Source organism: Coffea arabica, chromosome 5e (genome assembly GCF_036785885.1).
Source record: "Coffea arabica cultivar ET-39 chromosome 5e, Coffea Arabica ET-39 HiFi, whole genome shotgun sequence".
Lineage (NCBI taxonomy): Eukaryota > Viridiplantae > Streptophyta > Magnoliopsida > Gentianales > Rubiaceae > Coffea > Coffea arabica.
In genome coordinates, this window is record NC_092318.1 from 3,823,216 (window position 1) to 3,894,709 (window position 71,494).

General features: G+C 35.5%; 6 protein-coding genes across 10 annotated transcripts; 4 read left to right on the top strand and 2 right to left on the bottom strand.

Annotated features, from left to right (window-relative positions):
• The first annotated feature begins 661 nt into the window (after nt 1-661).
• Nucleotides 662-1,393, top strand: LOC140006834 (GRAS family protein RAM1-like). Its single transcript, XM_072049493.1, has one exon. The coding sequence runs from the start codon at nt 662-664 to the stop codon at nt 1,391-1,393; it is 732 nt and encodes a 243-aa protein (XP_071905594.1).
• Nucleotides 1,394-20,512: 19,119 nt separating this feature from the next.
• LOC113722600 (uncharacterized) lies at nt 20,513-21,901 on the top strand. The gene is made up of 4 exons (XM_027245879.2): nt 20,513-20,754; nt 20,890-21,241; nt 21,346-21,402; nt 21,590-21,901. The coding sequence occupies exons 1-4, from the start codon at nt 20,513-20,515 to the stop codon at nt 21,899-21,901; spliced, it is 963 nt and encodes a 320-aa protein (XP_027101680.2).
• A 2,435-nt stretch (nt 21,902-24,336) lies between these two features.
• Nucleotides 24,337-29,785, top strand: LOC113722641 (transcription initiation factor TFIID subunit 7-like). 2 transcript variants are annotated; one of them, XR_011814060.1, is made up of 6 exons: nt 24,337-24,580; nt 25,159-25,278; nt 28,202-28,335; nt 28,429-28,580; nt 28,882-29,268; nt 29,361-29,419. XR_011814060.1 is itself a non-coding variant. In XM_072048306.1 (6 exons), exons 2-6 carry the CDS (start codon nt 25,161-25,163, stop codon nt 29,513-29,515), a joined length of 606 nt encoding a protein of 201 aa, XP_071904407.1. In that variant the 5' UTR covers nt 24,337-24,580; nt 25,159-25,160; the 3' UTR covers nt 29,516-29,785. The 2 variants fall into 2 exon arrangements, 1 of the variants encoding a protein (XP_071904407.1); XM_072048306.1 differs by having other exon boundaries at nt 28,429-28,548; nt 28,882-28,951; nt 29,352-29,785.
• An 828-nt stretch (nt 29,786-30,613) lies between these two features.
• Nucleotides 30,614-33,581, top strand: LOC113722661 (F-box/FBD/LRR-repeat protein At1g13570-like). Of its 4 annotated transcripts, XM_072048310.1 has the most exons (5): nt 30,614-30,872; nt 31,934-32,780; nt 32,881-33,042; nt 33,120-33,228; nt 33,332-33,581. In XM_072048310.1, exons 1-5 carry the CDS (start codon nt 30,856-30,858, stop codon nt 33,334-33,336), a joined length of 1,140 nt encoding a protein of 379 aa, XP_071904411.1. In that variant the 5' UTR covers nt 30,614-30,855; the 3' UTR covers nt 33,337-33,581. The 4 variants fall into 4 exon arrangements, with proteins under 4 accessions (XP_071904411.1, XP_071904408.1, XP_071904410.1 ...); XM_072048307.1 differs by having other exon boundaries at nt 33,120-33,581; XM_072048309.1 differs by having other exon boundaries at nt 31,964-32,780; nt 33,120-33,581.
• Nucleotides 33,582-41,321: 7,740 nt separating this feature from the next.
• On the bottom strand, nt 41,322-48,575 carry LOC113722599 (uncharacterized). The gene is made up of 12 exons (XM_072049494.1): nt 48,233-48,575; nt 47,069-48,076; nt 44,343-46,968; nt 43,465-44,163; nt 43,166-43,310; nt 42,809-43,082; nt 42,619-42,715; nt 42,284-42,408; nt 42,027-42,105; nt 41,797-41,926; nt 41,555-41,706; nt 41,322-41,466 (listed from the first exon to the last, which is right to left on the bottom strand). The coding sequence occupies exons 1-12, from the start codon at nt 48,573-48,575 to the stop codon at nt 41,322-41,324; spliced, it is 5,823 nt and encodes a 1,940-aa protein (XP_071905595.1).
• An 11,357-nt stretch (nt 48,576-59,932) lies between these two features.
• Nucleotides 59,933-62,601, bottom strand: LOC113722597 (uncharacterized). Its single transcript, XM_072048311.1, has one exon. It carries the CDS (start codon nt 62,286-62,288, stop codon nt 60,063-60,065), a length of 2,226 nt encoding a protein of 741 aa, XP_071904412.1. The 5' UTR covers nt 62,289-62,601; the 3' UTR covers nt 59,933-60,062.
• Nucleotides 62,602-71,494: the final 8,893 nt, after the last annotated feature.

Sequence of the window (71,494 nt, forward strand, 5' to 3'; positions counted from 1 at the left end):
CTCTAACATCAGTGGAACTTCTGAAGCCACGCGGTACAAAGTTGAAACGTTTGAGGGATTCGCAAAAGCTCCTTGAAGTGAGCCCTGATATCCCAAATAATTCTTGTAGCTTTCAATCCTCGCCGACTGATAAGATTATGAAATTTGAAAAAGTACGGCGGGTTCAATTAAAGTCCAAGAAGGCAGATGTTCTCTCCAGTGTAAAAGGTTGCTTTAGAGGTCAATGCGGTGTATCTTCCAAAGTTGCTCAAGACTGGGAATTTGCAATGTTAGTTCAAGCTGCAGCTGAGAAAGTTGAAGATGAAAAGTTTGTTTATGCCAGAAAATTGCTGAATATGTGCGATGTCTTAGCTTCTAAAACTGGTAATTCTGTTCAAAGGGTTGTATACTACTTTGCTAAAGCTCTTAACGAGAGAATTGATCAAGAGTGGGGGAATAATTTCATCAGACAAACTTAAAAGGTCAAGAATGGTTGCCAATGGTTGAGGAGCTGGATAATATTTTTCTAGAACCTTTGATCATGGCATGTCAACAGGAAGTCCCATTCTGTCTGGAAACACAATTCATATCAAGTCAATCCATACTGGAAGCTGTGACATCAACTAAGAAGGTTCATTGAATAGATTTTGAAATTGATAATGGTTCGTAGTGGACACTGATTATGGAAGCTTTTGCTGTCCGTCATGAATGTCCTCTTGAACTTCTCAAGATTACTGCCGGTGGAACCTGTGAAGAAACCATGGAAAAGACTGGCAAACAGTTGTCATCTTTTGCTCAGACCATTAACTTACCTTTCTCATTTAAGGTAGTTGCGTCAGACCTCAAGGACCTCAAGGAAGAATTCTTTGATTTAGAGGCTAACGAAGCTGTGGCAATTGACTTGGCATACCAGCTTTGGTCACTGTTAGCATGGCCTAATCATTTAGAAGCCTTGATGGCAGTGATCCAGAATCTCAAGCCATGTTTTCTCGTGCTCAAGGAAGTGGAGGTCTGTACAAATGCACCAAATTTCCTGGAACCTTTCAAAGAAACACTCCTCTTTATCAGCGGGCTAATTGATTCCATGAATTCTTGTATGGAAAAGCACATCCTGTATAGAAAACCGGTAGAAGAAGTTCACTGGTGGGGGATGATTCATAATGTTCTCACAGCTGAAGGTACAGAGAGGACTCTGAGACATGAAAGAATTGGTTTCTGGAGATTCCTTTTCAAAAAGTTCGGTTTTGTGGAATCAGATCTCAGCCAAACATCAATATTGCAAGCAAATTTGACACTTAAAAGGTCTGATCAGTTAAGGCCTGGTACTTCTGTTATGGATGGGAAATCTCTGATCTTCAGATGGAACGAAACCTCATTTCAATCTATCTCTGCATGGGAGTTCCCCTCTGATTAAGAGTTATTGGAGCTGTGCAGTATTACTAATCTTTGCTAGCTGATTATGTCTTCTCAGGAACTTACGTCTGTAATTTTCTTGACGTGTTTTCTCTTTTTCGCAGTCAGAAAACTAGGCTTTTTAGCCTGAAGCTCGGATCAAACCAATTGGAACTCTACTCAAGCTTGGTTGATTAACAGCTGATACATATATGTAGTGATCTGGTAAACCAATCAAACAAACTAATCTAGAGTTTCTAAATAGATGACAAGATCAATTCAGCAACCTTAAATTCTAGCTTGGGAGGCATTCTAATTTATAATTAGACAATGCCAAGTTGAACTGAAAGTATTTTATAGAAAGCATATTATTTCTGATTCAAGTTTGGAAAATGCTCTATTGATATGTGAATAAAGTCTGATGAAGTTTGACTTGGATGCTTAGTTAGACATGATTTGCTAACTTTAATGGCGAAACCTAAATATCAAGCAAATATGATTGTTGTTCTAATCACAAATATTGTGAGTGATGGACCCAGATGCACCAGGTTGAGTTTAACGGCAACATGTTAATAATAGAAAGCAATGTTTTGGATCCTTGAGAGGCTGCAAAAAATGGAGTCTTTGTGGATTTGGAGTTGCATTTCTGTCTGGCTATGAATTATTCAATGTCTATATCCTTAGATCAACTATCGTTAGGAGTTTAGAAACTCATCTATTGTCAAGTTAGGCAACACTGACATGAGGAAAATCAACTTCAATTTCAGAAAGAATTTGGGGAGGTGATTTGTAATTGTTTAAGACTATTCAAAAAGAGTAACGATTTAAAAATGTAATGCGTATGTTGCTTAGGAACCCTAAACTAGGCCTGTCAATTGGGCCATATGAGTCGAATTTTTATAAGTTCAGACTCAACTCATTTAATTTGTAATGCTTTTAGATTTGAGCCATAAGTTTCGAATTAATAAATGTGAAATTCATACTCAAGTCACAAAATATTTGGGTTTTGAGCCTTGTTCGGGTTTTAGCTCAAACTCACTTATTACTTCACAATTTTCTCAATATAATTACTATAACTATTAAGTTGTAAAATTAATTTAATATTCACAGGATTTTACAACATTAAAATTAAACATGAGCAAGTAATAGTTCTTAAAAAGTACATAAATCAAACTTTTCAACAATATTTATATCTAATTCGTTTAAAATACATGAAAGATAGTAATAAAACATGCGGTCATAAGTTAATGCATCTTCAAAAGTTGGAACTTCTTCGTAGCCTTGTAACTTAAATCCAAACATCTTGATGATTTGTGTTTCTAGACCAAAAAGAAATCAACCAATATTATGCCAATATAAAAATTTACTCAACCAATAAGAAAAGTTAAAGTTTTAGTTATGCATTATCAATATTGGCTCTCAAAAAAACTAGTAGAGGAGTCTTCAGATGTATTTTTGTGTTTTGTAATTTGTATATATTTAGTATTTAGTAATAATATATTGGGAAAATGATCGATTTCATCCTTCATATTTCACAAAAATATTCTTTTCGTCCCTCACTTTTGAAATGAAGCAATTTCATCCTTGACATTTAAAAACTGAAATTATTACATCCCTAAACCTAAATTTCAGTCTGAATCAAACCACCAATCAACCTGATTACAAATTTTGGGGGTGTAATTGGAAGATCACTTGGTTAACTCAACTTGATATTCATGTGAAATTTAATGAACTTAAAAAGAAAAAAGAAAAAATTATAACATAAAAAAGAAAGATTAATCTTTTCTACATTATCATTGTATACACTGACAGTTTTATGTACCGCCATATCATTTTAATTTAAATTTAAACACCAAATTTTATATTTATGATACACATTTAGATTCGCAAGGGGATATACTAATGGTGCATGAAAAGATTTATCAAAAAAAAAAAATTCTACTATTCCAAGACAAAGAATGGCCTTTTATGTTATCATATTTATTTTTTTGGTTTAATAAATGTCATGTGAATATGATGAAGTTGACCGAATGATCTATCAATTCTATTTTCAAAATTTATTGCTGGGTTATTATATGGTTTGATTGAAAATTAGGTTCAGGGATGTAATAGTTTTAATTTTTAAATGTCAAGGACGAATTTGCTTCATTTTAAAAGTGAGGGATGAAAAGAATATTTTTGCGAAATGTAAGGGATGAAATATGTCATTTTCCCTAATATATTTGAATATATAATTATATATAATATCAAAATATAAATAATATATATATAGATAATTAAAAGGCCGGACCTATATCTGGTTTGAGCCTAATGAGGCCCAAACTCGACTCATATTTAATTCGGAATTATTTTTAGGCCCAAACTCATACCAGGTCACTAAAAGGTCGGGTTCACCAGACTTTTTCTTGGCTGAATGAGCCGAACTCGGGTTGATCCAACTCTATTGACAGTCCTACCCTGAACTATTTCTTTCGTCAGTTTTTAGCCCTTTATATCTATTGCAAGTTTCAAAATTGACCCTTGGGTTAAATACAAAAAATACCCCCTTTAATTTAGTGAATGTTCAACTTACTTCCTTATCATTTAGAAACCTACAATTTAGCACATCATGGTTTGTAAGTTTTTAAAATAGTGATGGAAATTGTCATATCTAACGTTGACAAGCAAAATGTCACAGTTGTCCCCATACAAATAAATGAGTTAAATACCAAAACTTCCCATGTGGCCTAGTCAATATTCAGTTTACCTTCCCATGGTTTAAAAACCTACACAATTTTAGTCTCTCATGGTTCATAAGTTTTTGAAATTAACACTAATAGCTTTTTCGTGAAGTTTATATTGATATCCCAAATCCTTAGTTCTGCCGCCGCCAAGATAACTTGAAGAAAATATTCCTGAAGACATAAGAAATGTTTTGTATTTTTTTCTTTACTATAACAAAAAAATAGATAACTCACTGTAAGCCAACTAACAATATTCAATTATAAAATATAAAGTTTTTATCTCTTTTTTTAATTCACACACACCCAAAGTGAACAAGCAAAAATAGTGTGCTTGGTTAAAAAGTTATTTGAATTTTTTTTTGGTAATAACTGTGTAGCAGTTTTTCTCATGTGATTTATATAAGATAAAGAAATGGTTGGAAAACATGCTTATAATATAAATGAAAAATGTTAGCCAATATATGAGTTATCTGGACAAAATTTTCTCTCTCCAAATTTATTGCTTTCTCTTCTTCAAGTTTTGACCAATGATAGACTACAATTGAGTATTTTTATTTTGACAATAGGTGTAATGGACACATCAAGTCATATTTTTGTGTTAAAAATATGTTTTACCCAACCAAGTCTCACCAAACACATATTTTTCACAAGTCGAGATAGTTCTGATGATTTATCTTGTAAATTAACAAATTTACTAACAATGAGGGATTATATTGTAGGTTTTGAAACGATAATATTCGCTAAACCATAGGGGATCTTTTGGCATAAGAGGTGAAATGGGCGTACCAAGTCATAATTTAGTGTTAAATATTAGTTATTATCAGCACCAGGTGGAAGAGACACACATTATTCGTAAACATGGTTAGTTCTAATTATTGAAATGGACTAAAGGATCAAATTTTGATACTTTTATTACTAAGGGGTCAATTTGAGACTTTAAATAGACGAGAGGTCAAAAGTTGACGATCAAAAGTTTTGAAACACTCTAAGTAGTTTATCCAAATGTAAACAAGCTAAATTAAAATCTCGCAGTCTAACAATTAAATAATACGAGAAAAGACTAGTAATGACAAAATTAATGTACAACAGCAAGTTAAATTGGCTCAAGGGACATATTGTTTAGCCAATACAGTGTAAATGCTAACCGAGTGTGTAAACTGCATGTCATGCTCAACAAACACTGGTTAAGTATATATACTTAAGGGTAAATTACACTTTACCTCCTGTAATTTAGCATTTTTTACATATCTCTCATATAATTTCAAAAGTTATACATAATACTCTTGTAGTTTTGATTCAAGTGTCAAAGTGACGAAATTGGTCCTTTGTAATAGAATCAACTGAAATGTCAAGATTACCTTTGTCTGGAATATAAAATGATTGAATTAACCAAAATATAAATGTAATATGCACGACATTTTAATCCTTTATAGTTTAGTGTTTTTTCACATAATTCTCTCATGATTCTCAAAATCTATCCATAAACCTGTTATGGTTGACAATAATTTCCATCTTCATATAGAGGTAATTTTGACATTTTAGTTGATTCATTATGGATTTTGTAATCTCATACTGAGCCCAAGCAAGTCCCTTCCATTTTGCTATTTCTGACTAACTCCAATAGCAAATGGGAAATTTGCCAAATTGGTCCCTAACATTTACCAAAAACACTTTTTTAGTCCTCAACATATAAAATCAGCCAAAATGATCCTTCACATTTAAATTATGAGCCAATTTGGTCATATTACTCGTTTTTGCTCATTTCTCCGGCTAAAAATAGCACGCCCCCCTCACGTGGTCATATTTTTAGGGGCAAAACCGAAAAACACATTTCATTACCGGTCGAAAGAAGCCATCTTTCCTTCATCTAATCACCTCACTAACCCATGAAATTGAAGAGGGAAAATACAGTAGCAAGAAATTGGGAAGAAGAAGCTGACCTTTGAAGAGTAAAATGGATCCAAACGAGCGATGTCTTTGTGGAAAGGAACCCATCATTGTGACTTCTTGGAAACCTGCAATCAGATACTTACAAAATAGTTGTAATACTTGGGGGGGGGGGAGGGTCAGGCATCTGATTTTTTGTTGGTTGGGGGAAGGGGAAGAAGAGATAGAGAGAGGTAGTTACTCTTGGCGCTGGAGGGATTTGAGGATGGAAGCTTTGGAAGACTCGATCTCCCATCCATGTATCCAAAGTCCAACCCGCCCGTCCGGCAGCAACTCCGCTTCGGCTTCTTTCAATTTTTTCTGGTCTGCCTCCCACTCCATGCCCCCTACCTCACAAAACAAGCACCGTCACGATTTATGTCCAGTCCTGTTCCAGATTCTGCAACCCCCCTTCTGCTGAGCTAGCGACTGGAGCTGGTTTTCTACTTCCACAGGGATGGTTTCCGAACGGCGATGGATTCCAGCTACCGCTTTTTGTGAAAGGTCAAAATCGTCATTGCATCTTGTTTGTGTCTGTGTGTGTGTGTGTGTACATGCCCTCTTAATTTTCTTCACGATTTTCTGGCCAAACCTTCAATCTTTTCTCAATCACACCCTACAGGTTTGTCGTCGTCATCATCGGCAGTACATTTCCAAGTTATGCTTGTTCATTTGGGGATGCAATTAGGGTTTCTTCAAACTGTAATTCGAGGGCCAAAGGTGAAATGTGTATTTTGGTGGTGGTCCCCTATCCTTTTACCTTCAACCGGTAATGAAATGTGTTTTCCGGTTTTGCCCTAAAAATATGACCATGTGAGGGGGGCGTGCTATTTTTAGCCGGACAAATGAGCAAAAACGAGCAATAGGACCAAATTGGCTCATAATTTAAATGTGAAGGATCCTTTTGGCTGATTTTATATGTTAAGGACTAAAAAAGTGTTTTTGGTAAATGTTAGGGACCAATTTGGCAAATTTCCCATAGTAAATTGTAGCTTTCACTTCAAAATGACCATGTGTTGAAACCAATGTTTTGAAAACCGGACCGGACCGGACCGGCCGGTTCGACCGCGAACCGGCCATGGCACCGGTCCGGTTCAATGACATTGTTGACTTTGCTAGAAAACCGGTCAAAGACCGGTTGAACTGTGAAAACCGCCGAACCGGATTGAACCGGCGGTTTTCCGGTTTTCAGCTTTCCCTCTTTTTTTTTTTTAAAGTTTTGCAAAATGCAGCAATCAAGATTCGAACCCAAGACCTTTGTAATAAAAGACCAATGTATTAACCATTGCACCATCACATCTTATTAGTTTTTTTTGATAACTTATTTATATAAAGCAAACACTCATATTTCTTTTTTCCATTTTTCTTACAAAATCTCATCCCCTCATGGCTCTTTCTTTTTAATTTTCAACTCTCTCTCTCTCTCTCTCTCTCTCTATCATCTTTTCTTTTGTCACTCCCTTTTTAATCAAACCTCTTTATTTTTAATTTATTGATGTTTTCTTCCATCTTTTAATTTTGTTTTTGTCCATTAAATTGAAAAAAGTTAAAAAAGAATTTTTTTTAACTCAAATTATTTAATGCCACAACCACTCACTTTTATCTTATTTTTTGTTTCTTATCAAGTTTACATTTCTATTTTCGATTTTCTTGATTTCCTTTGAACTCCAAATTTTCTTTTTTAAATTGCAATCTCTAAATCCCAAAACGTAAATTTAAATTTAAATTCATAATATCTAAATTCTCAGAGACATGAATTTTGTATAATTTCAAAATATTGTGATATTTTGGGGTTGGATTTAGATATAATTGAAATTGAAATGAAATTTATTTGTTTTAACTTATAATTTAAAAATTTTATTTTTAAAAATCCAAGTTATTAAAAAATAGTAAACTTTTCATCATATAAAATATTAAATTAGTCCATTACATGTCTTATTTTGTACATATATATATTTATATAAATTATTTTTTAAAAAATTCATTGAACCGAGGTTGAACCGGTCCGACCGGTTGAACCTCGACCCTTTCACTTCACCAGTTCAATTAACGGTCCGGTTTTTAAAACATTGGTTGAAACCTTAACACATCCTCGATTCCTCTATCCAACCATACAACCTCAAATTTCTATCAACACATAATAACTCAACTACCCAAAACATAAAACTTTTTACTTATATATCATATTCCCCAAAACACAATTTTCAAGTAAATTACAACTGATGGAGAACTTAATATGCATCTAATTTGCGAAATATCTTCCTTGATTGTAGCAAAATATTGTGTTAATTGATGGATTCCAATTATATTTTGTGTTTGGTGATGTGTATAAGAGTTTGAGACTAAAAATAATTTAAAAGTGGAATTTCCAGAAGACTGCTCTGAATATGGCGTGGGCATGTTCCTGGAGCTTACGAAGTTCGGAGATCAGCGGGATTTACATCGCTTGACGGAATTATGCACCACCTATGCTGATCGCTTTTCTGCTGTTATCTAATGGGATATGGACTTTAAGTCGTATTAGTTTTTGGGAATTTTAATTACTTTTAAGATTTATTTTAGCTTTATATCCTTATCAGGAAAGTATATTTTTATCTCTATGGAAACCAATCACTTTTAAGATTTATTTTAGCTTTACATCCCTGCTAGGAAAGTAGTTTATTTCAATTAGGATTCTATTGGGAAGACAATTGGATATATAGGCAAGAGAGACACAAAAGAGAAGTCCTATTAGTTTTTGGAACTTTTATCCCTATGGAAACCAATTACTTTTAAGATTTGTTTTAGCTTTATTAGTTTACTTTAATTAGGATTCTGGGAAGGCAATTGGATACATGGGCAAGAGAGACGGAGAAGAGGTCTACTTAAAAGAAAAAAAAAAAGGAGATTAATTGGCTAGCATTTTCATTCGACTTTTTCCTCTTTCTCAACTGCTCTTGTAGGCGATTCTCTTCTTCCCTTCATAGTCAATATTGTTATTTGTCTTTCTTTTCTTCTTAGCAACATTTCCTCCATAAAGAGTGGCTAAACACTTTTTCTAGTTGCAGGATAATCGAAACTTTGATTCTACAATAATTGTGAGAACCAAATTAATTTAATTGTTTCATCTATTCGTGAGTATATATATATTCTTTATACTTTCTTGACATGATTATTTTGCACAGTTAAATAACTAATCACTAAAAGTCGATATGTACATAAATCACAAAAAATACAAATATTCGTTGTCTAGAAAGAAGGAAAAAGATTTGAAGAGATAAATGTTCAACATCCAAACAAAAAGTAAGAAAATTAAATGTACTCATACAAGCAGAAGAGTTTGGTGAGAAAAAAATTTAGTATTTAAATGAAACTCACAAATTTAGAAACACTACTTGCATAAAAGGTGGAAAAATTTTTTGAGAAGAGAAAAGCTTAATAGCTAAATAAAGAAAATTTGAAAAGACTTAGCGTGTTAAAGGGAAAGAAATCAAATTTAATGTCTAAATAAAAAAGAATAAAATTCAGGATAGTCATAGTATAAATTAACTAAAAGAAATAGATAGAGAAATATATAATATGTAAATAAAAATCATGAAAACTAAAAACACTTGTGCTATAAATGGAAGGAAAGGAATTTGAGGAAATAAAAACTAAATACACAAAGAAAACCAAAAATGAATGAAAAGATTGTAGTTGATAAATGATGGAAAACAACTTGATGACTAAAAAAAATTTAACATTTAAATAAAAAATTAATAAAATTGGAACTTTTAGTGTCACTGGAAGGAAAAGAATTTGAGGTTATTTTAAGGGCATTTGAGGTTATTTTAAAGTGTATATTGTTCGCATTTTGGGTGGTGGTGCTTTTTTTTGTTTTTTGGTGGGGGGCAAGAAAAAGAACAAAATGGCTATGAATCTAGCACTAAATAGCGTTGCAGAAAAGAAGCAAATATACATGAATCAAATTAAATTCCAAACTAAGTTTCAGAATTTTATCAAGCAAATTGAAACATCCTAGTAATTGTCGATCATTATTCCATAGATATATGTTGAAGCCGCATTTGTTGACCAAATGCTTTTGGTGCTTTCATCCCACATCGCAGTAGATAGCAGGAAAGGCTCCGATAGAGAGCCTATAAATAGAAGAGGCCTCTGAAGGTTTTAAACTGCACCACTCAAGAGAGTTATATGGGCTATTAGCTTCTTGAGTCATCTAGCCCATTGAGTCAAATATTTTAGGCCCTCTTATTTTGAGTTTAGGAATATTTTCTAAACTCTTTTGTAAGTGCCTATTGGCCTAGGAACCACTTTCCTACGGTCTTTTGTATTTCTTCTTCATAGTAGAAATATTGCTCCTCCCTCGCCCGTGGACGTAGGTCAATTTGACCGAACCACGTAAATCTTCTGTGTCTTTTATTTGCTTTGTTATCCGTCTTTATATGGTCGGTTTTACCGCCTAATTATTATATGGCTGGTATCTACCGCCTATCTATTATATCGTCGGTTATACCGCCTACTTTGTCCTAACTTGAATTTGTCTATTTCCTGGGCCGGTCCTAACAAACTGGTATCAGAGCTGGTTATTATATTTTGCAAGACAGGTTCATCTGGTGGGGTCCGTTCATCTGGTGGGGTCCGTCCATCCTGTGGGGCCCACTCATCCTGTGGGGTCCGTTTATCCATGGGGCCCGCTCACCTTATGGGGTCTTTTCATCCCGTGGGGCCCGCTCACCCTGTGGGGCCCGCTCACGAGACTTGCATATTTGTTTGGCCAATTTTTTTGAGACAAATTTTAAGTTACTGATTTTGTGGCAACAATGACGATAACAAAGACGGTTGTCGAGAAATTCGACAGGAATGTCAACTTCGAAATGTGGCAGCTCAAGATGGAGGCCATTCTTGTTCAAGACGGAGTTGATCTAGCGATTCACGGAATCGAGAACAAACCAGAAGATGTAAAGGATGCGGATTTCGCCGATATGGATAAGAAGGCCAGATCCAGCATAATCTTAAATCTCTCCGATGAGGTATTGCGTGAGGTAGCAATGGAGACTTCGGTCAAGACTATGTGGGATAAATTGAAAGCCTTGTATATGAACAAGACAGTCGAGAATCGGCTATATTTGAAGCAGAGTTTGTACATGCTTCGGATGTCTGAAGGTACATCTATACTCTCCCATCTTGATAAATTTGATTCCATTATTATGGATTTGGGGAATATAGATTCGAAAATTGATGATGAAGATCAAGCCCTATTACTTTTGTGTTCCCTTCCCCAGTCTTTTAAGTATTTCCGCGATACTATGATTTATGGAAAGGAAACAATTTCGTATCGGGAAATTAAATCTGCATTAAAATCTAAAGAGCATATAGATAGGGACATTACTGGGGAAACTAGTGGGAGTCAAGCCGATGGCTTGTTTGTTCGAGATAGATCTGAAAAGAGAAACACAGAAAATAGAAGTAGATCCAAGTCCAGACATAAAAATATAGTGTGGAATTATTGTAAAAAGAAGGGTCATGTTATCTCTGATTGCTTTAAATTGAAAAATAAAGAAAAGCAAAAGGGGAAATTTGTTGAGAAAAATACTGAATCCGCTGAAGCTAGTATAGCAGCTGATGAGAATGATGGAACCATTTTCTGTGCAACGGAAAATATTTTTAGATCTAACAATGAGTGGATTTTAGATTCGGGTTGTTCATATCATATGTGTCCCAATAGGGACTGGTTTTCAACATATGAATCAACTGAAGGTGGAGTTGTCTTAATGGGCAACAACGCTGTTTGTAAAGTTGTTGGCAAAGGCACAATCCGGATTAAAATGTACGATAGTATTGTGAGGACGCTCACAAATGTTAGACATGTTCCAGATTTGAAGAAAAATCTCATCTCTTTGGGCACTCTTGAGTCTATTGGGTGCAGGTATTCAGGTGGAGATGGAGTTCTCAAAATCACTCGAGGAGCTCTTGTTGTTATGAAGGCACACAGATCTGGTACTCTATATATTTTGCAGGGATCTACTATTACAGGTGCTGCTGCTGTTTCTACATCAACTTTGTCTGATTCTGATTTTACCAAATTATGGCACATGAGATTGGGGCACATGAGCGAGAAGGGCTTATCTATTTTATGCAAACGAGGTCTTCTTGGTAGTCAAAATATTGGAAAGATGAGACTCTGTGAACATTGCATTTTTGGAAAGCAGAAGAGAGTTAGCTTCCAGTTGCCGGCAGTTCACAGGACAAAATGAACTTTAGACTACATTCATTCAGACCTCTGGGGGCCTTCTCGTGCTTCTTCTAAAGGAGGTGCCAGGTACATGTTGACTTTCATTGATGATTATTCAAGGAAAGTTTGGGTATATTTTCTTAAGCATAAAAATGATGTTTTCCTAACTTTCAAGCAATGGAAAGTTTTGATTGAGAAACAAACAGGAAAACATGTTAAGCGGTTGAGAACAGATAATGGCATGGAATTTTGTGAAGGTGAATTCAATGAATTCTGCAAGAATGAAGGAATTGTTCGGCATCACACCGTCAGGATGACGCCTCAACAAAATGGTGTGGCTGAACGTATGAACAGAACGCTTTTGGAGAGAGCAAGATGTATGATCTCCAATGCAGGGTTGACAAACGACTTTTGGGCAGAGGCGATCAATATGGCCTGTTATATTGTCAACCGTTCTCCTTCTGCATCTCTTGATTTCAAAACTCCTGAAGAAGTTTGGTCAGGTACTCCTGCTGATTACTCCAATTTAAAATTTTTTGGATGTCCAGCATACATGCACGTGAATGATGGAAAATTGGAGCATATGGCTAAAAAGTGCATTTTTCTTGGGTATGCTTCTGGGGTGAAAGGATACAGATTATGGTGTCCTGATCCCAAATCTCCAAAATTTGTGATCAGTAGACATGTTACTTTTGATGAATTGTCTATGTTATCTTCCAAGAAGGAGTCTTCTAGTCCTTGTACTACTAATAGTACACAGAAGCAGGTGGAGCTTGATATTGGCAGTTCTGGTCCTTCTCAGTCCAAATCTTCTATTCAACAAGTGCCAGTAGATGCACCTGAATCTACTGTTGAAGATAGTTCAGAAGAAGAGGAATATTCCATAGCTAGAGATAGACAAAGAAGAGACATTCGACCACCACAAAGATATGCAAATTTAGTTGCATATGCTTTGTCTATTGCAGAAGAAACTGATGCAGTTGGTGAGCCTTCCACCTATTCAGAAGCAGTTTCCTGTGATGATTCAGCAAAGTGGTTGATTGCGATGAATGAAGAAATTGAATCCCTTCATCGTAATGAAACTTGGGTTCTTGTAAAGCCGTCGTCAGCTAAGAAAATTGTTGGTTGCAAGTGGGTCTTCAAGAAAAAGGAAGGTATTCCAGGGGTTGAAGATGCAAGGTATAAAGCACGATTAGTTGCAAAGGGCTATAGTCAGGTACAAGGTGTTGATTTTAATGATGTGTTTTCACCTGTTGTTAAACATAGCTCTATTCGTGTTTTGCTTGCTTTAGTTGCTATGTATGATTTGGAGTTAGAGCAGCTTGATGTTAAGACAGCTTTCTTACATGGCGAACTTGAAGAACAAATTTATATGAAGCAACCCCAGGGTTTTGAAATTGAAGGTAAGGAAGACCATGTTTGCTTATTGAAGAAATCCTTATATGGATTGAAGCAGTCTCCAAGACAATGGTATAAAAGGTTTGATTCCTTTATGTTGGGTCATGGTTATTTGAGGAGCATGTATGATTGACGGGTATTTTACATACATACAAGTTAAAAAATACCGAATTTCACCCGTTCACTGCAAGTATACAGGTCAACTAGTAGTTTAGGGTATATATCGGGTCGATCCCACAGGGAAGAGTGAACAATTACCGGTATTACTAAAGATTCTCTATTATTTAGACTATCAATGAATTATAACAAATTTAACCTACTGAAATTACACAAATAAAAGCTCCTTAGGTTGTGGTATCCCTAACTACTCATGCAAGTACTATATTTGGATCATTGAGTACTACATCTAGGCTAGTTATGGTATAATTTCCTTATGCATTTGAATCCTACTTTCGTAGTGAATCAATTATACTTATAACTAATCCATACCTATTCTCATGGTTATGAAATTAGTTACAAGTTCATTTCTTCAATGAAATTACATGAAATTAATCACCAAAACCCCATAGGTGCACCTCTACTCTCGTGAGTGTACTCCCCATGTTTAGCACTTATTGAACTAATGTTAAATCTCAATTTTCATTGCAAAAATAACACCTTAGATAATCACAATTAATGGTACCAGATTAATCATGATTTAAAGAGCTAAAGTGCTAAATAACTTGCTCAAATCATAGCAGTTAAATAGCCAAATAATAAACACTAACAATCATAGAAAGTTCAACCAAACCCAAGGCATAAACTTTAGAAACACATAATAGACATAAATTCCAGAGCTTGCATATTAACTAAATTTGGAATCAAGTACAAAAGATAAAGAGTTGGAAAGGAATGTAACCCATGTCACTTGAGCTCATCACCTTGCCTTCTTCATTTCCATCTTAATCCTAGTCTAGCAATATACAAGAATGGATGAACTACACTAGCTAAACTATCCTACACAAAGGAAATGGAAGAACTACATTTCTGCACTTCCAGCTCTCTCCCCCGTATCATTCTCTTTGGCTCCCAAATGTCTCTGCATATAAGCTACTCAAAGGCTCTCTTTTTCCAAGTCAAATTCCAACTTTTGATTTCCAAATCTAACTTTGTTAGGATAGTCAAAAATCAATGTTTTTGACTTGAAAATAAGCCATCTTTATTGCCCTTTTGTCTTCTGAGGCATGTGCACCGAATTCTCTTGCAGATTGTAGCTGGAAAGTAGTTTGAACATAAGAGAATTGACTGAGCAAATTGCAGAATTGCGACCAGAAAACGCGCCTACACAAAACGCGGTTACAAGTCACGTTTTGTGTACTCGCGTATTCACTTTGGCCTTACTTCATCTGCGATTTTCTCTATCATAAAGGCCGAACTGGCTTTTGTGTAAAACACAAAAGTTGTTTTCCAATGCTTCAAGAATCATCCAAATATGAGCTTTGTAGCCTGAGATATGATCGAAATACTAAACACTGGTCAGAGCCCTGTTTTCCACTTTGGACAGCTGAGTTGAATTTCGGTATTTCAACTTTTGGACTATGAAAACGGCTGAATTGGACTTTGATGTTTTCATACCAAATGTAGATATATCTCTTAGCTTCAAAATGGTACCAAGATCACCTTGATCCGATCTGTGTAGCTCCAGATATAGTCAAAATACGAAAATGTGTCTGAGTTGTCAAAGCTGACTTTTCTTGATTCAAATTGCATTTTTCCTTTTACACTTCATATTTTATTTTCACCACTTTAATCCATCTTCAATCATCCAAATATCTTCTCAATGCACTTCATTTGATGATTGAATCATTAAACCTACAAAATATGAAGTTTTTACCATAAAAATCCATAAAATGCAATGTTTAGCCACTTTAACATAAAATGTAGTTTTTTACCAAAACCTTAGTTATTTTAGTTATAAAACTAAATAATCAAACCAAAATTAACTAATAAAACACACTAAAAAATACGTAAAATATATTCTTATCAATGATAGTTGTGTTTACTTCCGGAAGTTAAATGATGGTTCTTTCATTTATTTGCTGCTTTATGTTGATGACATGCTCATTGCTGCCAAGAATTTGTCAGAAATTCACACTTTGAAACTGCAGTTAAATAGTGAATTTGAAATGAAAGATTTAGGAGCAGCTAAGAAAATTCTTGGCATGGATATCAAGAGAGATCGAGGAGTAGGGAAGTTGTTCTTGACCCAGAAAAATTACCTTGAGAAAGTTTTGGAGCGTTTTGGCATGAAAGATGCTAAACCAGTATCTACTCCTCTTGCTAGCCATTTTCGGCTATCTGCTGCTCAATCACCAAAATCAGATGAAGAGGAAGATTATATGGCACGGGTTCCTTATTCCAGTGCAGTCGGCAGTGTTATGTATGCAATGGTTTGTACTCGTCCAGATATTGCACAAGCAGTCAGTGTTGTTAGCAGATATATGTCTTGCCCTGGTAAAGCACATTGGCAAACTGTGAAGTGGATTCTCAGATACTTGCGAGGTACTTCAAATGCATGTTTGGAGTTTGGAAGAAATAATAACACTTTGGTTAGTTTTGTAGACTCAGACTACGCTGGGGATCTTGACAGGAGAAGATCACTTTCAGGCTATGTATTTTGCATTGGCGGTTGTGCTGTTAGTTGGAAAGCTACTCTACAACCTGTCGTAGCTTTGTCTACTACTGAAGCAGAATATATGGCTGTGACTGAGGCAATCAAAGAAGCCTTGTGGTTGAAGAGTTTATTTAGCGAGCTAAGTCTATATCAAGGTGTTACTGATATTCACTGTGATAGTCAAAGTGCCATACACTTGACTAAAGATCAGATGTATCATGAGAGGACGAAACATATTGATGTGAAGTATCATTTCATTCGGGATATCATTGCTGAAGGAAAGGTCCTTATTCAGAAAATCAATACCAAGGACAATCCAGCTGACATGTTTACGAAACCTCTTCCAGTTTACAAGTTCAAGCAGTGCTTGGACTTGGTTGGTATTCGTTATTGGTGATTTAAACCCATTGGGGCTTATATGGAGAAGGTGGAGCAAGTTTATAATCTCTCGATGTTGGGGACTCATCAAGGTGGAGATTTGTTGAAGCCGCATTTGTTGACCAAATGCTTTTGGTGCTTTCATCCCACATCGCAGTAGATAGCAGGAAAGGCTCCGATAGAGAGCCTATAAATAGAAAAGGCCTCTGAAGGTTTTAAACTGCACCACTCAAGAGAGTTATATGGGCTATTAGTTTCTTGAGTCATCTAGCCCATTCAGTCAAATATTTTAGACCCTCTTATTTTGAGTTTAGGAATATTTTCTAAACTCTTTTGTAAGTGCCTATTGGCCTAGGAACCACTTTCCTACGGTCTTTTGTATTTCTTTTTCATAGTAGAAATATTGCTCCTCCCTCGCCCGTGGACGTAGGTCAATTTGACCGAACCACGTAAATCTTCTGTGTCTTTTATTTGCTTTGTTATCCGTCTTTATATGGTCGGTTTTACCGCCTAATTATTATATGGCTGGTATCTACCGCCTATCTATTATATGGTCGGTTATACCGCTTACTTTGTCCTAACTTGGATTTGTCTATTTCCTTGGCCGGTCCTAACAATATAGATGGGGCTTGTTCATGGAAAAGTTATTACTTGGCTTTTACGTTGCCGAAATTTTTCTAGAAGACAGGAGAGAAAAATCCTGCAGACATATGTATGAAAAAAAATTCTAAAATACAGAGATTTTGGAGATTTGTAAAGGACTAGCCCGGGTTAATTTGAAAATAGGGTAGTTTACTTAATGATCCGATCCAACTCCATCAAGAAATACGTGATAAAAAAAACTTGCTAACCGAAGGCAAAGTCATATAAGGACAATTTCACCTTTTCTTTCCTTTTTAAGAATTTGTGTCTTAATTGCACTTAGCCCCCAAATGACAATATATACTTTACGCCAAGAAGAATGTTTTATTATGACCACCAAAAATATCGAGCAACAATGCCCTTATAATAACCTCAAATGCTTTTCCCTCCATTGACACTAAAAGTTCCAATTTTATTAAATTTTTATTTAAATGTTAAATAATTTAGTCATCAAGTTGTTTTCCATTAATTATCAACTATATTCTTTTCATTCTTTTTTGGTTTTCTTTGAGTATTAAGTTTTTATTTCCTCAAATTCCTTTCCTTCCTTTTGTAGCACAAGTGTTTTTATTTTTCATGATTTTTATTTACATATTAGATATTTCTCTCATCAATTTCTTTTATTTTAATTTATACTATGACTATTTTGAATAGTATCATTTTTTATTTATACATTAAATTTTTGGTCATTAAATTTGATTTCTTTCCCTTTAACATGATAAGTCTTTTCAAATTTTCTTTATTTAGCTATTAAGCCTTTCTCTTCTTAAAAATTTTTTCTACCTTTTATGCAAGGTGTGTTCCTAATTTTGTCACTTTTATTTACATAATAAATTTGTTCTCACTAAATTCTTTTGCTTGTATCAGTATGTTTAATTTTCTTTTTTTTTTGTTTGGATATTGAACTTTTATCTCTTCAAATCCTTTTCCTCTTTCTAAACAATGAATATTTGTATTTTTTATGTACATATTGACTTTTAGTGATTATTATTTAATCATGTCAAGAAAATATAGAAAATATGTAGATGCTCATGAATAGATGAAGCAATTCAATTAAATTGGTTCTCTCAATTATTGTAGAGCCAAAGTTTCGATTATCCTTGAATTAGAAAATATGTTTAGCTACTCTTCATGGAGGAAATGTTGCCAAGGAGAGAAGAAAGACAAATAACAATATTGCCTATGAAGGGAACAAGAGAATCGCCTATAAGAGCAAAAGAGAGAGAGGAAAAAAGTTGACTGAAAATTCTAATCAAATCTCCTTTTTTTTTCTTTTAGAGTTAATCTTCTATACAGTACATACAAAATTTGGATTTCAAATTGAAATATAGATCATGCGTCATGCATCTAATGGTAAAAGTATATATATTATTAATATACAGAAAATCAATCCATTTTTAAGTGGACCTCTCCTCCGTCTCTCTTGCCTATACATCCAATTGTCTTCCCAATGGAATCCTAATTAAAGTAAATTAATAAAAGTAATTGGTTTCCATAGAGATGAAAGTTCCAAAAACTAATAAGACTTCTCTTCTGTCTCTCCCTCGCCTATATATCCAATTGTCTTCCCAATAGAATCCTAATTGAAGTAAACTACTTTCCTAGCAAAGATATAAAGCTAAAATAAATCTTAAAAGTAACTGGTTTCCATAGAGATAAATAGTAATTGGTTTCCTAGCAAGGATAATATCTCTGTATTCTAGAATTTTTTTCATACATATGTCCGCAGGATTTTTCTCTCATGTTCTAGCAAAATTTCGGCAACGTAAAGGCCAGGTAATAACTTTTCCATGAACAAGCCCCATCTATATCTATGGAATAATGATCGACAATTTCTTGGCTGTTTTCTATTTGCTTGATAAAATTCTTAAACTTATTTTGGAATTTAATTTGATTCATGTATAATTGCTTCTTTTCTGCAACGCTATCAAGCTAGTGTTAGATTCATAGCCTTTTTGTTCTTTTTCTTGCTTCTTTTCTGCAAGATTTTCAATTAGAATTAGCAGCATAACTTAAGTTGATCCATACTTCATTAAATAAAAATCGGTTCTGTAATTCTGCATAGCTGGAAATCGTTGTATTTGGAGTTCTCCGTTGATTTTGTAATTCATGCTTTAGTAATTTTATGCTTGGTTGATTGTTGAATGGTTTGGATAGCGATTTTTTTTTTTTTTTTGGAATGGAAACAATATTTTATCCCTAATACACATTAATTAAGGAAAAAAAAGTGCTTGAATATAATTATTTTTAACAACTCTAATCTTAATTCTGGATTTCATTCTACAAGGACACATGAAAGTTAACCAATACTTTTTTGAACTGGGCTTGTGCTTATTCATGATTGAATCTGAGCAGATCTTAATTGAACTCCCATAAGAAAATTTGATTTTATTGTAAGGACACAAATGAGTTGAGTCGAGTCGAGTTAAAATGTTGGAATCTCAGTTCTCATTGAGCTTCTAAAACTTGTTGAGTTTGAATTCAATATGAGTTTAGCTTACTAGAACTCATATTCGAGTTTGATCAATAATAGCTCTTTAATCAAGTTCAATTATATGCTCAATCAAGCTTAAGTTATATGAATTAATAATTTATATAGTTATAAACAAGAGATATGATTGAGATTTCACACTAATAAATATAAAAAATAAGAATATATAATTGTGTTTGAAGATCAATTGAGTTTGATTAAACTTCAAAAGCTTTCGAGCATCACATACAATAAAAAGGCTTGAGCTCAAGTTCGTCAAACTATTTGAGCTGCTTGAATTCGGTTTCAAACTCAGTCAACACAAGCTGAGTGAGTTTTGGAATGTTGTAAATTAACTGTTCCCATAAATTGTGTGTTTGAATGACCACATTGCTGCTTTGGCTGGTGGTAAATACTCACTTGGTGTTGGTGGATCTGTTTTTGGATCCGTTTTTATCTTGTCTCATTATTATGGTTTTCATTTGTTCATTTCGCATTAGAATGTGTTTGTGGATGCAACTTTTCTCTGAAGTGCTAATATTAGTACTATTCCTATTCACAATTGTGACATGAACAATTCAAGTTTATGACCTCCCTCTACTGTATTCCTTTGCTTTCATAACATAATCATGGCTGCAGAAAGTAGTAAATGGATGCAGCAGAAATGAATGCAGTAGATAGACTATCAAACCTTCCCATAAATGTCATCCAAAATATCATAGGATGCATGCCCATTCGAGATGCGGCAAGAACGAGTATTTTCGTCGAGCAAATGGAGATATGTTTGGGCTGAATATCCAGAGCTTGTTCTTGACAAGCAATTCTACACGGAGATGGTGCGAAGCAAATCACCGATCCTCTTCCAGTCCGAATATGGAAACATAGTCAATGGAATACTTTTTCAACACCTTGGACCCATTCTGAAATTTGTTCTTGACATTCCAGAATTGCAGTCAACTCGATACTCCAATATTGATCAGTGGTTGCTATTTGTGTCAAGAAAGGATGTCACAAAACTCACTCTTCATAACAGAAGTCCTAATCGTTAGAAAGTACCATCTTATGCATTCAGTTGTCCAAAACTTGCTCATCTAAATGTGACTGGGTGTATTTTCAGTGCACCAAAGGGCTTAGATGGCTGCAGAAAGCTCACTCACCTTTTTCTGACATCAGTCGCCTTCGAGTTCTCAGTCCTCAATTTCCCTCAGCTTCTTCAATTGACCTTGCAAAGCTGTTCTGGAATCCATCTTTTATCTATATCTGCTCCATCACTTAAAGGCTTGATTCTTGTGGGCAACGATGGTCTGGACTTGAGCAATTATATCACCTGCAAAGACCTGGTAGTAGCGTGTATTGCATTGTCAAAAGAAGTTGAACATCATAAACTGGAAAAGGAAATTACTCTAACGAAGCTCCTTGGCTGTTGGCCCAAACTCAAGCGTCTTTTGTTTGACGAATCTTTTTTCCAGGTACTTGGTTATTTCTATTTGTTTCTTGTTTACACGGATGAGGTAGTTTGAGCTTGAACATGTTCGATTTTTTAATGGATTTCATCTCATGTTCTACTTCATAGCATCTGGCTGCAGGTGATATCCCCCACAAGCTTCCAGTCGATCTGCTTAACTCCTTGGTATATATTATACCGATGGAATTCACTTATAAATGGGACGAGATCGCTTGCATTCTTTGCTTACTGCGGAGTGCATTGAACTTGTCTAAATTGGATATTTGGTCGGTAAGGACATTAGGCTCACGGTTTTTAACCCAATGAAAAGATGGAAGTGGTACTGATTTTGTTTTCTGAATGCATATAACAGAGTAATCGGATCAAATCTGACGAGAAAACACTCCAGCACTTGAAAGAACCAGGTCTGATGAAGGAAAGCTTGAAAGGACTCAAGACTGTGATCATGAGAAACTTTAAGGGTTCAACAGCTGAACTGCTTCTTGTTAAGCTTTTATTAGCCTGCTCCCCGTCACTTGAAAGAATGTGTATTCAAGAGAACCAAGGCCTTGACCCAATTGAAAGGTTGAACATATCAAAGGAGTTAATGCAGTTTTCACGAGCATCGCCCAAAGCAGAAATGTTTTTCCGACCATCCTTTTTGATTTCCATTGATGTTAGTTGACTGGATTTATTGTTCTAGTTTTGTTTTGGAAAGTTCCCTCTTACTTTCCTCTAGCGGGCATGTCCCAAAGTTTTCTCCTTTATCTTTCAATTTAATCACATTTAGTTTCACGAAAAGGACATACATACATTATGAATAAACGATAATGTGAATCTTGCAAAGGCAATTAATATTTGATGTTACATGCATAATTTTTGAAGGAGGAAAAGCAATATTGCAAGCCTTCAATTGCTAATAATTAAGTAATACCTAACACAATCTGACTAGTTTTTTTATAAGGTGAACATACACGTAATTAAGTTCAAAGTGGAAAGGAATCAGTGTTATTAGGATTCCGCATAGTTGGATTCGATTGTTATGTTTTTTACATTATTTTGTACACAATTACATTAATTTGTTGATTTCATGGTAAAAATGGTGTGTGAAGAGGTGATTTTCGGGATCAATAGGCGGTACCAAAGCGCGGGAGTGAGCTCCTGAAGTGGATACTGCTTCACAGAAATCACCTGCTCAAATTATCAGAGGTGGGGCTGAGTCCCCCGATTTTCCTCCGACGATCTAATTAGCTTAGATTGAGAGGGAATTTAGTGAGAGTTTTTGGGATAGTGTATCTTACAGGGTATTTTTCTTGTCCCTTTTTTTCTGAGTGAGATTTCTGCATTTATATGGGACAATTGGGAAGGAATGGCGGTAGGGATCAACTTCCCAGGTCCTGGCAGACTGAGCATGTCAGTCTGTCCGATCAGGTCTGTCAGACAGGCTTTATCAGACGTCTAGTTCCCTTGCGGGTGTCAGTCTGTGACCTGACCTCAGTTGTTCCATCAGACACAGTGAAACTTCATGGTGGCCACCGCGATAGCCGAGGTGATCGGGACGGATATTGGAACCTCAGGAATATCCACCTCGGGTCGGTATGAAGAGGCCGATGTGAAATTCGAAGCCGAGGTGAAATTTGGGGAAGGCGGAGCCTGCTTAACGAAGCTAGGCCGAAATGACCACCCTCAGTGTGCATGAAAAAAAATATTTAACATGTATTCAATATAACATTAAAATGTATTTATATACCAAAAATTTAAAAATTTGAGCATGTACAACAATAGGACAAAACTACGACAAACACAATCGCACTGAATCCTTATTTAACTCTACTAAGAAGTAGGATCAATTTCCACGAGATACAGGTGTAAGCAAATTGATGCCAATTAATCATATGCATCCTCGAGAAGAATGCTTCTTTTCATACATACTGACGATGCTTTAACGTAATTTACACAGAGCTAGGCCAAAAGATTCTGGTTCCATTTGTATTTTAATTCCTGTACTGATATCTTTGATTGGTTCTAGACTAAAAATTGGAGGAATATGGAACAATTGTTTCTCCTATGATCAGAGGAAGGAGTACAGTTCCAAGTGAAGAACAGGCAACTCCTCAATCATATTCGAACTCAGAAGGCAAGTGACAGCAGAATAGCTACGCTGGTGGAAGACATTGTACAGTTGAAAAGGTTGTTTCATATGTGCTCCTTTTGTCTAGCTAGTAGTGATAAAAATTATCTAAGCTCTAGTATCAGCATATATGCCTTAGGCATCACAATTGATGAGGAATTGGTGTTTCCTCAGTGTTAGTACATTGGCTGTAAAGTCAATTCGAACCTTTGCTCGCACTTGTATATCTTTTGAAAGTAATATAATCAAATATCGTTTCGGAAAAAAAAAAATGATCAGAGGAAGGAGGGAAAAGGACATCTGATAGCTGATATGTGTCAATGAAATTGATTGAAGGAAATTTTTACACAATGAAGGTTGTAATTTTTTGCGTGTGCAATTGCTGGAGTGTTAATTTTAATTCCATCAGTTCAATATTTAAAAGTTTCTTTACTGTAATTTGATTGAACCCGTTCAATGTTTTTATTTTAATCAAATGCTTAAGAAGCTGAATATTCCCAGAAACTATGCCATATTAATGGAAGGGAAAGAATTTAATGGAAACAATTACTGAATTATAACTCTTAGTATTAAAGGAAGGGAAAGAATTGTTATTGGAAGAGTAGATTTGTCCAAAAAATTTAATACCCAAAATAGAATTTTCTTCTCCGCATAAAGTGTAATTTGTTTGCATTTTGGGGGTGCTAAGTATAAGTAAGTCCCACATTCAGGGGTCAATCGGTAATTAACTCTTTGTGAAATAAACATTTCTAGTCCATTTAGATTAACTATTTTTGAAAGTATTTTTGAAAATTTTTATTATAGCAGATTTTTTAGAATATATTTTAGGATATTTTTAAAAAATATTTTGAAATATTTAAGAGTAGTAGTATTTTTAAAATATTTTTTGAAATATTTTAAAATATTAAAAAAATTAGACTTTTTTTTAGAGTGTTTTTTAAAAATTTTTATAATCTTTAAAAAACTAATTTTTGAAAAAGGATCCAAACAGACTCATTTTTTCAAGAAAACAAAGCACAGGAGAAGATGTCCTTGTATCTTTTCGGGTTAGCAAGCTTTGACCATGCATACCCGATTGAGTTGGATCGGATCATCAATTACCCGACCCTATTTCAAATTCTATCCTTAATCTCCAAAGGCCTCCTTATTAGTTATTACATCGTTTTTGTTTGCCGGGTTTCTGTTCTGCCTTCTGGGATTCTTGAAGCAAAATTTCTGCAACTGAAATTCCAGGTGATTTTACTTTTCCATGAAGAACTCCCTTCTGTATCCATAGAATAATGACTTTCAATTGCGGGGATGTTTTCAATTTGTTTGATAGAATGAACCGCAGCTTGGTTTGGGATTTAATTGGTTCTCACTATTTCTGCTTCTTTTCTGCAATCAATGCTAAGCTAGTGATATATTCTTGATTTTTTTTAATTTTTGCTTCTTGTCTGAAAGATTGCAAATAGAATTAGTTGCATCATTTATGTGGCGATCCATACATCATTTCTTGAAAATGGGTTCAAGTGTTTCAAGCTGAAAAAACTTCTTTAATCCTGTAAAGCTGCCAAAGTAGCATTACGAATTTCCCTTTTTTATACTAATTGCAAAATTAAAAAGACAAATCAGTAATTTCATTTGCTTGGAGTTTGGAGTTGGCAGCCTCTAAATTCTTCTCATTCCCTAACTGACCGATGGATGCCTGAATTCAGACACCAGTTTATATAGAACATCCTCTTTGTGGTAGAAATCAAGAGCGATGAGCCAAAGAAATAAGCTGTTCGAATAATTGCTTTAGATGATTTTTTTTTTGGGTTTGTGTGCAGGCATGGAAGAGCAATTTATACTACGGGTTCCACCTTCGGTAGCCGAACGGTTAGACCGTCTCTTGAGTGAAAATGCATCTTCATCTTCTGATGACAAGTCGTTGGATTTAACCTTTTCTGGTGAGCAACTGATTTAGCAATCTGTATTCTTAAATTTGTGTTCAATTAATAAATTGAAAATGTACGTAAGAAGCATCAAGAAAGGATTTTATTAGGAATTAGTGCAATTCAATTATTTGGTTTAATTGAACGTTTTGCTATGCTTCTTCTTTATTCAGATTAAGGCATGTCAATGTTTATTTGAAGCTTTTATAGTTTCTTTTCACTGCTGATGTTGCTTCTCTCGGTGCGGCTGAGCTGCTTGTTCTTTCGTCTTTTACTTTTTTGTAGTATTTTATACTTAAGTGCAATCTGTTGTTCCCTGATGTTTGCTAATGTTAGTGTTGGTAATGTTTAAATTACTGACACCTGCATATATATATATATATATATATATATTTCCTTTGGTGTTTTTGATGTTTTTGAATCTCACAGGGCAGTTTGATTGGCTTGCTGAACCATGATTTGAATAGTCCTTTTAATCTAAAAGTTGGTCACTTGTTTTCCACTCTTATCTTCTAAAGAGATTGCTTACCTATGTCAAACTTGGTTCAGTCATCCTTTATACAATTTGTATAATAACTCTTTCCTATTAGATTCTGTCTTATGGTTGTAGTTTCCAACCTTGGCGCATGACATCCCACTTGGGCTTTTGGGGATTTCTTTTTCATCAGCGTCCTTGAGTATCCTAGTAGATAAGGTTACGGAAAATCGGAGAAGGAGATGGGCAATAGATATTAGGATGTTATTGGACCTTTTTCTATTATTGCTGCCATTCCTGCTGGGCTCAAGTTGTATCTCTTTGGTAAAAATTTGCCAGTTAGGAGATTAAAGAACTTGGTCAGCAAGTTTGTCCAACCAAAATTGCGTCTGTCCACATTGCCTTTTTCTTCAGAAATTAAGATTCAACGAGGTTTTAATTTTCTTCTGTCCCTATCCTCACTGATTCTCTTGAATGATGCATGATACCTTTTTCTTTTTGCTCTCTCTCTCTCTCTCTATGCACACAATACACATGTATATGGTCCATACCAAATTCTTAATTAGTAACCTGATCTGGAGTGGTGGTGTTGTTCTTCTAGGACCTTGTTCTTATATTTGAAGTGTGGTCTTAACCATTTTCTTGAAACAGTTTTGGAAAATGGGAAGTAAGAATCAGGAAAGCAAATACACGTAAATGCACAACTTAAGCTGCACATAAGCAGTCTAAGTTCAATTGACATAGGATTCATGTAACTTAAACTGCACATGAGCAGTCTAAGTTCAATTGAAATAGGATTCACATCTTTCAAGTGAAGATCTCATCTCTGTTGGAGAGGTGAAAATGGAAAGCTGGTTACAAATATTTGAATCTTTAGATAAGCCCACAACTAGTTTTTATCAGATAAATATTGGGAGGATGGGATATAATGTAATCAGATCACCAATATGAGTTTCATTTGGTAAAGGAGTATGGGCCAACAAATGGGTATCAATTTAAATCATGCATGTTAATGGTGATCGGAAGGATTTTATGTGAATTTGTATGTTGCTTTCATTTCCTTGATATATGCAAATGTGGCAGTTTGAAAATTATTCCCATACTTGAGATCGAATAATTTTACAAAGAAAAAAAAAACGGAAAATACAAAAGGTTGTAAGAAAAACTGCATTTTCCAACTTCCATCCTCCTTGTGGTCATGGTATAAATCCTGTCCTTCCATCTGCGCTCCTCACCCTATCTCCACAGCCCCTGCAATCTGTCTCTCTCTCTCTCTCTGCCTCCCACTTCCTCTCCCTCCCTTATTACCCTTCTGCTAGCTCTAGCTCTATGTTTTTTGCTTGTTGTGGCTCTTCACTAGTTGTGAAATTGCTGTAGTGGCCATTGCTGTCTTTCTCGATTTGATGCAATGGTTTAGTGGATCCACAATTTACTTAACATAGGGAGCAATTTGACATCTACGAATAAATTTGTTATTTTGTAGGTCGGTGGATCTATCATAGGTTGTAGTTCAAGCTTGGGACTTGGATTATTTTGTTTCTAGTTTTTGAGAAATTGTATGGCTGTTGGAGGTCTAGGGAGCTGAAAGATCATTTTTTGGATGGTTTGGACATTGAAGTGTGAGTATTCACCATTGGCGTTATTGTTGGTCTCTTTTATATGATTTTCAAGGACTTATCTTTAATTGTTAATTCACAAAAAAAAAAATTCATAAAAAGGAGTTGAATTGTGTAAAATCGGCCTCTTCAGATGGATGTGGTGGTTGATGGTGGCAGTCTTGTGCTACTTGTGGGGGGTAGTGGAAGGCAGACTGGTCAATGCTATTGGGAAAGGGGATAAGAAAGCCTGAAGGAAACTGAATTAAGAAATAGAGGTCATAAAGGAAACTTTTTTTGGGCAAAAATGCTTAAAACCCGTTCCTAAATGTTCGATCAAATGCTTCATTGTCTTCGATAACACCAATGCTGATTCTCTAGTATATCATTCCAATCCAATTTTGACTCCCAAGTGGAAACAAATGGGCCCCATGGTTAATTCAGAGCTGATTGATATCATGATATGAATCATTGTCTTTTAACTTCACCAAGGATAATACATGTTTGAAATGCATTCAAGTGAATCCACAACTTTGTCTAATCATGAATAATGACGGTGAAATATTATTTATGTGTCAGTCCAAGTAACGACACAAACTCAAGATTCTGAATGTAAGAGATGAAACTGTGTCTGAATGAACACTTTCTCTGTCAACTGTTACAGCATGAAAAATTAGACATGGACCATTTTAGACTTGATGGATAAATGTTAACGAATTTCTGGATATTGCATGAATTAATATGGTTTACATATTATTGTTTGCTATGCTGCCAGCATTTAAAAGCCCTTCTCAAACCTTAATTCTTTGGCATAAATTTTATTTTCTTCATCACCAATCTTCTTGAGGACTTGATTGATATTTTGTAGAGGATGGCAGAAGTGGCACATTTTCAGTAGGAAATGATCACTTCCCTGCATTTCTCTTGGATTTACCTGGCACTGTGGAGTCATACAAAACTTATGATGATAGCGTGCTGATTAAAACTGCAGATATTGGTCAAGTATGCTGTCTTCTTGTCAATTATTGTTTTGTAACATTCATGACATCCGGAGAGTTCTTAGTTCAATTTTGTAAAATTTGTGATGACTTGCAGATGATTATGGTGAAGGAGGAAGGTGACAATGTTCCAGATGAGGTGGAGTACAGACACGGCCTCACCCCTCCGATGAGGGATGCTCGAAGGCGAAGGTTTCGCAGAGAACCAGATCTAAATGTATGTGGCCTTGTGAACTGTCTCTTCTTCCAGTATACTCTCTCTCTCTCTCTTTCTCTCTCTCTCTCTCTCTCTCTCACACACACACACACAGAGAAAAGAAAAAAGAAAGAAAAAAAAAGGTCACAACTCAGACAGAGACATACACAAAGATACATTATGGCTGCAATGGGTGTGAGAAAGTGGTTCATTGTCATGAAGCATCAATCACATATTTTGTAACTATAGGCATGTCTGCATGGATAGCTATATAAGTTCAACATGAGTGCTAATATTATATTGGTTTTTACTATTTATTTAAGTGAGTTATGGTGCACTTGTGTCATTTTGCAGCCGGAGCTGGTTCGGCGTGCTGAGAAAGATTTGCAGAATATTATGGCTGGTGGAACCGCTGAGAATATTGATATCCTTCCAGTTACTCTGGCTTTCAGAATGTGAAGTAGTCAGCTTTTATGGACTTAATTGAGACTAGTGATTTGTTAAATTTTCTTTAGTTCATACTGTCACAGATGATTGTGTTGTACTTGCATAAGAGAATCCTAACTTGCCAAGGTAACTTTTCATTATTCTAGCTTTTTGTGTAATCTGATACTTTCATTTTGTTTGTTTCATTGTTAGATGTCACAGGGAGGTCGTGCGCATACAATTGAAGCAGGAATTCAGAATGCCACATTCTTTTAATAGTTACCATTGTGACTTGAGAGGATTGTGGAAGTTTATGTACGCTGCGAAACTGTGCATTCCTAAGATTTTTTTTTTCAATAGTGTATAATTTTATCGTTGTTATTCCTTGACTAACTTACATGTTGAAGCCGTTGAGCACGAGGAAGATGGCGAGGACAATGCTCGTAATGCAAGTAAGAAGGTGGAACCTAAGCCTCCAGAGAAGCCTGATGTACCTGAGGCTGGGACGGCTGGTGGAGAGCCAGACAGAAGCGATTCTGATGAGTCTGATGATTCAATGTGATGGAGGTCCTTCATTTAAGCAGGTGGTTAGACATCCTATTTGCAAATTTAACTTGTAGGGTCGTGGTTCATCATCAAATATTTATGTATAGGGGTTTCTAGTTAAAGGGAGTTAAAAGTAGTTTATGGTGTGGTGTGCCCTGTTTGGATCTTGTAGTGTTGATAGTCTACTTGAGATGCAACATTTTTGTTGTATTTTCAAACATTGGATAAGTTGTATATATCAACAGGATGGTTAGGTATCTAATGAGAGTGGAATCTTTGTAGCTAAGGTATCCTGGCAGAGTTAAATTTGTCAGATGGGACATGGTCTGTCAACCCTTTTTTTCTTTGGGTGGGGGGACCTCTACTTAAAGGAAGTTGAGGACATTTATCTGTGTTCCCCACTGGGATGTTGTGGTGTTTATAGCTTTCTCGAAGTTCATTGTTTTATTGTTCTAGTGCAGTGACTAGACTGATGGTTCTCGATCATTTGATAGGAAAGTAAAAGAATTAGGAGTGCACTTTCCTTCCCGGACAAGTTTTCCTCCTAAACGTATCCTGATTTGGAAGGAAAGGCTAGGGGTGTAATCGAATCGAGTTGAGTTTGAGTAGTGCACTAAAGCTCGATTTGAGTTAACAAACTTGGACTTGAACTCGAGCTCGACCTCGAACTCTTGAAAGTTAAGCTCCAGATTGACCTCGATTTTATTTTTCATTACTCGAGTTCGAACTCGAGCTCATGTTTATCGAGTCCAATCGAGTCTAATGGAAGGTAAGAAATATAAATTTATATTTTATATAATTTTAAATAAGAGATAAAATAGACATTTCATATTAATAAATAAAAACAATAAAAAAACCTATCTATGTGAAGCTAGATTAAGTTCGATAAATTTTCGAGTTTCACATATTAAGTTTGATCTCGATTCATGAAGTAGCTCGAACTACTTGAACTCAAGCTTGAATTCGACCAAACAAACTTGCGCGTTACTCGATTAAACTCGACTTGTTTTCACCTTAGAAAAGGCAAAAGATATAACTTTTTTAAATGGCATCTTTTTCCTTAATAATTGTTACACACAGTTCACGGGTACACAATATATTAGTTAAACATTTCTTTGCCTTTTCAACTCCCAAATGAAAAGATTTTGTCTTTCTTTCTTCTTTCTTAAACTTCCAAACAACTTTGAAGGAAACTTGTTTCTGAGTCCTTTCTTTTCTTTTCTTTTCTATGTTAAACTCCCAAACTGGCCATAAATCTCCAAAAACCTCTTTAGTATTTTTTTTTTTTTGCAGAGTTTCTCTCCTGGTTTCTGGGCATCTTGTCCATGAATAAGCCCCGTCTGTGTCTATAGAACTATGATTCTCAATTCCTGGTATGTTTACAATTTGCTTGATAGAATGAACTGGAACTTAGTTTGTAACTTAATTTGTTGTCACTATTTTTGCTTCGTTTCTGCAATTAGTACAAAGAAAACGCTAGATTCTTTATTTATGTATTTATTTTTGCAAGATTTGCAAATAGAATTAGCAGCACAAGTACTTATGTTGCGATACATACATCATTTCTTGAAAATAATTGAAGGGTTTAAGCTGAAAAAAGATCTTTTAATTCTGTAAGGCTTCAAAAACTTGTGTTCAGAATTTCCCCTTCTTTATAAGTTTTTTTTTCTTTTTTTTGGCCCGGGGGGGGGGGGGGATGCTCCGGTAATTTATGGGTTCTAGATTCTCCAGTGGCTTAGATAGTGAAGTTATTAATTTTCTCTTTTTCCTTGGAGATGGATGGTTAGGTTTTTTATATATATGTTCGTAAAAACATCAAATATGTTTTCCAAATACGTTTTTTTATCTCACATATACGTCTATTTCAAAAAAGTTCTAGAAAAATTATTCTAAAATAAGCTCTGATCTTAATTTTGAATGTTCATATTACAAGAATACGTGAAAACTAATAACCAAATTTTTTTGGTGAACTCAACTTGAGTTTATTCGTGATTGAATTTGAGTAGGCCTTAATCGAATCTCAATATTAAACTTGATTTTGCTGGATTACCACTATAATGGTTGGCTTGTTGCTGGTAATCTACGTCCAAACACGTATAAATTTTCTAGTATTCCCTTGTTGCTAGGTTATGCGTAATCACGATATACATAGGAATGATGGCATAGCCTAGTTTTGGAAAGTTGTAAACTGTCTTTTCTCCAAACCTTAACTTGTGATGTTTGAATGACCGCACAGCAGCTTTGGTTAGCAGTAAGTATTCCCTTGGTGGATCTGTTTTCATCTTGTCTTTTTAATATGATGGCTTTCATTTGTCCATTGCACATTGGAATGTGTGTGCGGATGTTGCTTTCTGCTGAACTGTTAATTTTAGTAAGGAGACAGTACTGTTCAATTATATAGTCTCCTTCTGTTGTGTTCATTTGCTTTTATCAGCAGAATCATGACTGCTGATAATCGTGCAAGGGTTGCTGAGGAAAGGGGTGCAGTAGATAGACTCTCAAACCTTCCCATAAATGCCATACAGAATATAATAGGACGCATGCCCATTCGAGATGCAGCAAGAACGAGTATTTTGTCGAGCAAATGGAGATATTTTTGGGCTGAATATCCAGAGGTTGTTCTTGACGAGCAATTCTACGCAGAGATAATGCGAAACAATTCACCGAACTTTTTCCGAACCGAATATGTAAACAAAGTCAATGGAATACTTTTTCAACACCTTGGACCCATTTTGAAATTTGTTCTTGACATTCCAGAGTTGTATTCAACTCAATACTCCAGCATTGATCAGTGGTTGCTATTCGTCTCGAGAAAAGATGTGACTGAACTCATTCTTCATAACAGAAGTCCTAATCCTTACAAAGTACCTTGTTATGCTTTCAGTTGTCCAAAACTTGCCTATATAAGCGTGACTAAATGTATTTTTAGCGCACCAAACTCAGAAGGCTTCTTCGGAAAGCTCACTCACCTTGTTCTGGAAACAGTCACCTTTCAGTTCTCAGTCCTTAATCTCCCTCAACTTGTTCAATTAGAGTTAAAAAACTGTTTTGGCATCCAACTTTTATGTGTATCTACTCCATCACTACGAATCTTGAATCTTCTGGACAATGATGATCTTGACTTGAGCTATTATATCACCTGCAAAGACCTGGAAGAGGTGTGCATTGGATTATCAGATGGAGTTGAACATGATAAATTGGATAAGAACATTACTTTGACAAAGCTTCTTGGCTGTTGGCCTGAACTCGAGTGTCTTTATTTGAACGGATCATTTCTCAAGGTATTTGTTCTTTTCTGTTTCTTTCTGGTTAACATAGATGAGGTTGTTTGCACTTGAACATGTTCGAGTAATGGATTTCATTTCGTGGTCTACTTCATAGCATCTGGCAGCAGGTGACATTCCTCAGAGGCTTCCGATTGATCAAGTTAACTCCTTGATATCTCTGACCCAATTTCGTATTACCTATCACTGTGCCGAGATTGCTTGCATTCTTTGCTTATTGCAGAGTGCTTTGAACTTGTCTGAATTGGAGATTTGGGCGGTAAGAATTGTTACTAATCATGATTTTTCCCCATTGAAATGTTGCTAATGGTACTGATTTTGTTTTCTGTCTAACAGGATAAGCAGATCATATACGACGAGAAAACTGTCAGTTACTTGAAAGAACCAGGTCTGATGAAACAAAGTTTTAAAGGACTCCAGACTGTGATCATGCAAATGTTTAAAGGTTCGACATCTGAGCTGCTTCTTGTAAAGCTTCTATTAGCCTGCTCCCCATCACTTGAAAGAATGTGTATTGAAGAGAACCAAGACCTTGATCCTATTGACAGGTTGAACACATCAAAGGAGTTGTTGCGGTTCTCACGAGCATCGCCTAAAGTTGAAGTGATCTTCCAACCAGGGAATTGAAACTTAGAAACTCTGTTTTCAATTTGTCAATGCTGGTTGACTGTATGAAGCACACCTTCCTCTTTATGGTGATTATCTCTATGTGTTATCTTCTTATTTTTGTATTTGGAAAATTGGGATTTTAGTTTCCTATTGATTTGTCAATGTATTGTCTTCTTGTTTTTCATGGAATAGCTTCTTTCTTGTCAACCTATCTAATTCAATTTAACAGCATGCGTTAAAACCGCTGCTCAAAAGTATCATCTGTGTTCGCCTGCAATGGCAAGGATGCTATTGATCAAAGTCACATAAAGATTGGAATCTCTGAATTTTGTTGTTTTGTAAGCTTAAAGAAACACCCTTTTTTTTGCAGTCTTATACATGGCCAAAGTAATAAAAAAGGATTATAAAATGCACCCCAAACATCAAAGAAATAGGACCTGTAAAGGTAATATTGCCTGCAGAAACAGTACCCTATACTGTTTTGGGGAACAGCTGAGCTAGGTGAAAATTTAGGGCCTAAATAGTATATGGATTCAGTTCTACTTCTACATATTAAGATTCAAGAAAGTTTTGAATCCCGGTTCAAAAACTCATGTATTACATTGATAAAATTGAAATTTGATATAAAAAATTTTAGGTCAATCTATATTGCAACAATTGATACAGTAATGCCTTGTCCACGTTTTGCACAGCTATTTATCAAGCCCAAAAGATGATACAGAGAAAGAATTTTTTCAATTGATGCGTTTGATCATTGTCAATTTTACTTCTTTTCAATTGCTCTCACTTATTCTTCTTTGTCCAAGTCTCCTCCTAGAATTCTATTTATATACATGGGAAATTTGCCAAATTGATCCCTAACATTTTCACAAAAAACTTTTTTAGTCCCAAACATTTAAAATCAGCCAGAATAGTTCCTAACATATAAATTATGAGCCAGTTTGGTCATAATACTCGTATTTGCTCATTTCTCCAACTAAAAATAGCACACCTCTCTCACATGGATATAATTTTAAGGGCAAAATCGGAAGACATTCGTTAATCCATGGTTTTAGACTCTGAAAGAAAGATAATATTCTCTTCAAAGTTCAAGTTCTCAATGGCTGCTCTTCCATAACTCTACCCACTCCCCCTAGAGTCAATCTTGAGTCATTTTCCCTGCACCTACTCCATCAGATGCATTCCACCATCACCACTAACCCAAAGCTTGATGATCTCAAGAGAACCAGAAAACTTGAAGTTTGAAGAAGGTGAAATTTTGCATTTTGTAATCCTTCACGAAATCCCAAATTGTTGAATCCTTCAGAAGCTGCGATTGTCCATCCTAGCATTCTCCAAACCGTTCTTTCCATCGTTGATGACATCCCATCCTACCGCAAGATTTTATCAAAAGTCTATATGGTTTTTTTACTTTCAAGAATGTTGAGTCTTTCTTACTTGCCCTAAAAAACCCCAGCAATAAAATTGATGGTTTGTCAGCAATAAAATTGGTGGAGAATGTGCCAACCAACTGAGATGAGTTCTGAGACTTTGTTGAATTATTTTGAGAGGTATGGTGAAATTGAAGAAGGGCTTGGGGGTTTGATATGGGGATAGGGAAATCAAGGAAAGTGCAAAAGCTGTTTTGACTGAGAAGGTGAAATTTGTTGATGGTTTCTGGCTAGTTTGCAAAATGGTGTCGAGGGAAAGGGAGAAAAGTAATAGGAATCCAAAGGGGGTTTTGCCTGTAAAATCATGGATTAACGAATGTTTTCCAATTTTGCTCTTGAAATTATACCCATGTGAGAGAGGTGTGCTGTTTTTAGTCGAAGAAATGAGCAAATACGAGCATTAGGACCAAACTGGCTCATAATTTATATGTTAGGAACTATTCTGGCTGATTTTAAATATTAAGGACTAAAAAAGTTTTTTGTGAAAATGTTAGGGATCAATTTGGCAAATTTCCCTATATACATTGACTTGGATTACAAAAAATAGTACTATTAAAAAACAAATACCAAGTAACTACTTTCAACCTTTTAAGCATTGGTTTGATTTTTCCTCAACTTTACTGAATCTATCTCAAGGCTCTCCCTCCAACTCCAGCAATTTTGTTTTGTTTTGTTTTCTTTACAATTTCTATATTATGTAATAAAATGTAGTTTTTAATAATCATTCTAATTCTAGTTTTGTGCTTTGGAATGAGAATTTGTTATATATTCCTAGACTAAGTGCATGTTTGATAACATAAAAAAGTGCTGAAATTGAATTCATTCAGACATTCAGATGTTGTGGGTATTTGATAAATAAAAATTCACCTGCTGAACTTATTAAGTGGTGCTGAATTTGTATGTATTTTTTTCAGCACAAGAATCGTAGCTGAATGCTTAATTTAATAAGAATCAAGAGATTTACTTCAACTACTTTATCTTATCTACCAAATATATCCCTGTTTGTTAATTACATTTAAAATTCTTATCTAATTAAACAAAACAACCTGATATTCTCTATTCAAAATTTTTTTTTAACAATAGTATTTTTTTGCAGTAATTTTCATCCACAAACATTTATATTTTGATATATATATTTTTTGTGCAGATAAATATTATTTATGTGATGCAGCTTATCCACACACACGTGGTTTTATGACACCATATCGAAATATTAGATATTGGTTGTCTGATTTTCGAAATGCTTCTCGTCCAAGATCAAAAGGAGAACGCTTTAACCAAGCACATGCAAGATTGAGAAATGTAATTGAACGTGCTTTTGGAGTATTAAAAGCTTGTTTTCCCATTCTCAAAATGATGAAACTATACCCTTTTCCCACACAAAGAAACATTGTCATTGTATGCATTGCTCTTCACAATCATTGTCATTTTCATACCTAATAATTTTAAGTTAATTAAATCATAGGTTCTATTTCGTTTTTGGATTAAAAGATAGAAGGGCAAAATTGTACAATTTAGCTTATTAAGCATTAAGTTATGAATATTTATCAAACAGTATAAATAGATTCAGCATTAAGATTTAAACATTCATATATCTCTTTTCAGTGCTTAAAATTTAGCAAATTAATTATTTCAGTATTCAGAATTCAGAATTCAGATTCAGTGTTATGAAACGGAGCCTAAGTCTGCATCTGGAATCTTAATGTATATAATACATTTAGCTATTAGTTTATATATTTGATAGTTAATAAAATGTGTTTATTCTTATGTGAATAGTGACTGTTTTTTGTTTACTTTCTTCCACAATTGCTGCGGATCTATTTTCAACTTAATAAAACTTTTCAGCTTTGAATTCCGCATAAAAATGATAATTCAGATCACCACCAAACCCTCTAAAGCCCATTTCTAGTTAAACTAGGAGGCATGTACGCGCTTCGCGCGATAGAAATATAAAATGCCCTGCCCAGTTTTGAACTAATCAAAATAATAATTTATGTAGAAAAATATAATTCTAGAAGTCTGAGGTTTTGTTGATATTTCTTGGATGTTTCTCACAAAGCGTTTGGTGAATGGCAATTGGCGATGTACATTTTTTAGAAAACCATTTCTGATGAAACGATGGAGCCAGCGTAGTATATAATACAGAGTAAGGAAAGAGAGCACAAGCTCCTCTACTTATGTTAATAATTAAGAGACCAACATTTAAATATCTGTAGTTTGTTTTCAAGGCATGACTCTTTAATAATTTTCCAAATTAAGAAATTTTTTTCTACCTGTATTACATCAAAACTATTAATTTTGTTATAAATTATTCTTATTTAGTAGTCAGAGGTAAATAATAATAGACTTTAAAAAATTTATAAATTAATTTTAATATTGTCATTCCATCAAATATTTTCTTTTTTTTATCATACATTTTTGTTAGTTTCCATTCTGATTTTGAATGGCATGAATAGGTGGTATAGAATTTCAGTATTTCTTAAGTTCTAACATTTTTTTTTGTATTTTATTTAGGCCTATTATTAAAAGTATTTGAATGTTTGTTATTGGCTTGTAAGTTTTAAGCTTTAATTTATTTTTTTCAAATTATTGTATTTTTATGTATTTGATCATGACTGCGCCACTATCCTAGCGTACTCAATATCTTCAAATGTAACATAGTCGCTGTATAAAAGGTTATCCCTGTGTTATTATGGTATCAATTTATGATACATTTATTAATAAAAATGTCTTGAAGACTAATGTTAAGAAAAGAAAATAATTAGAACGAGGGAAATAATTTATATTTTGTTTTTTTATTTGACAAATGACATATGATAAATGGAAGCTAAGAGAAATATTTTTGGTTCCTTTTTCTTTTTTGTTGCTGGGGGGGGAGGGGGTTTAGTCGGAGGCAAAACCTAGTTACATAGGAATACTACACCCATCTAAAAAGGCTGATAAGCTAATTTTTCTGCTTTGATGGTTTATTGAAATGCTTAAGATTGCAACCATCACATTGGATAAAAAAAATGCACCATTGAAAATGCTATTCAAGCTTGTAGTCAAAATGGATAAAAAATTATACCAGGCACGTGTTTTTTTGTAACCAAAGTTAGCATCAACTTTATTGCTAAATATCAAAAGCTAATAAGTACATTCCGTTGAAACATCTACTTTCAAAGCTTAATATCAAAACGAGGTAACCGAAGTACATTCTTTATTAGAGCTCGATAAGTTCATTATCAAAGCTTAAAGCGATAAACAACAGCAGCAACTCGCTGAACATTAAATTTCCAGTGGGGCAAATTATCAAATGGAAAATGCAAAGTGCCATGGATACAACTTCTCTATCCCTTTTCGATCGAACACCAGTACCGCAAAGGAAGTCTTGGATTGTGGAATAAAGAGCAATATCTGACCATTTCTTAGAGCATGATCAATAACAAAATGGTTCCAATTTTGATCAAATAATCTGCCGGTCATACCAACATGGTAATATTTATGACCACTTGTAAGAGTTATGGTTGGCGTGTTATCCTCATTTAGCCTTAGGTCTGCAAATTCTGGTAGGTCCTGTACATGCATGTAAAAAAACGTTATGAGTAAATATACACACAAAAAAAAAAGAAACCTAATAAGCCTAAGAAGTGGAAAACAATACCAGCTTGTATTTGTACTTTGATAGATAAAATTGATAAAAACAATCGAATGCAGTCCAATCATGTTTTAGGAATGGATTAATAGATGAGGCAATACGGATGATTGATTCTGGGACTCCATAGTCTGTTCATAAAGTAACAAAAGAAAACATGTCAGGGATACTAAATACCTTGGAAGCCAAAAAAAAAGGATACTATCTGTAACAAAAAGATTAAGGAAATAAGTAGCTGCCTTTGTTTGAGAGCATTGGTAATGGAAGAGTCCAAGGCATTAAAATGTGAGTCTGTGTCTCAGAGAAAGCTAAAACATCATAAATAAGATTTCCTTTTGTGCGCAAGAAAACCATATTATTTTCGTCAATAAGATTGTCGTTGCAGAAGGAATGCCATCCTTGCTCGAAACATCCATCTTTGATGTTGATTTGCCAATGCTGTATACCATGGTAGATTGTAATAGCATTACCGTTTTGAAGACCAAGTGAATGAAAAATAGCAGCAGAGATTTCCTACAAGAGAAAAAAGCTAGTGTGAATTTATCTGTTTTTAAAAGAATGTATAATAGTGATCTGAACAGGTAACCTGCTTTTCTCTGTTTGAGCAAAAGAAAACGTGACACCATGGTCTTCCTTCTGGTATTTGGGGTACCTCTTGATCAGCCATTTCTGTAACTATTATAGTTAGGAATAAAAATAAAAAATATTTTTAGCATGAACGGAAAAAGATTCGAACATATAATAATGGAAACTGGGAAAACAGGATCATATACCTGTATTTGCAAAAGCTTCTGAACTGATATCAATGATGTTTTGCAACCACTGAGTGACGGAAGTGATAGAGTGTAGAGATGGTTCACCTGTGTACTGCCGCACCATTGGATAATCTTCAATGAATTTTCTGCTGGTATAGTATACAGCTGTTCCTTCATCTGATGTCTTCGCTGTTGCAGCATGGACGCGTTTTTTATCAAATGTGCAAAGGAAAAACTTTATGTTATCTGTTCCAACTGCTTTCCATTTTTTGAAAGGATTTCTAGGCTTATCCATTGGAAAAGTGATGGGTTTTGCAACAGGGGTTAGAAAGTAATGGGAGTATGTTTTCATGAATGTATGAGCTTTATTTATAAGACCATGTTGTTTAATACATGATGTAATGAAAAGAAAGCCATCAGAGAGGGTAGTTGAATGAGGTAAATGAGAAATGAATAGAGAGACTGAAACACGGTCTTCTGTTGTATGTGCAATAAAGAGAGGTGTCTAGACTTTCTAAAATAGAAACGGAGCAATTGATTATCTCAGCTGAACAGAGTTTAGATATATCAAATAGAATAGAGACTCTCTGAACATTGATACTTGTTCAGATACAAGTTTAATAGCCATATTAAAGATTCTGCAATTTTCTTGTACAGAGGGAACTCTGGATTCCTTGTTTTTTTGTTTGGAATAGTTTTATCAATTCCATTTTAGTTTCTTAGTTCAATTAAGTGATAGAGACCGCAACATGATCTGATATAATGCAGCCACGGTACCTGTTTAGACATAGACTTAATAGCTACATTAAAGATTCTGTATTTATTGAAAAAATGGAACTGTGGAACTTTGTTTCTTAACAGGTAGTTTAGGGACGTTGTTAAGATCGTCTCACCATCAGCACATTGCAGAGGCTTTAATTTCAGAGGAGTATATCCGTAGTTAGTCTCAGCACTAGCACATTGCAGAGGCTTTAATGCAGAAACAATATATCTCTGAACGTAGATATATGAAATGCAATGCAATTGATTATCAGAAAGTTGTGCCTTTAGTTCAGGGATCAAATAAGGAAAATAAGCATAATGACATATAGTAGATAGATGAGCTGGAAACAGGCCATACATAAAGGGGTTTAAATGTCATCAATATGTCTCCAGCGACAGATCATCGTGAACATAGTCAAGTGAGACAAGTTTACACAGCAGGCAATACAATGACAAAAGACCGCTGGCCAAGAGCAGGAAGTGTGATGACAGAAGACCTTCTTATAAGGACAAATAGACCAAGCATTACTTGTTTTTTCGTTACCTGCAAAAGTACATGATGCTGATATAGTATCTAATAAGAGCGTATGCTTAAATAGGCCTACATAGCTGCAAGAGTAACGACAAAAGATGTTCTGATGAGGACAAGCAAATCAAGCATTCCTTGGTTTTTTGCTGCTCGCAATGGCAGAAGTATCTGATATAGTAGCTTCGGCTACCTCGCTGAGTTCCATTCTTTTTGCAAGGCAAACGCGTGCCTTTGAGGAACCACACGGCGTATCTGCACACGAAACAAACATATCTATAGATAAAACCCAACAAAGATGGAAAATAGTGATTAATGGAAGGGATAGGAAATACCTGAAATGTTAATAGCAGAAGACTGACTTTCTGCTTCGGGAACATTTTGCTTCTTATCAAAGCAGAGCTGGCTTTTTGAAAAAGAACATGGTTTCTCTGTGCAACAGAACAAGCGAAAATAAATAAAAAAAGATTTGTGAATGGGTATTTTTAAAAGTATATGGCTAAGCATGTAGCAAATACCTGGAGTATCAGCTACAGAAAGCTGACTGGCCACATGAGAACTACTTAGGGGCTGTTCCTCAAGGAGTTCTTGGTCTCCGTTGTCTTCAAAGTAATAAACAATTGTATATCGCTGATAAGTCCCATCATCTTTGGTATTTCCAGGCTTAACTTGAGCAATGAATGTCTTGAACTTCAATGCGTCATGAATTAGTTCGAGCGGGAGTTCTTCATTCTGAGAATAAATTCAGGAAAATGGCTATGTAAGAAATAGCAACAAAGGGCTTCATAATGCGGATTTTTGTTTGTTTTACATAGTAGAGCATTAGTTCATTATCGTGATATAAACCTTGTTATAAAAATCCATTGCCGCAACAGCAGAAATGCCAAGCAATTGCTCAGCTAATTCACCAAATACAGAAGCCGTCATAACGGCGGTATCATCACTTAGATCAACATCAAAGCGGCACCTGGTTCGAAGGTTAAATAACATGAAAAAAATAGGAAATGCTTCAACAGTACAGATCAATGTTCAGTAAACAGGAATATGTAGCTTACCGCGGGGTCGCAGGCTGCCTTTCGTTACAGTGATTGCAGGTAAAAGTGTGGCCATAGTTGGCCGATGTCTGACGATGACACTTAACACAAGACATATACCAATATTTTTGGAATATGTTCTGGAAACAGAAACGAGCTTTAACCCAGGCGAGCTGTGAACATCAAAACAAAAGCGCAGGTATAATAAAGCGCAGGTATTTTAATAACAAAGCGACAAAGCGCAGGTATTTTAATATAATGACCTTCTGAGTTGCTAGGACAGCCTGTATAGTAGAAATTTTGTGCTTTGACTGATGAAACATCCTGGGACTATGCATATTATAAGTTTTTTCCTGAACCAGTGTAGCAAACTGGCTTTCATTTCTCATTGCCCTTTGATAGAAGATAAAAGTAAGTACATAATTAGCAGGTACAATATACAATTGCTACTCTTGAAATCGGCAGAAGGTGAAAAGAAACAATTCGAACTAACCAAGTTTTCAAATGGCTTGCATCTCCAATAGGTGGATCAATGAGAAGCACCGAATCGTTTCTAGTGGAGAGCGCAATTCCTGCCAGAAAGAGGAGTGCATGGTATTTAGAAAACAGAAAAAAAAAAATGAAATATGCTAACTCAAGAATAACTAAGGAATGAAATCGAAATAAGGCAGTATCCTCATATCAGTATCATTTGTGAACATTGTTGTACCTAAAAAGAGACAACTTGATAAGGAAATAAAGTAAGGATACCATTATAAGAGACAACTTTGACCCTGCGGCAAATAAGAACTGGCCTCTTTTTAAGCAGCTGCATAAGAACTTTGCCTTCAGTTTCAACAAACCTATTCCAGAGAGAGAGAACAACTGGCTGCATTCTGTTTTTTAAAGCATATGATCAGCTTTCTAATAAATCGTAAGACACCAGCCTGTATTCGTAAGCGATAATTTGAAGAGAAGGTTGTATTCTGGTTTCCAAATTATATGATCAGTTTTGTAATAAATCACAACATATCTGCATGAACGTGTAAGCGGCGTGTAGAAAAGAAGGAAGGATCCGCAGGAAAACAGGTTTTTTAGAAACTTACTCTTCGTTAACGATTACAAACCGCTGGACATATGAATCCTGCGATTGGATTCTGATTGGCTCAGCAGACTGTACATCGATGACCACTCCGAGGACATCTAATATCAAGGATTTAAAAGTGTCAACTATTTGAAAGGAGGATTTGATGATTTTATCAAATGTAGCAGGTATGCAACTTAACGTTAGATTACCAACAGTTTTGCTCTTCGAATCAACAAAGAGCGGGAAGTCTCTAAAAGGGATGTAATCAAAATGGAAGGGCAAGATGGAGCCATCGTCATCGTCATCTTCTTCAACAACAGTACGAGTGCTGATAACCCACTGGATGGTTATTCCATCAAACTGATATTTCTTGTCAATCTCTCTCACCTCAGCATTGGAGATACGATATTTCTTATACAATTGCAGCTTCGGACCCATCTTTTCAATAGCATTGTTGAAAAGGATACCCTGGACCCTAGAACCCTGCTAACAAATAACATGAAATGGATTAGTCTAGGTTAGACATCTGGTAAAGGCGACAGAAGCAAAAAGGCTGAGGGAAAAACCTCTGAGTCAGACAGCACAAATTTTTGATATCTTGTCGGGCTAGTCTTGCCCGAACCAGGATGCATCTTTTCTTTGACAAAAACCTTGGCTGTCCAATTTTGCATTTTTGGCTTGATATCAGCAATTTTTAGCAACTCAGACATCCTGGAGGGAACAAGCTAATTACGTATAAGTGATAAATATGTTCTTTGTACTTCGTTAAATGTTCAAACAGCATCAGTTGAAAAGGAAAAAATTGCAGATCAATATAGAAAAAATCAAGAAGAGCTAACCAAGTCAAAAAAATGATGATTTAGACAGCTGCAAAACCTCACGATAAACAACATTTCTCGTTTTACCAGAAGTCACAGAATCACTATAAGTCCCTGGTACAATGAGAACCTTGACCGATGTAGATGTTTTTGCACGAGAAAGAGCAACGTACAGTTGTCCATGGGAAAAGACCGGTTCACGTAAATAAATTCCCACATAATCTAGTGTCTGACCTTGGGACTTATTAATAGTCATTGCAAAACAAAGTTTAATTGGGAATTGAGTCCTCTTGAAAGGAATACCATTCTTCTCACTATCGGCTGATTGAAGTGGAATCCTTGGAAGTAAAACCTTTTTGCCTCGATGTTGTCCAACGGCAATCTCAGCACAGATTGTATTTTTCCCGAGCTCTTTGCAGATAAGGCGAGTGCCATTGCAGAGACCTTCAGCTGGGTTCAGATTGCGCAGCAAAATGACTGGACAGTTGTCCTTTAGGATTAATTTATGAGGAGGGAGGCCTTTTGGATTCAGAGAGTTAAGAAAATCTTCGTAATCTCCTTGATCGCGCTCATTAAGTGTTCTATCAGTGCTCGTATAAGTATAAGGCTGACCTGGGAACCGACTAATTATCATCTGATTTACATCATCAACTGCACTATTCGTTGCGGATAGGATACACCTATTTATCATTAGATAGGGATCCAAAGAGTAAAGCCGCAAGTCTGAAAACACTGATTCTATTAACCTGTGTGATCATAGGAGCTAGTCAAGACAAATACAATTTGCGGCAGGGTCGCCTATGACGATGCTATAATAAATAGCAGTACAGTTATCCCGTAGGTGCGTTCAAATGAATACCAACGGAAGTATTATAATGCAGAAACGTATGGCGATATATATAAAAGGCGTGAATTAGAAAGCAACCTGTCAAGAGAAGTATCCTTGCTATCATACGGTACTAATATGTCATTGGATAGAGATATTCGGCCATCTGCGTCCTCAGGTTCAGTCCCTTCGCCTACTCTAAGAAGGAATTCTGAAAACGGTTTATCTAGAAGAGCTCGCATATTCTCCGTTAGAGTAATTATTTGTAAGCTGCCCCACAAAGTAGAGTTGACAAAGCTGGCCTGAACCTGAATATCTCGTGTTGCATTTTGAATGACAGGGAGCGTTTGACGAAAGTCGCCACCAAAAACGACAACTTTACCACCAAACGGCTTGTCACTGTCCATGATATCCTTAAGGAGTAGATCAAATGCTTCAATGGTATCTCGCTTCGCCATTGAAGCCTCGTCCCACAGGATTAACTTGGCCATGACAATCAGTTTAGCAATCGAGCTCTGCTTACTGATTTGGCAAGTCTTAGTGCTTGATGCATCAAGAGGAATCTTAAACCGTGAGTGAGCGGTTCTCCCTCCAGGAAGAATAGACGCTGCTACCCCGGATGAGGCAACTGCCAATGCTATATGGCCTTGAGTCCGCAACGTAGCAAGTAGGGCACGATACAAAAAGGTTTTACCCGTTCCTCCAGGACCATCGACAAAGAAGCTTTTGCAATCAGGTGAATAGATGTCTGACATAATAGTATTATATGCAGCTTGCTGACCAACGTTCAATTGATAAACCGTTAGCAAATCATCATCTGAAAAGGGAATATTCCGTTCACTTTCAATTTCCTTGGCAAAACGTTCATGGTCAGTAAACAAATGATCGTCAGGGACCAGATGGTAATCACCAATGCGTTTACCCATCTGCTCCAGTGATCTATTTATGTCCTGCAGCACACATCTCCTAATGTAAGCAGGATCACGGCCATTTGCAAGGCCGTTTCTTTCGAAATCAGATGACAAGTCCTTCTCATATTTCTCCCATAAACTAATAGGATTGGAAGGAGCACAGAAAACAAGTAACATTGAAAACAAGGCTCTAAGCGACCAAGGCATTTGAAAAGTACTGGCTTCGTCAAGAGTGTCTTCTATATAAGCATCAGATTGAAGCAAGCCCATCCGAAAGGCAGCTTCTCGATAGGAAGACGAAAGTTGGCCATTGACAGTAAGAAGGTGGTTAAATGACTTTGGCGCACGAATATGAGATAAGAGCAACCTTAGAAAGTATCGTTCACCTTCACTGGGATTAACCGCAACCACTCTTCCGATGACCTTTCTGCGTTTTCTGCGAGTCCATTTTTTCTTATCGGAATGCCAAACAAAGTACTCTGGAAAATCCCGATACAGACATTTAAGCATGCGTGTCTGTTTACTTCGTCTATTCATGGAAAAAAACTCAGTCAGCATTGTTTTAGAAAAATCTGCACTGTTGATCAGATCTGATAGGTTCGAATTCCTATGGAAAGAAACCATTTGTTCGCCTGGAAGATGGAGCTGAAGCGTGTAAACAGAAGGCGACATTTCTGAAATCGGAAATCTATAAATGCGCCACATTGCTTCAGCAGCTGCAACCCATCGAGCAGATTGGAATTCATGGATCTCATCTATATCTTCCGAAGTATTTTCAGAATGAATATGGAAACTGACTCTGTCATGCCCCTTGTATACATATTTGTACAAGTATTTGACCAGCTTAACAGTGGAGCAAATTTCGACATTTAAGTGACAATCTATAAGAGCAAGAAGGTATGGAGTGTAGGGGACAACCCATCTATTGTCTAGACAATGATTCCTTACCCTAACAGATCGGTTATTCTGCCTTCGTCTATAATGAGGGTAACCATCTTCAGAATGAGTAGTCCGTTCAAGATATTCCTTTGGATAATGATTCTTACACATTCCATTTCGCATGCAGACATTTTCTTTGTTTAGTGACCCACAAGGGCCATGCATCATGTGTTTTATAACAAGGGAGTATAAGTAGCTTTGTTCTGTTGGGTCAGGTAGCTCGGCAGAAACTATCCTGTCATAGGCATCTGGATTAAGCGGTTTAGCATCTGGTTTCAAAATCACCAGCATGTGTGCATGAGGAAGGCCTCTTTTTTGGTGCTCAATTACATAAACAAAGGCTGCAACTTCGCCAAAGAGTTTTTTCTTAACAATTTCTGATCTAAGAACCTCAAATTTTGCCCGAAAAACTCTAGCAACCAAATCTGGCCTATCTTGAGCCTTTTCTTCATATTTCAAGTTATCTTGTATCTCTTTCCACATGGTGTTACAGGTCATAGTCAAGAAGAGGTCCGGTTTACCAAATTTCTGGACCAAAGCCATAGCATCTAGATATCTACGCTTCATATCTCTTGGACCACCAATGAAAGAAGCCGGAAGATATATCCGACGACCAACGTCATTCCCAGTACTGCAGCCGGTGGACACACCATCAATGATTCCCTTAAGTAGTTCAGACCTAACTTCCCTTTGTTTGTTCCTATGAAAATTCAGCCTCGACGTTTCAATCTTAACATAAACATCAACTGAGAACTGTTGTAACAACCTTCTAGCGTGTAAGAGCATCGACCTATCATCTTCTCTTATTTGGAACTTGTAACAGTAATACTCTCTAGCTGAAACAGTGTCTCGTTTTGCTTTCCCTTTCTCGGCCACTGCAGGGAAAAATTAAATGTGGTAGAAATTTTTCTAATAGAAGGATCAATGGGCAGGGAGCAGAAACAACGCTATAGTTTTTTAAGCACTTGAAAATACCTGTATTTTCAAGAGCAATCAAATCAGAAGGTTCTTCTATAAGGGAAAAATCCAGCATATCATCCTCATCAGGTTTTTGTTTTCTCTTAGGAGGAGCAGGTTTCTTTGGGATACCATGATGCCACCCAGATTCCCCGCGAGGGAACAAGAGCGGATACTGTAAGGGGTCGTAACAAGCATAATAATGTTGTATCCTATGACAGGAGCTCGAATGGGTGTACACCTGAATGTGGGCATTTTTTTCGAGAGCCTGGTCATCCGACTCGGTCCAAATCGCAGCTACCTGAGAAGTAGCTGGAAGGTTATATACTCGCTGGTCCAAACCTGGATCAGAATTGAGTATGATCCTATGTTTCTCAAGTTGAGGAACATCACGAAGACTCCTAAAGAACCTGGTATAAGGATTCCTCTGAAGCACGTGCATTAGAAATTCAAGAGTACTCCCACGTAAACGAGGTGAGTCATGAAGTCTCAGCGAGAGCTCTTCATCATAGTCATAGAACAACAATTGAATACCAGTAGGAGGAGAGGCTGAAGGCGAAAGGCTGTTAAGCAAGTGATAGACCTGACCTTGAACACGAAACGTGTAAACTCCATGGCTATTTTTTGTGAGGTTTCTATCGTATTTTGCAGCAAAGGTAGTAAAAGCAAGATTGTTGTTAATCGTGCGAATATTTCTTTGGAATTCTGTGCTTTCCTCGTCCATCCCAGTGAAAAGACGAACGAGGTCATAAGGAAGCGCGTGTTGCACAAGTGAAACTGCCCCGTTCGAACAACAAAAACCTGGAGGTTCAAGATAGAACCTCTTTGCACCACAATGCTGACAATGTGGTACATTAGGAAGAGTTAGAGGTTTAGTTGGAATTTTCTCTAAACGGGACCGTTTCGCAATGATAGGCTGTGATCTCCTGGCAGGCTGTCTTTGTTGAACAGGACTGGCCGGTGAAGAACCAGGCCGAGCAGCTGCTAAGCATAAAGGGCATTGGTGAGAAACAAAAGTATTAGAAACTGACAGGAACAATAAGAAGTAGATAAAAACCCTTGAACGAGCGAAATATGGTATGGAAAGGAAAAAAGGCCAGACAAGCAGGCAAAGGAAAAACAAAGTATTCCAAGTGGTCTGGCCAGTAGGAGAAGAGAATAGCTATCGAGGCAAAAGTATACCTCCAGGAGGTAGGAGCGAAGGCTGAGGCGAAGGAACAGAAGAAATAGGCTGTTGAGATAGAACAGACATGTTAGTAGATGGCTGGATAGCAGCAGAAACGAGTGGTTGATCTGCTGGACAGGATAAGGCCGCACCGCTAGCGTCAATTCTAGATCTGGAAAGATACCCCTTTCTGTTCTGTTCAGATTTTTTTAGCTGACGTATTATCGGCGAAGGAACATGAACAGGAGATGATTGTGCTCTCTGTTCAGCGTACTTTTCTCTCCTACGACGCAGCATGGCGTCTCTCAAATGCTGTGGCATTTCAGCATAACATTTGCGGCGGGTCGCATTACGATCCATAAATGCAAGCCTTAATAGGGCATAAGTTACAAACAAAAGAAATATGAAAAAAGATAACTGGAGCAGGAATTTAGAAGGAAGAAACAGGTTGCTACAAAATGCTTTACAGCAACTTGACTCCTAACATACTGTCAAAGGGGCTAAAAACGTAGGCAACAGAAAGGAGAAAAAAACAAATGGCAATCAACCAGTTCAAAACAAGAGGAAAAGGCAGGCTACGAGCTACAGGGGGGGACATAGCTGGACGAAAGCAAAAAGTAAGAGTCAATCTAGTAACAAGCTACATACGGTCACAGCAATCCAGTAGCAAGCTACATACCATCATTGTATTGGTAACAGGAAAAAAATCAAAAGCACAGCCATCTGGAAGAAGCATAAAAAACAAAAATATACTTCAAACATGAAAGGAAGCTACCAGAAACAAATAAATACCAGCTACAAAGGGGGAAAAAAAAAGAACTGGCTTGTAACGTTCGAAAAAGTAGACATGCAAAAGAATGTATGAACCAAGGAGGACTGCATGGCAAGAATGAGATGGTAGAAAGAACAAATAACAAAGTGTATGTACATAAAAGACAACAGAGGCAAATGTAAAACCTGATAGATCTCTAAAGTAGGAAGACGAACAGCAGTAGAATGCAGAGGAACACCCACAGAGGCTCCTTCAAGTCGGCAGCTGAGAAGGGGGGAAAAAAGGAAAAAAGAGCCAGGCTTCCTGTGTGAACAAGAAACTTAAAAAAGAAAAGGCTAGTTTACTGGAAAAGAAAAATTAGCGCAAATGATCGTATATGTTGCAGAGAGTATATTCATAAGACCCTAGACCTAAAATGGAATTAGTTTAAGACAATCAATGATAAATCAAAGAATTCAAAGAGTAAATACACTTGTGAAGATAAAAGTAGAAAAAGTTACTCAATTTTCCCTGCTATTATTTCTATCCTGAACACCTTTTCATTTCATGCCTCGAGTACGTTAGTTTAGTCCATAAGGAAAAAGGTGGAATTCAACACTCATATAAACCAAATTTGCGAAAAAATCCCTTTTAAAAGTAATAAGGGACGAAAAAAACTGAGAACAAAATGGTACTTCTTCAAACTTTGTCATAAATGTTTATTGGATTCTTGTAATGACAAAGCTTAATTTAGAATCTCAACTTGTGCTAGGTTGATTCATAGAAAAGACGTGGAGTTTAACAACTTCTAATTCTCCTTCTCCCAAGAACGCAAATAATTTTTTTTAAATGTATTTTAGAAGTAGATAAGCAATAGAAGTAAGAAAAAAAAAGTTTCTTATCAAAATTTGTCCTACATGTTTCATATGAAAAAAAGGACATCTTATTATGTTGTGGCTTATTTTAGTCCAAAAATCTGCATTATCGACTCCTATATGACTTTACAACCATGAGGCAGCAAATGCGCAAGAACATTAAAAACATAAAAACATGGAATCAACTCCTATGATTTATAAGGAATTACTATTTTTTGGGTCAAAAGTTCTCAGCCTCCTTCCCTCTTCTTAAGTTCCATCCCTCCTTAACCAAAGATTTAAAAAATGGGGAAAAAATCTAAGAAACAAACATAAAGAACGCGTAATAAAATTGGGATAAAATGTAATTACCAGAATTTTGAGCTTCCCTCAGGCCAAAAGAGGCGAGTGAAGTTCTCAACCTGTTCAGAGATGGTTGGAAGAGTTTCTCGTCCTCGCAGAAAGAGCAAACGGAAAGGATAAGAGAAACAATAGTAAGAAAGACAGTGCCGAATGTAATAACAGGGAGGGAAAAGGATAAAGGCAAACTTAACAATACAGACGCACCTGCCATAACTTGAAAGCAGACTGCACGCAGGCACAAAAATAGCAATCATCGGCAGCAAAGCTTGAAAGGGTGGAAGTTCTTTTGTGCTGCGGCAAGCGGGCGGCCCTGCAGCTACGTGAAAGTAGAAAGTTTTTTTGAACTGCATTTAATGTGGCAAAAAATTATACAGGCGAATATCTCTCTACAAAACAGATAAACAAGCAAGCACTGCACGATGTATCAGGAAAAAGGGCAAAAAAGAATGAGGCAGGGGTGTTTTGTGATAGAAACAAGACTCAGACCGGTCCAAAGCAGATGCACAAAGTCAACGGGATGTAATACATACCCAACTTCCAGCGCGTGTGGTGTTTCTAGCACAAGGGGTCTGTCCGGACTGTCCCACGAAGGACAAAAATAACAAGTTTTTGTGCGGCTTTACTTTTTCGTCAATATAGGTGGGCAAATAATTCTCCTCCTTTTATATTGGCTTAACAATCGTTGCTAGTGGGGACTTTTTTTTTTCTTGTGTTGCTTTAGGGAAATAGAGACGGACATTAAAGGCAATCAATTTTATTTTTTTTTGTTCCAGAAAGCGTTTTTTAGTAGTGCGTTCATAAGAATCTAGATTGTGTTTACCAATTATCTGTGGGAGATTGAAGTCATTTATAAAGCACGAGTAAATAAAAGGCGAAATCAATATGGCATTACAAAAGGATCGTTTGACGGAAGAATTGGTCCTTGCGAAATATACAAGGCATTACATCATAAAAGGCAATCATAAACAAAGTTACCGGTAGGAGCACAAAGGAACCTAGAACTCTAACCAAAGCAGGAAAGGCACATTTTACTCTTCAACAGACGAAGCTTCTCCAACCAAATATGACGTAACAATTGTAAACCTGATTCCAGTTACTCTTATGAATTCAGGAGAACGCTTAACATAACATAACAATTCTTTTCCATCAAGAGTATCAGCAACCCGGAGGTTCAAGCTAACACCCTGCAACAGGCAAAAAAGGGTTAGGAAAAAATGTGCATCATATGTAGTGTGAAATGGACAAGCACTCACGAATAACCAAACTAAAGCGCACCTCATATTCAGATTGGCTCAGCTGGTATGCAGTAAAGCCCATCAGTTTCTCAGCTTCGTAACCCAAGGCAATAACACAAATGGAACCAGTGCCATCAGCAATGTCCAACTTAACACGTGCTCTGAGAACAAAAGATACCAGGCAGGAAATAAAATTCATTAGTTCCAAGCAAACAGAAGCAAGGCCTAAACAAAAAAGTAGCAACAGCGTACCTTGGAAAAGTATGAAGATCCTTGAGGCAGGAAACACAGGAAATTCCAAGAGTCTCAATAAAGTCGTTAGGTGCAAAACAATATGGACAAGCTAAATTCCATAGCCTGTGCAGGCGATCAATAGTAGCTCGGCCCTTAATCTATGCAGAACTTATAGGCTGGGAAACGGAACAAGTGGTGTCACAATAACAAGAAAAAAGCTTTTAAAAAGAACGAATACAGGAAGGGCAGGGTCTATAACAAAGCGAATTGCTGTGGCAACACTGGAAATGGTGCACAGCATGGTGTCACCAACAGGAGGAAGCAGCACGGAGGGATTACAGTATTTCTTCTCCAAAACAGAAGTCATTAACACAGAACAGTTATGACGGTACCTATAAAGAGACGAATCAAAAGTAGTAATAATAAGCTGATGTAGGCACCAGTTAGAGGGGGATTGTGTTGGTTGTTTGGTTTTAAAAGAATACAGAAAAGCAGGAATAAATAACCATCGTTCAAGATGCAAAGCTTCTTGAATCTGGGGGGAGACCAAAACAACAGAAGTAGCTTTAGTACAAACGGATAAATCTGGAAGGAAGTAAAAGAAAAAAATATAATAAGCAACAGAACAAAAAAGGGAAACTAACATAGGTGTAGTTATAAGCATTTGGAACTCACAATTGTCGGTCTTCACTATGACTTTCATACCAATAATAACTGGCCTGGATTCAGTGGATCTCACTGCATTCATTATAGACCCTCCCTCTTCAGACTCAATCTCACCGATTAGCGTCAAAATAATAGGCATATTACTGTAAGGGAAGTAGAAAGCAAATGGTAAAAGCAGATGAGTACAAGGACAATGAAAAACAACTAAGAGCATTAGTATGGAGATGAACCTCTGATCTGCAACGACATAATCCCTAGAAACAACAGAAGGAACCTCAGGGCGCGATTCCTTCACAGGCAAAGCATGCAAAACAACACCCATCTTGTCTATAAAAAAAGCAAAGACATAAAAGTTAATACCATGTTGCTGCGCTGAAAAAGGCAAAATGCAAAAATGGAGCATAAAAGAAACGGGGGGAAATGTCTCACTTATAGAGATCTGACTATCTGCAAAATGCTGGAAGGAGGTAAAGGGGGTAAGATCGACAAAAGGGGGAAGGGTCGGCATTTCAGGTTCAAAGGCCTCTCTGATCATGGTAGCGCTGTTTATAACCCAAAAGAAGCGATACAGATCGGACGGAGTAGACCTGGGAATCTGCTCAACAGTAGCGTCACTAATGAAGTATTTTTTGAAAGGAACAAGCAAACCATCAATGCGAGCAACATTGTCATCAAAGGCGACAGCAGAAACCTTTACACCCTATCCATCACAAGACAAAAAACAGTGGGGGAAAAATCAACCACAGCGGAGCGGGGAGAAATAACAAAACAATCAAAGAGTCAAAAGAAAACATACATGGGAATCAGCAAAGACAAAGCGGCGATACATCCTGGATGCATGAGATGCATAGGTTGTTTTTAGATGAGAAGCCTCAATAACCTGGATGACAGAAGTCCAACGTGACAGGGAGCTATGGACCTCAGAGACGCGCAAAGGCTCGATGGTCATCTAAAGAACCGAAAACGGAAACAAAGGCAAGTTGAGGTAAGCCTAAATTCATCAGGGGCTAGAAGAACGGGAATATATCAAAAGAATGCAAAAGAAAGCATAGCCCAAATGGGAAACAGGATCCAGGAGCTGATAATGCAACAGAAAGCATGCAAATTGGGTAGAATAAAAAAAGAGACGTGAACAAGTAGTTAAGCTTACAACCAGAGGCTAAAACAAACAGAGGAAAAGAAAGCCGCCTTTATGGAAGAACAGCAAAAGAGCAACACAGCACAAAAACAGAAGAAGGGCCTATTTCAATCAGATGCAACACCTCTAACAAATGACGATTCGGATGCCACTGTGAATCGGGTGCAATTTCAAAGAAATTTCTTCTAAGAGTGTTGACTGGAACTGCAAAAAAAATCAGGAAAGACTGCCACGTTATTAAATGAAAGAAATTTGTTATTTGATGAAGAAGGGGGCTGAGATGTCACATGACCAAGTAGTTTGATTACCTCTCTTTATTTATCTTTTTTTTTTTGGGGTTCTCTTTCCTTACAGCATATCGGCACTAATAATTGTGTTTCAATTGTGTAAACTGAGTTGATGATGAACAAATTGAGTTTGTTAAACTCTGACCTTATTTGATTTATTGCAGAGATTCACCTCAAATAAATTTCCTCATTTGTGACTATATAACTAATGAGACCTGACTGATTTCCTAATTTATTAGCATTGTTCTTAAAGAAAGAAAGTGGACCGAAGGACCTTAAATCATTCCTTCCATCAATATTCTCAAGCCTGTATGTATGCAAGAAACTGGCTAACTTTTACAGGTTAAGGAAAAGCAAATATTTTTTTGACTACGAACATTCCCAGGTCTTCCACTGAACTCAAATGCTTGTTCCATTACGTAATCTATTTGCAAGTGTGCATGGCAGCTTCTGTAAAACCTGTAATCATACATTTGCTATTTATGTTTTTGGCTTTCCAAATTTTCTTCGCGAATGGAGAGAATTGCAGGTGGGAGACAAAAAAAAGTTTGCAGCACACTAATTTTTTTTGGGACATTTTTTTTGTTTTATATTAAAAAAAAAAAATTTTAAAAATTGCGGTCCGGAATTATTTGAAATATTTCATAAGATTTGATTTGAGGATTGAGAATCTGGTAACTAACAAAAGTAAAAAACACAAGCAACTTGTAGGGCCCAAAATAGCGGACATGAACAAAAAAGATAGACAGAGAGGTTTTTTTTTTTATGACGCGACAAGGACCTTTTTAGATAAGAAATTAGATAAGAAAAAACAAGGAACAAATAGCATATGAGCCAGCAAGACATAGAAAAGGCCTTTGCTAGCCGTCTTGAGCCAGCAAGCACAGAGAACCCAACACAGCGCAAGAATACAAGAGAGAGTAAGCTAAGTGAACAGTTCACTAAAAACAATAATGGACCTCACCGGACAAAGCACTGCACAATTGAACTCCAGGCAAAGAAAAAAAGGGTACAGAAGAAGCTCGCAGCAAAGACGCAATTCCACTGGACAGGAAGGAGAAGAAGGCTTACAGCGAAAGAAGAGGGAGAGAACAAAGGCGAACGGCACAAGATCCTAAACCAGCAACCAACAGCGAAGACGGCACCTCTTTGTCAGTAAGATAAGAATTCATGAATGAGAAACAAAACAAAAAAGTTGCACGTCACCGGACAAGGGGCGAAAAAAATACGAACTCCAGAGGGGGAGGGAGGAAAACAGGAAGCTTACAGAAGAGATCGGAGTTCACTGGAAGGGAAGAAGGAGAAAGTTCACGATGAAGGAGAAGGAAAGATATGGACCGATGCAGCCAACAGCAAATGCGGCAGCTCCTTGGGCGGTAAAAAGACATTGGAATTGGCATTTGTACCAGTCTGGAGAGCACGCCGATAAGCGACAAAGCATCATTGTTGTTGGGGGGGGGAAAAAAAAGAAGAGAAAGAGAAAAGAGGAAGCAAAAGAATGACAGAAGAAAGAGAGAGAGGAGCTGCAAAGAGAAGCAGCGGGGCAGCGAGGAATACTGGCAGCGAGGGCAGCAGAAGCACATGGGATACTGGCTGACAGAAGAAAGAGAAAGAGGAGCTGCAAAGAGAAGCAGCGGGGCAGCAGAAGCACATGGGATACTGGCAGCGAGGCCAGGTGGGAAGCTAACGCGCAAGGCGCGAAGGACTGAATGCTTCCAATCCACATGCCGGGCACGTGAGAGGGGAGCTGCAAAGAGAAGCAGCGGGGCAGCGAGGAATACTGGCAGCGAGGGCAGCAGAAGCACATGGGATACTGGCTGACAGAAGAAAGAGAAAGAGGAGCTGCAAAGAGAAGCAGCGGGGCAGCAGAAGCACATGGGATACTGGCAGCGAGGCCAGGTGGGAAGCTAACGCGCAAGGCGCGAAGGACTGAATGTTTCCAATCCACATGCCGGGCACGTGAGAGGACGACGAAAGTTTTGGCTGAATGCTGGTGGGACGTTATCTAAAATAAAAAAAAAAAATGTGGTGGGACAATTTCTATATTATGTAATAAAATGTAGTTTTTAATAATCATTCTAATTCTAGTTTTGTGCTTTGGAATGAGAATTTGTTATATATTCCTAGACTAAGTGCCTGTTTGATAACATAAAAAAGTGCTGAAATTGAATTCATTCATACATTCAGATGTTGTGGGTATTTGATAAATAAAAATTCACCTGCTGAACTTATTAAGTGGTGCTGAATTTGTATGTATTTTTTTCAGCACAAGAATCGTAGCTGAATGCTTAATTTAATAAGAATCAAGAGATTTACTTCAACTACTTTATCTTATCTACCAAATATATCCCTGTTTGTTAATTACATTTAAAATTCTTATCTAATTAAACAAAACAACCTGATATTCTCTATTCAAAATTTTTTTTTAACAATAGTATTTTTTTGCAGTAATTTTCATCCACAAACATTTATATTTTGATATATATATTTTTTGTGCAGATAAATATTATTTATGTGATGCAGCTTATCCACACACACGTGGTTTTATGACACCATATCGAAATATTAGATATTGGTTGTCTGATTTTCGAAATGCTTCTCGTCCAAGATCAAAAGGAGAACGCTTTAACCAAGCACATGCAAGATTGAGAAATGTAATTGAACGTGCTTTTGGAGTATTAAAAGCTTGTTTTCCCATTCTCAAAATGATGAAACTATACCCTTTTCCCACACAAAGAAACATTGTCATTGTATGCATTGCTCTTCACAATCATTGTCATTTTCATACCTAATAATTTTAAGTTAATTAAATCATAGGTTCTATTTCGTTTTTGGATTAAAAGATAGAAGGGCAAAATTGTACAATTTAGCTTATTAAGCATTAAGTTATGAATATTTATCAAACAGTATAAATAGATTCAGCATTAAGATTTAAACATTCATATATCTCTTTTCAGTGCTTAAAATTTAGCAAATTAATTATTTCAGTATTCAGAATTCAGAATTCAGATTCAGTGTTATGAAACGGAGCCTAAGTCTGCATCTGGAATCTTAATGTATATAATACATTTAGCTATTAGTTTATATATTTGATAGTTAATAAAATGTGTTTATTCTTATGTGAATAGTGACTGTTTTTTGTTTACTTTCTTCCACAATTGCTGCGGATCTATTTTCAACTTAATAAAACTTTTCAGCTTTGAATTCCGCATAAAAATGATAATTCAGATCACCACCAAACCCTCTAAAGCCCATTTCTAGTTAAAGAATTGTACCTTATAATCCCACTAGAAGGTCTCTTAAATTGCTCAGACGAAACCTGCAAAGCTGCCCCGAAGACCTGCCTGCTCTGTTAGGTCAGTAGCCAGCAGACTTTCTGGCTAGTTTCCAGTGGCTCCAAAAATTGCCAAGTCCCATCAATCCTTCCTTGTCAAAGATATGTGTTTCTTATCATCCTAGAGAACATGATTCCATTCAAATGCCTCTCAAACTGCCGAAACCAACCATCCAAACATTTCCCTAAAGGGCTGCCTGCAAAACTCTCAGGCTGTGGACCAGCCAACTTCTTGCTAGTTTCCAGTGGTTCAGGTCGCATATCTGTGCCTCATATACCCATATCCTAGTTGAGGTATTATGTCTATAATCCCCAAAACATTTAATCTCACATATTGCCTCATAAACTGCTAAAACCAACCGCTAAATATGCCCCCAAGTGCTGCCTAATGGCTGTCAGGCTATTTTGCACCCAAATTTCTTTGGTGGTACAAGACCATCCTCAAGCGCACTATTCAATTCTTCTATTTGATGACAGCTACAAGCCACCCATTCATAAATAGAACTTGCCAATGTGAGACATGCACAACTCACACAAAATTTACCTATGGCAACTTACTGTAATCCTTACCAGAAAAGCTACCACTTTTCTTGTTTCAAGTTACACCTGTTGCTAAATTGCTTCAATTTTCTTTGCTGAGTTAATGAAAGTTAAAAATATAGGTATGTATGTATGTATTATTTGAGTGCCCTATGATCATGGTTTTTTCTTTCAATGAGTTATTTGAGTGCCCTGTGATCATTTTTTTTAACCGGTAAAAAAAATGGTTGGGCGGGTTCGTTTGTGGCCACCACCATGAAGCAGGGTACGTGTGTCTTGGGATCACAAGTCACTTATAAAAGTTTCTACAGATTTCTCACTAACACAATTTTCACATTTGTAATGAGATTCAAATATACAATCTTTTTGTGAAGAAGTAATCCGTTCTCTCAGATGTTATCAATTGAACCAACCGATGATAGTTTGCTATATTATAATGGTGATTGGACATCCCATATAGCTAGGTCGAAATCTCATATATTACTATTTCAATGATATAAAAGTTGCATAAGTTAAATCTTTAACTGTATGTTTATAATGTTAAAAATCCGTTTTTGTCAATATCTTGATACCTTCAAAATAAAGAAAGAAACACAATCCACAAATCTGACAGGTCAAAATTATGTTCAAAATTTCTTTCTTTTTTCCCTGTAATTGTGGATTTATTATATTTTTATGTTTTTAAAAAAGGCAATCATGAGTTTTTGCTTTACTATGAACGACACTACACAATAACATAGAGTATCTTACATCCTCTCAACATATTATAAGGATTATATTCAGAAAAAGAAAAGAGAACAAAATACATTCAGGACAGGAATAGAATCAAATATTAGTTTTGGTAGGTTAGAATATGTAAAAAGACTTTATTATTCTACAATTAGTAAAACCTACATCAATTTGGTCGTGCTTGGTATACAATAAGAGTAAGGATTATAGGCATGTAATAATTTATCTAAGGAATAGATATACAGGTTTGGATATTTGTAGTATATCATGTCTGCGAATAAAAAGAATTAATTGTACGCATTTTTATTTGTGTTCATACGTCCAGCTTTATAAGTGAACGTGAACATTTCATATGCGGATATACGAGTGAAAAATGTCTATTACTCTTTTTTTTTTTGACCAATTATATGCAATGATTTGGTTAGGTGGTGCAATATATGAAAATGATTACAACGAAATAAACGAAATATATACTTATATAGGAATTCTTTCGGTGTAGAATTGATTGGAAATAAACGAAATATATACTTATTTTGTGTATAATTGATTGGAAATATGTTTCCGTTCTTCATAGGAATTAGAGGAGGATTACTAACAAAAACTAGGATACTATTATCTCATAGCATACTTTGAGATTTGTAAACAACAAGAAGATCTATATTCAGACATATATACATAAAACGTAGAGTAATTTCACCCGCAGTGAATCTTTTGTTTCACTCTTTATGCCACTTTTTATTATATTGCTATTTCTCCTTCATAAATATCAAATTTTAATTCTTTTTTGTTTCCTTAAGATCTAATAACTATTAACTAAGTAATGCACAAAATTTAACAAACTTAGACAATCAACTTTTTTTTAATGATTATTGTATTTATTTTTTACTCGATTAATAGTTATTGGATTTTAAGGAAATAAAAAAGAACTAAAATATAATATTTATGAATGAAAAATAATAATATAATAAAAAATGGAATACAGATTGGCACGGAAGATCCGTTGCGAATTTCCCCTAGGGGATAGGGAGGATAGCTTTGCAACATGAGCCATAGAAGATAAAGAAACCTATATAGCTCTTTATATTGTATATATGTATCTAAATTTCTTTGAACTTTATTATTGAATTAATCAGAGGATAGAAGGGAGCATAGTCTCTAATTTGTGTTCCAGGTCCACACTTAGAATGTTGTCAGACGTGAGCAAACTATTTAGATTAGACTATTGGTAATTAAATATCATTAAGTTATTAAATGTACTATTAAATTCTTTTGTTAACTAATAAGAGACTAAACAAGCTTATTAATTGACATGGTGATAAAGAGTTTTTAAAGCTTTTAACCTTCTACAATAAATTCTCTTTCTTTTATTTTCCAAATTACTTGTCTATTGTTTTTTTTCCTAAGATTCTCACAGGAAAGTACAAGTAATGTTTTGTTAAAACACCTACAAAATTCTTCTTTATAATTTATTGAATAAGAAGATTGATATCAATACAACGCTTTTAATCAATTAAATCTTCTTTTAATTCTTTTAATTGATCTCAAGAGAGTGATTATCTGAGCATCACAAAAAAGTGCAGTGCATGTACTCTCAAGTCTCACTAGTTGACTGAAGTGAAGCTCCAACATTTTACACCATCATCCAGTGAGCTCAACAATAAAATGCCTTCCTATCTGGTAATGTATCTACAGCAGTATAGATAACCTTTTATCTGGTCACAATTCAAGCTTGGATACTCTCCTGTGTAGAACAGATGTCCCCAAAAATGTCATCAGTTGATGATCTCTTCTGTATTGCTTCAATCGTTCAGGGCTTATCTTTCGGAATCCAAACTTATTCTTCCACATTGATTCTGCTTCATGTGCAGCCGGAAGCACCAGGTCTGTCACATTGACAGATGCCAGGAGGTTTTCAATGCAACAGAACAATGACTGGAAATATCCTTTGCCTTGACAACTACTAGTCGTAGCAACCAGTGGGATTTCAGCCACATCCTGTCCAAATATTCGGAAAATTCCAGCAGACACCACTATTGAGTTTACTGTCAAGACGGCGCAAAACATTCCTCCATAATCTTGATCTCTATTGGATTTTCCATAGATCAACGAAGGTATAAGATCAGTGTTGCTTTTGCTTGGATCGCCAATGGGGTCAAAACGCTCATGGAAAACAGAAACAGCATCAGACAACCATTTCTTACTTTCTTCGGAAGCCATATTCCCATGGAGAAGTCTCCATGAGACATTCAGATCAGCATCATCCTCATGCTTCTTTTTTATTGTGCTTAGCAGAGAATCTGGAAGCTTTTGTTCCCCGCTGCTTACAAGTTGCTGAAGGGCAGAGTAAATGCTGCTGCATACTCTGCTGCAGAACCAGTTCCCACTTGGCAATTCTTGTAAGTCATCCATCCCGTGGTCTTTCAAACACCCAACATGATACTCCTTTTCACACTGATCACAAATAATAACTGTACGAGGTCCAAAATCAGATTCATTGTAGTCATGAACCCTGCAAATGACACATCCACCAACATCAGTTTCTGAAGCTCCAATTATGCGAACACATCGTTTTCTTACTTCCTCCACAGGATCAATTCCAGCAACCCTTCCAGCAGCTACAGCATTTGCATTGTGCTCCACAAAGTTCTCATTTTTAAGCATATTCACACAACATCTACAATACCAAGTGCCCTCAGGAACGCTTGGAAGATCAACACACCCGTGGTGAAAAGCTCTGGGGCACAAATCACAACACAAGAGCTCCCCCACACCTTCACAAACTGAACAGATATCATCACTTTGATTTACATACGAATGCAAATTTCTTTTTATTGCTAAAGCCCACTCGTGAAGGGATACTCCATCTGATGTATATATCTCGTGGTAAGGCTTGCGTCGAGCAGCATAACCAGCATGAGCCTCAAACGTTGAGGGGCTAACTACTTTACTACAACAGTAGCAGAAGATCCCAGAACCAGATTTATAGCCCGAAAGCACTTTCTTGCCCTTCGAATAATAGCCTAATGGAGTTCCATCAGCAAGCAAATTCGACTCAAAAACCACTTTGTGCAATCTAAGATCTTTCTTGGTCAGCTTTCCTTCAACCTTTTTCCTAGGACATTTACCGGACGAGTTCTTGCTGGAGGCAGGTAATGAGGGCCTAGAACCAACGTGATCAGTTGACTGAGTAGTCTGATCTTCAGACTCCCTCAAAGAATCACACAAATTATTAGCTTTTGCTTGTGAAAAAGCAATAGCTTTCTGGACTCGAACTGCTAATGAGTCATCAGAAGAAGCAACCTCCTTGCAAGCATTCAAGATATCGCGAAGGGATTTCCCGTTCTGCAAATAAATATTATCAGCAGCACAATTCTTTCCACTTCTTGCGTGCAACTCAAACCGATCAGGCGACAAAACTCGACTCCCTTTACATGCATCACAGAAACAAATTATCCCACACCCTCGAATCTCTCCTCGGAGCCCTGCTTCCCCTGCCTTATTTTCACCCTTTGATCCACAAACATAATGCACAGGTAAGCCCTCTAGCAAACCCGTCTCAAGAAGATCCTTCAAACTTGCCGAATTTCGATCAAAAGAAACCCCATTATGGCAATTAACATTAACATCATCATAATCCAAGAAATCCACCTTCACACTTTTCGCTCTCCTCTTATCCTTCGGTTTCCGTGATATTATCGTTACCTCATCATCCTCATCAATACTAGCATCTATCACATCACTCTTTGTATCCTCTTTTTCTTCAGAATCCTCGAATTTAATCCAGCCATGAAAGTTCTTACCGCCACCTTTCTGAGACCTGGTAACTCTCCTGTTCCCGTTCTCCCCTCCTATGTCATCATCAACAGGGGAAAGCTTTTTTTCCCTCATCAGGAAAGCATATTCCCTCTTCATTCCAGGCCGAACCTTGACAGGAAAATTCATGATTGTATCGAATCACTCAAAAATTCTTAAAAAAAAAGAAAAGAAAAGAACCTGCAGATTTCAAACTATAATGGCTGTATGTAATTATATTTGTAGATAGTAATAAAACCGAATCCTTTCCTAGATTGGAATCCAACTACAAAACTGAAATCGAATCCTTTGCTAGCTTGGAATCGGGGAAATTTGGGGACGGAGATAGATTCAGAATCAAGATTTTTAATTTTTAAATTCTTTAAAAAAAAATAGAAAAAAAAATCTTAGGTTTTCGAAGGTCGGTGCGCGGCGGTCCGCATTCAGGAAGGACTTTGGAAGAGGTCGGTGTAGGGTTTAAGGTGGAGGTGGGTCCCACGTATTTTAGTTTATAAACCCAGTTAATTCCGATTCAAATTTGAAAGCCAGTTCTAATTTTTGGTTTGGAATTTTGGAAAAAAAAAATTTTTGGGGATGTGATCGTTTGTAATAAATTGATAAAGGATGGCCATATTGCAAAAAATATTATTTGAAGCTTTTTTTTTTTATTTATTTTGTAAAAAATTATATTTTTTTATTTTATATAAATCACATTAGAAAAGGTATTATTATATTATTATAAAAAAAATTTTAAATAATTATCTATCCAAATAGACTCAAAAAGTCAAAAGTATTGATTATTTAAAATTAAAATTTAGAATCAGATAAAATAATCAAACGATAGGGGTCACTGGTTCACTTTCATACTCTCGTCTCGTTCCGGTGCATTCATATAATTCTCCGTTGCATGCTAATTAGTCTTAATTTTTTGGAAAAAAAAAATACAGTTTTTGTCCTCAATGTTTCACCCTTTTGTAGTTTTAGTCCTTCAATTTTTCAAAAAAAGCAAATCTGGTATCAATGTTTAGTATATGTGCAATTTTAGTCCCTAAAGTTTTGGTGAGAGCAAATTTGGTCTCTAATGCATCCACTTTAAAGCAGTACATTTTAAGAATTTTTCCTAATTAGACAAACTTTAGTGACATCTAGTCATGTATCCATTAAATTAAATTTCAAAATAAAAAAACGAAATAGTAATTCTCTTTATACAACAAAATTAAAAGCTAATAGGTCATGTCCTAATTAATAAACTACTAAGAAGAAAGAAAAATTTTAAACTAAAAAATTAAAACTAATCGGAGCACTTAGTTCATTGATTCAAAACTCATTTTCACTCTCTATCCACATTGCCTCCAAATAAAAAGTCGCAGTTCTTAATTTTTTTTGTATAGATTAACATGAAATTCATCAATAGATTGACCATCTTCATAAATCACACTTAACTAGAAAAGTTGGTAAAAAGCCTAATTTATCCTACTTAAATACTCCAAAATCACTAAAAGTGCACTAAAACACACACGCAAATATTTGAAAACATGATAATTATCAATATAATAACTGTATTCAAAACCGAAGCGCTAAAACTATAAAACTGTTTTCAGATGACATAGAATCAATTAAATTCAATCAGTAGCATACATTTTATTATTCAAAAATAGTTTTTTTTTCTTTGTGGTTGAAGAAATTTCTCAATGTTCAGATCTTTAGAGTTATTGCATATGTACAAATTCGTAGACTTAAAATTACTTTGAACTAAACTGGAAATTTGATGACTGTTATATGCATATTTAGACCATGTTGAATTGATGATGTTTTCTTTTTATTAACGCTATGTTGTTTTCTTTGCTTTAAAAAGTTATGCAATTAAACTTTAGGTTTTCATGTACTTGCCAGTGAGTGGAGAATGGTGATATGTTATTGTCGTAATAGGCAGTAAGAAAATTTCATGTTAAATTAAATTTTTTAACAAAAGTGTTGATAGAAAGTATAAAATAATCTCATTCGAAAAAAAGAGTATAAAATGTTTGGCACGGCCAATTTCCCACACCAAGTGGAAATGCACTCAATGAATTATTTATTTATTTATGTTAATTCCATCACATAGGCCGAAGTGATCCTGGGTGGATGTGAAACTATTCTGTTTCTTGATGGTTGAGCCTCCAAGATTGAGATGAGACTCTTGGGTTCTAATCTCTTTCCTTCTTCTCTTCGTTTCTTAAATCCTATCTCTCTCTTTTTAAAAAAAATAAAAAAAGATTTTTATCTATTCATTTTTTGATATAATGTTGGATAGTATATTCAAAGAAGTTAAGTGCTAAACATTTGGTAGAGCATTCAAGCATAAATTTCGCAACAAATAACAAACTTTTCTTGTTAATTTGGATGTTGCTATTTGATGATAATGCCAATGTCACCGAAGATTATTACCACTTTAACGAAAGGAGTAAATATACACTGAGCAAATGCTGAGAATGAATTGAGCACAACTCTCTCCTAAATTCCTATTTCAACCCTAATATATTGTTGCTATTGTGCTCAAATACTTAAGGTTGTTTGGGGTTGCGGTGACTTCTAAAGAAATACTTCTTATACAAGTACTTTTAAATTTTAACAAAAGTGCTTTCAAATTATCAAAGTTGGGCTCTTTAAATTATGAAAAATTAATTACCAAATACCCTAGAAGTATTTTTAGGGTCCGTTTGGTTCACAAACTAGATGAAATGGGATGACTTATCCTCAGATTATTAATTTTGGGTTGAATCATCCTCGGATTAATAATTCAAATTATCTAGTGTTTGGTTGGTTTTGGGTTTGGATAGGATATGTTCAGAAATAATCCTATCTTGTGCTTGGTTGGAAATTGGATGAAATAGGATTACTATTTTAATGACCAAAATACCCCTTAAATTGCAAATTCTTTTTAATAAAATAATTTAATATTTTATTAAAATATTAATAAAATAATTTAATAATAAATTAGTATATATATATATATATATATAACTTTATTAAAATAGAGTAGTTTAAAACTTTAGAATTATAAAGTAATCAAGGGTTTCGATATATAAAAATTTTCATTCACTCAAACTCAGCCCATGCGGGGTCATAAAAATAGATTTTGACTAAAATTTGAAATCCAATTAAATGATAGCCCAAATTTTGGCTAACTTAAGGTTAAATTGATTAAAATCTAACCGATTTAAGAGCTTTAAATGGCCGAGATCAAACCAATATAGAAGATTTTTCTTTGGGCCAGGGTTGAACTTATTGAAGTCTTCATTAACAAAGTCCAATTGATAGGATTGTGTATTTATATAGAATTTAGTTGAGAAAATGAGCTTAGTAAGGGCAATTTAGTCCAAGGGCAATATAGTCCTTTTATTATGATGTTAAGTATGGGCAAATTAGTCAAAAAATTTAAATTAATTAATAGGGGTATATTAGTTAAAAATTTAAAATAATGAATAGGGGCAAATTAGTCAAAATTTTGAATATAATTAGTAGGGGCTAGTTAGTTTGTTTATTATCATATTATTATATGAGAGTATGGTTATGTAATGAATGTGTATCATTCACAAGGGCAAATTAGTCTAAATATTGTTATATTGGCAATGGGGGCAATTAGTAAAAAAATATTAAAATTAATTAGTAGGGACAAATTAGTCCATTTTGTTGTATTATCATGTGGGAGTCGGGTTGTATAATTATGAAAGTATAAATTTATATTATTTATAGAGTTATTCTTATATACACTATCATATTTGGATGCACAACACACATGCAAAATTTGAGTTTGAAATTTAAATTTAGATTACATGTCATGCATCTAATAATGAAAGTGTATACATTGTCAGTGTATAGCAGATTAATCCTTATTTTTAAGGATAAATTAATTTAAAATTTTATCATTCTATCTGTTAGTCTAAAATTTTATTATGACTAATATCACCTCACCCATGAGATTATTTTATCCTATAAATAGGGAATTAATTCGGCTAGTTAAAATGTATCATCCCATGTATAAAATGGCAACCAAGCATGGATCACATAGTATCATTAATTCAATCCTACGTTATCTTATGAACCAAAAGGAAGTGTTTTAAAGCATTTTCTTTAAAACGTACCATAACCTGAAACAAGACCTTCCTCTCTTCTCCCAAATCTAAACGCCATGAAAAATATCCACCTCTTCCCATCCTCTCTCTTCTTCCATCGTTTTGTTTACTCTTTTCTTACTTCCTCTCTCGTCTCCTCCTTCCTACTTCGGCGACCTAATCCGAATCAGCTTCCTTTTATGGGCCTACTTCTCATCTCTTCCATCATCAATCGATGCAGTGCTGATGGTGATTTCTTGATGGTTGTGGTGGAGATGATGGTACTAGTGCTGACAGTGTTTTGTTGGTTGTGATGGGGGTCATAGTGATACTTTGCTGCGTGCTGTTGTTAATGATGATGGTGGCAGTAGGGTTATGGTAGTAATGGTGGTTATAGGCACGCTTGACTGAACGATACGCTATTGGGTTTATGAACTCATCAAATGAATGGGAAAGATTTCACTTTGCACCCCCGAAATATGTCTAAATTTTCACTTTAGTTCCTAAATTTTAAAATGGGACACCATAATTCCTAAACTATAATACTTGTCCCATTTTAAGTAGAGACATCGAATTTTATACTCCAAAATGAGACAGGATTTATATGTTAGGGACAAATATTTTATTTTGGGGACTAAAATAAGAAATATTTTATATTTTAGGGATTAAAGTGAGACAAATATCATACTTTAAGGACTAAAATGCCACATTTTAAATGTTGTTGACCAAAATAGAATTTCAAATATAGTTGGAGGGTGCAAAGTGAAATTTACCCGAAATGATAGAGTTACACACCAAGACTCTCAAAAATAAAATTACTGAACTATTAAAACATAAATACGATGAAAAATAATGATCTTGATGTTGCAATCAATTTAAATTTTAACATTGATTTAGTGGTTAATATGTAAATAAATGAATCTACTTCTGGGGTTTGCTTAAAAAAAAAAACGTACTCCAAGTCAACGTGAATTTGACTTCATACAATTTGTTTGATCTTGGCTTGAATATTAAAAACAGCGGGGCAAACACAATTTATATATAGACAGAAAAATAATAAGTACAAGCTTGAGTTTCTTGACATCTTCATTAATAACTTTGATTAAGTCCAGAAACATACCAAGCTCTGAATAATTTTTCTACCAAAAAATAAAAAAATAAAAACCCCACTAAGTTCAAACACATACGAATAAACTCTAAACTCAATACTAGGCCCATTTTTTTTTCTCTTTTTTCCCTCTTTCTTCGGTTCAAAGATTAAAATTTCAAAAGGACACCAAACACTCTTATAAGAAAGTTTAGAATATGAGAAAAGCGCTTCTCTATAACAATTTTGTGTTGATCCATCATCCAATTGTGGACTGGCATCGGCAAATTTGGAGCTCAAGAAACGTCGTAGTTCCATCTTCTTTTCTTGTGTAAAGAAATGTTTATACGTTGAATATTGTCCAAAATTTGAGCTTTAATTTGTTTTCTTAATTGAATGTATTGTTTTATAGCTGCATTGATTGAATAACATTAAATTAGGTATTATGATGTATTATCAATGATTGGTACAAGAACAGTAAAAACTTTAAGAGAGTAATTAATTTCAGATAATTGAATAATTTTGTTTGTTTTTTCTGGCTGATTAGGTTTGGCAAGTTCATCATTTGGCACAGCGGGATAGAATGGAGGAGAATAGTAGCCAATCACAAACCAAAAGGAAAATGAACGGGAACAAAACAGAAAACCTTAGCTAAAATACGATGAAGTCCGGTGCTAGATATCTTCTAGATGTCTAGGGTTCATGAAGCTCGGATTTGGTCTTCACGCCGGACTTGGCGCTGGACATCCTCGGGTACCTCTACATTTTTTGTTCGTTTTGTGGCCCTTGCTCTTTAAGAGGTCGAAATTGAGCATGAAGTGATTCCTTGAACTTCTTAGCACGAGCTCGCGTTACTGGACCAACTGGCACATTAACTTGATCATCACTCGAACCATGACCAGCTTGGATATCCTCATCACCAAGTCTTGACAAAGTTCGTTGCATTAGTTAGAAATTGATTTTTTCCTTTCGGCTAAAAAAATATGTACATAATTTAAGGAAAGGAAAGAAGGAAATTTGAACCTTAACGGTGTTTAGAAAATGAAACATAAGATTTTTCTTATTTGGTCGATCGAAATGAAAAATTTTTGACACTAGGGTATGAAGTCATTGCATTAAAATTGATAGGGTAAATATGTATATAAATGAATTTCTTGGTGTGAAATGGTTAATTCTTATAGTTGCACATTTATTTGCCTACCTATAGTCAATCTGTGCGCATCTATAGATAAGGATTGAACAATAATGTCATTAAAAATAAATATTTTTTTAGATGCTTTACCATCTATAGACACATAATTGCACTTGGAAAACTTTAACCGTCGAGATTTAATTAAATGCAACCTTGTAAGCAAAAAGAGAATCAATCATTACCTACCTTTAGCACATAATTATGTGCTTAACTATGCATTTAAGATTTAGGAAATTTAATCATAGGTAATCAATTAATGGCAATTCATGTAGACCAAACCAGAACCTTTTCAGCAGCTTGCTTTTATTTTCAAACTGCCTAAAAATGATATTAAACAATAAAAATGAATTCTTCTCTAGTTTAGAAACTAAAAATGTTGATATGATATCTCTAATATGCAATTCAGATGAACTATATGAGATCCACAATAGCAACTAAATCCCTATACCCTGAGGTGACCTGTTATTGTTTGTCTACAACAAGCAAAGATAAAGTGTTCCACAATTATAATCAACATAATTAAACAATACAACAAAAAAATGAAGAGGTTATTTCAAAATTCTCAAAAAAATAGCAAGATTAATTTTACATTACCTCCAAAGGCACTTTATCAATGAATTCGATATATTTTCATAACAAAAAAAAGGAATAAAAAAGAAAATAAATACTAAACAATGTAACATTAAATGCTTTAATTTTTAAAGAAAGATTGTGCTACTCACCGAACGGTTGTTGCTTCTTTTGCTTCAGGACTATCGTAGTAACGTGCAATTTCCTCAAGTCTATAAAGGAGAAATATGTTCAAATGATTAAACCAAAATCAAAACATAATCAAGTCACAGGGTATATAACAAAATTGTGCATGGATGAAATTGTTGATATCTAATACCTGTTCAGCTCCTCGATAGGTGGATTTTCAACACTTTTTTTACGCTTCCGAATTAGTGCTTGAGCAGTAGGGTTGCCAAATTTGATGTGGCCAGGAATTTTTTTCTTTGCCATGACTTTTTTTTTACTAGGAAATTGTGGGAGAAATATGTACAGCCTTACTGAGGTATCTATGTAGATCTGAAGGCTAAAACCCTCTTGTTGGAGAATACTTTCTTTTCTTTTCCTTTTCGGTTGTTGGGGAGGGACAGAGAAAGAGAGAAGAAAATTAGTCAATATAATAGTAAAAATCCTATCTTTGACACATCAACATTTTTAGTGGTCAAGGACATATGACATCCGGCATTTTTATGTTTAAGGTTTTAAAAGATATATATCCTTAAAAATATTGGAAGAATACTCAATTAGAATTTAAGTAGTCTAGACAAGAACAACTATTGATAATTCAACTACTTTCTAGTACGAAGTTTCAAGAGCAGTGAACATTGAGCGAAAGAGCACCTTGGATGGCTCCATGTAGTATTTAGTTTTATTTTGCTACCTTTTATGGCTTAAAAATTTATAGGACGTGGAAAATTAAATTTATAACACAAATAATAGTAGAGTTTGAATCTGATCAATTTGAGTGCTATTTGACATTTGTTAAAAACAATATTTTCATTATTTTTTTAAATATTTTCGATCAGATTAAACTTGATAGCACAACACTCGGCCATGGTTTCAACAAGAAATCAAGAATCATTGACAAACTAGCATAAACATCCTTATCTTATCCCATGAACAGTTTTAACCATCATGCAAATATTGTAAAAGAACGTCAATTTAACATGTGTGTGTGTCTACACACACAAATATACATATATATATATATATGTGTGTGTTACACATGTATACATGTGTGTATATATATACATATACATGTATGTATTTATGTATTTATGCATGTGTCTGTGTGAATTTGGATGCACACACACATATACATACCTAGATACATACATACATACACACACGTGTATATATATATATATGTATGTATATGTATATTATGTTATCGATCATTGTCACTCATTCATGAAAAGATAAAGTCATATAAAAACTCTTAAAAAGTATCCCAGAAAATTAGTTGAACTAAAAAAAAGTAGAAAAACGAATCTAAATACTTAATACTCATTTGACAAATAACAAATATGAAATCAAGGGCATGGACCCATGTTTGACAGCCCACCGTATTATATGTATGAGGTGATCATCTCCAGACAGTGTAGTATAAGAAAAGCTAAATCAATACCTAATGAGAGATAATCCACTATTGTATTAGTAGAATATAAAGTGATTTCATAGCAATCAGTCCTACACAATCTCGCTAGAATGATGCTTTATGACTGTTAAGTATTATACCTTAACCATTACTCTTTATGTGAACAAATACATACCATTAGGATATCAATCTCAAACCATGTATAGCTCATTAGTGAAATACATTTGAGTTATTAACCAAAATGATGTCTCGCACGCTTAGTGAAACACATTTGAGTTATGAATTGAGAAGTTCACAAATTTCATGAATGAAGTGATCGATAAAAGTTACAAGAATTATCCTATTACGTAGAGGTCAACTTATGAATTGCATACAGAAAACTTTAAATTAAGTAAGTTCAAGGCTGACAGAATTCAATATCATGTAAAATCAGCCTTAACTTTAAATTTAGCTTGTGACTTTAGAATGTTGACATGTCTATAATATTATTGATTCTTTATGTTAGTGCTTCGATGATTATACTAGTCACTTTTTTCTTGATCAATTTCATTGTTGCTCAATAGAAGACATCATTCTATCAAGGAAGCAAGAAAAGATCCAATAGCCCAACAAACTTATAGGATCCTTGTATAAATCCAAAGGTGCTTGGAAAGAAGAAATTTGTCCATTGATGGAAATCGCTGGAAAGTGGCGGATGATGAATAGACAATCAATAGCATGGCTTTGCTGCGATAGAAGTGAATTGGCACTTCACTAAACAAAACGTTGAATATAAAGTAATGCGGTTCCCACTTGTGAAGTCTAAAGATTAGCTGGCCGATATACTCATGAAAGTTG

What these genes read in the sequence shown, in the direction of transcription:
- LOC140006834 (XM_072049493.1), top strand. Translation starts at nt 662, where the DNA reads ATGGAAGCTTTTGCTGTCCGTCATGAATGTCCTCTTGAACTTCTCAAG.
- LOC113722600 (XM_027245879.2), top strand. Translation starts at nt 20,513, where the DNA reads ATGCGGCAAGAACGAGTATTTTCGTCGAGCAAATGGAGATATGTTTGG. An exon ending in TACTCCAATATTGATCAGTG is followed by an intron (nt 20,755 to 20,889) that starts GTTGCTATTTGT and finishes GTGTATTTTCAG; the next exon opens with TGCACCAAAGGGCTTAGATG. An exon ending in TTGACGAATCTTTTTTCCAG is followed by an intron (nt 21,242 to 21,345) that starts GTACTTGGTTAT and finishes TCTACTTCATAG; the next exon opens with CATCTGGCTGCAGGTGATAT.
- LOC113722641 (XM_072048306.1), top strand. Translation starts at nt 25,161, where the DNA reads ATGGAAGAGCAATTTATACTACGGGTTCCACCTTCGGTAGCCGAACGG. An exon ending in AAACTGCAGATATTGGTCAA is followed by an intron (nt 28,336 to 28,428) that starts GTATGCTGTCTT and finishes GATGACTTGCAG; the next exon opens with ATGATTATGGTGAAGGAGGA. An exon ending in TGGAACCGCTGAGAATATTG is followed by an intron (nt 28,952 to 29,351) that starts ATATCCTTCCAG and finishes TGACTAACTTAC; the next exon opens with ATGTTGAAGCCGTTGAGCAC.
- LOC113722661 (XM_072048307.1), top strand. An exon ending in TGAACGGATCATTTCTCAAG is followed by an intron (nt 32,781 to 32,880) that starts GTATTTGTTCTT and finishes TCTACTTCATAG; the next exon opens with CATCTGGCAGCAGGTGACAT. An exon ending in CTGAATTGGAGATTTGGGCG is followed by an intron (nt 33,043 to 33,119) that starts GTAAGAATTGTT and finishes TCTGTCTAACAG; the next exon opens with GATAAGCAGATCATATACGA.
- LOC113722599 (XM_072049494.1), bottom strand. Translation starts at nt 48,575, where the DNA reads ATGGATCGTAATGCGACCCGCCGCAAATGTTATGCTGAAATGCCACAG. An exon ending in TTCGAAGAGCAAAACTGTTG is followed by an intron (nt 42,716 to 42,808) that starts GTAATCTAACGT and finishes CCTTGATATTAG; the next exon opens with ATGTCCTCGGAGTGGTCATC. An exon ending in CAAAGTTGTCTCTTATAATG is followed by an intron (nt 42,106 to 42,283) that starts GTATCCTTACTT and finishes TCTTTCTGGCAG; the next exon opens with GAATTGCGCTCTCCACTAGA.
- LOC113722597 (XM_072048311.1), bottom strand. Translation starts at nt 62,288, where the DNA reads ATGAATTTTCCTGTCAAGGTTCGGCCTGGAATGAAGAGGGAATATGCT.